This window comes from Polyodon spathula, chromosome 19, assembly GCF_017654505.1.
Source record: "Polyodon spathula isolate WHYD16114869_AA chromosome 19, ASM1765450v1, whole genome shotgun sequence".
NCBI lineage: Eukaryota > Metazoa > Chordata > Actinopteri > Acipenseriformes > Polyodontidae > Polyodon > Polyodon spathula.
This window is the reverse complement of record NC_054552.1, coordinates 19361394-19433482: the sequence shown is the minus strand read 5'-3', so window position 1 is coordinate 19433482 and position 72089 is coordinate 19361394. Positions and strand designations below refer to the sequence as shown.

Genomic DNA, 72089 nt, shown 5'->3' with positions numbered 1-72089 from the left:
CCTTTTTTAGTTCATATTTATGATTGTGGAATGTTTTGATATTATGCTTTTTGCAATATTGACTTAAATTACACATAACATATTTACTTCTGAAATATATAAATAAATAAATCAGACGGTTTGATGTTTTTATTTAAAAGGTTGTCTGCAATTTGTTTATTTGTTTATTTAATTATTTATTACTTTAAAATTTTGATATCCAAAGTATAGTTTGACACATTTGGTAGCTACCCTGGAAAATAATTCAAATTAGCCTCACTTTGGGCCGGACCAAATCAAACCCCAATTGCTCTTGCAAAACAATGCTTAAGCAATAATATCGCTAGTTTCCATATCACATTTTTTATCATGAAACCAGAACTAGCCATTTTCAGTCCGCGAAATGGGTGGGAGAGAAGTTTCACATGAGTAGAAGGGACCGCTGAAAGCAACATGAAAACAACTGTTGACCAATCGCCAGCCGGTATTTGTGACATTTTAAAGGGGAGGAAAAAAAAGTCTGTTGTACGACTGTTTCATTTGAATATCAGCGAATGAATGCTATTACATACAACTACGACTAGTAGTAGTAATAATAATAATAATAATAATAATAATAATAATAATAATAATAATAATAATAATAATAATAATAAATAGTAGTAGTAATAATCTGCTTTTATATTTAAAATATTGAAAAATACAGACGTGAGTTTGAAAGAAAACACACACACTTGGCAATTACCTCGTTTCCGTGATATCTGAAGCATTGTGCTGCTTTGTTCTGTCACTGTTATGAAAACATGCCAACTGGTTTTCATGATTTTTGTAAAAATCCATACCATGCCCTAGCTTGTGTGATTCTCATGCCCGACTATTTTCGTGTCTTAAAAAAATACAAATGGCATCTGTAAAATCTTGGCTAAATCTCCACAGAACCTTGCCTTTAAGTTCTAAAATTTGTGTGTGCGCAGAAAGGCTTAAAAAGGAAATGTTAACTTATTTCACTGCTAACTTATTTCCTGTGACACCATGACGCAAACTTTCGAAATTTTCTTGGGAACCGCTGAAGCCATTGATCTGACATTTGGTATTTATCATCAGCATCCAAACCCGCATCAAGTTAGCGAAGCAGGAGTTTCTGAGATTAATTTTAATGTCAAAATGGCTGCCACAAATCTTAGCGAAACGCGCCCCAAACAAAAAACTGCTGCTATTTGAAAACCGCTTGACCAATAAACTCCAAACTTGGTAGTTATGGATACAAATATGTGAACATGGTGATGTTTTATAAAACAATATGGCTGCCACTTATACGTTTATATTTGAAATTTAAACCCGTGCCAGTTGACAAACAATTTACTTGACTAACTCCAAACTTCACAAGCATCTTCTCTGATATTGGCCTTAGAATTGGAAGACAAGCATAACCTGACCAATAAGTTGCCACCAGTTCCATCAAAGCACTACACACAAAAGACAATATTCCTCTTTCATGGAGAGCAACCACCAAGAAAAAGTGTTAAAATCAAGCCTCGCTCAAGACAACTGTAAGCTGCTAGAGACTGGAAGATGCTGGTAGATGTTGGTTAAAGGCTTATTTTTTCACATGAGATTGCCATCACTAACCTTCGACCAGACATTGTCTTGTGGTCTGGATCAGCACACCTTGTTCATCTGGTAGAGTTAACAGTGCCATGGGAAGATGCTGTAGATGAGGCGAATGAGAGGAAGGAACTTCGGTATGCTCAAGTAGCTGCTGAAGCAGAATAGCGAGGATGGAGAGTCTGAGTTTACCCAGTGGAGGTGGGTTGTCGAGGATTTGAGGCACACTCTACAATCCGGTTTCTCGGAGATGTCGCGTCCAGTGGCCAAGAGTTGCATTGCGTCGCACAGTGAAGAACTTATCTGAAGCAGCAGAAAGGAGTAGCAACTTGCTGTGGTTGAGACGGAAAGATTCTGGATGGGGATCTCAAGCACAATAGAAAGAAAGCAACGCTGATATACGGGTAAGTAAGCTTGGCTGAGCCGAGTGGGGGATGGAGGGGGGTGATGCTGGGATACCAGAATCACTGTTGAGCCCTCTTGAGGTGTCGTGGGCTAGTCAACGAAACACCAAGGATGGAAGGTGCCCACTTGAAGACCCCAGAGATGTACCCTACTTAGCTCAATCCAGACGGTTGTCATGCTGATGCGCTGGGGAGACCGCACTGGGTTGATCCTCGGAGCCAGCAACTCAGCCGTTGTGTGTGCTGATGCGCTGGTGAGGCAAAATGAGCTGATCCCTGGAGTCAGCATTACAATTCAGCAATCAACACCAGACAGAAGGATATCTACATCATCAGATGGAAAACAACGCAAATGGATGGAGATGCCGATGGATCACACTAGTTTACTGCAAAGCTACGTTTTAGTTGGTGCTTATCTTGGCAAGAGCTGAGTTCAAATCTCATGAAGTTCAATATCTACTCTCATGTAATGGAAATCAAATCAATACAAATGACTTTGTGTTGACTGGAATCAAAAATGTCCGTTTGACGCCTTTTTTAGAAACCTTTTGAAATTTTCTTCTTGGGAACCGGTGAAGCGATTGTTCTGACACTTGGCATATATCATCAGCATCCAAACCCGCATCAAGATTGCGAAGCAGAAGTTTCTGCAATAAATTTTAATGTCGAAATGGCTGCCACAAACTTTATTGAAATGCGCCTTTAACAGCAAACTGCTGGTATTTGAACACCTTTTGACTAACAAACTGCAAGCTTGGTAGTTATCATCTCAGTAACAATGGGATACAAATACGTGAAAATGGTGATGCTTTATAAAACAATATGGCCGCCACTTATACGTTTACATTTGAAATTTAAACCTGGTTCAGTTGACAAATTATTTACTTGACTAACTCCAAACTTCACAAGCATGTTCCCTGATACTGTTTCAATACAACTGACTTTTTAAAAAATTGTGTTGACCAGAAACGAAAATGGCCGTTTGATGCGTTTTTTAGAAACCTTTCAAAATCGTCTTCTTGGGAACCGGTGAAGCGATTGTTCTGACACTTGGCATATATCATCAGCATCCAAACTCACATCTAGTTTGCGAAGCAGAAGTTTCTGCAATAAATTTGAATATCAAAATGGCTGCCACAAATCTTATTGAAACTCACCCTTAACAGCAAACTGCTGCTATGAACACCATTTCATCAAGAAACTGCGAACATGGTCGTTATTGTCCCAGTAACAACGGAATTCAAATATGTCAAAATGGTTATGTTTTATAAAACAAGATGTCCACCAGGTGTATGTTTACGTCCGAAATTTAAAACTGCCTCAGTTGACAAACGGTTTACTTGACTAACTTGAAACTTCACAAGCATCATCCTTGACACTTTAGTAATACAACTGACTTTTAAGAAACATGGCTGCCTGATGCATTTTTGAAAAAAAAAAAAAAAATTCAAAATATTCTGTGGAACAGTTGAAGTTGCTAATTTTAAACTTGGCACATTGAGAACTAAACACGTTTAGAGGGGTACTGATACTGGAGCTTGGGATCTGTAAAACTGCCTGGCAGTTCTAGTTATTATTAATTATTATTATTATTATTAGGCTTGCCAGACAGAATGTTGGGGAAGCCTATTATTATTGTTAGGATTTTTCATATTAAGCTTCCAAGACAGAATGGCTTCTTCTTCTTCTTCTTCTTCTTCTTCTTCTTCTTCTTCTTCTTCTTCTTCTTCTTCAACTTCAAACTGCTCCTGTTCATACGCGGTGTAACCAATCAACATGAAACTTGTCAGGTATCATCCTGTGTAGATTACAGTTCAGATGCAAAAAAACATTGTGCTCCTGCATCAACCAAGATGGCGGCCTGATGCATTAATTGGAAAAAACTTTCAAAATCTTCTTCTTGAGAAGCAGTGAACCGATTGATCAGCAACCACACCTGCTTCATGTTTGCGAAATATAAGTTACTGCGATACATTTTACTATCAAAATGACTGCCACCAACTTAAACAAAACACGCCCCAAACATCTGTTTCCAAACCATTTAACTAATTAACTCTAAACTTGGTAGACACCATTCTGGGGACAATGGAATTCAAATATGGAAAAAATTTGTTCATTTGTAAAACAAGATGGCTGCCAGACCAACATCTGCTTAAATTTCAAACTGCTTAAATTTACTTGATTAAGTCCAAACCCAAAAACTATCATGCCTGTATCAATATATGACAGGGTTGGCTGAGTCACTAGTCAATTAGAACATAAGAAAGTTTATCAATGAGAGGAAGCCATTCAGCCCATCTTGCTCGTTTGGTTGTTAGTAGCTTATTGATCCCAGAATCTCATCAAGCAGCTTCTTGAAGGATCCCAGGGTGTCAGCTTCAACAACATTACTGGGGAGTTGATTCCCGACCCTCACAATTCTCTGTGTAAAAAAGTGCCTCCTATTTTCTGTTCTGAATGCCCCTTTGTCTAATCTCCATTTGTGACCACTGGTCCTTGTTTCTTTTTTCAGGCTGAAAAAGTCCCTTGGGTCGACACTGTCAATACCTTTTAGAATTTTGAATGCGTGAATTAGGTCGCCACGTAGTCTTCTTTGTTCAAGACTGAACAGATTCAATTATTTTAGCCTGTCTGCATATGACATGCCTTTTAAACCCAGAATAATTCTGGTCACTCTTCTTTGCACTCTTTCTAGAGCAGCAATATCTTTATGTAGCAAGGGGACCAGAACAGAACACAATATTCAAGATGAGGTCTTACTAATGCATTATACAGTTTTAACATTACTTCCCTTGATTTAAATTTAACGCAGTTTGTGTTTGCAGTTCCATGTACTCTTTCTGTGTACTTTGTTTTTGGTCCCTTTTTAACGCTCTGTAAAGTACCTTTTCTCACTGAACATTTTTTTTTTAATTGATCTATTAAACAATTTTGGCAATTTAGTTTTACATTTAGATTGTCTATTTTAAGGATGTAATTATTTTGCTCCTCTAGTACTACATTTTTGAAGAACAGCCATCCTTTTTCTATGGATATTTTCTCTATTTTACTTCAATCTACTTCTGTTAGTCTCTGTTTCATACCTTCATAGTTTGATTTCACCATGTAACATTTTTTTTTTTTTTTGTTCCAGGGTATTAAGTGTTATTTCCTAATTGCTTATGCCTCAGCAGTATAGAAAATGGCTATTATTCTCCACAAACTTTGCTTTTGTGACCAGGACACATAAATTTCAAAATATCACTATTTCCAAAGAGAAAACGGGTGAATTTGTGTCTTTTCATTCACATAAAGTCAGAAAAAAACATATGAATCCAAATTAACATGTATTTATACTAAAGTAATACAAAAAAGACTACAAAAGATTTAGAAGTGAGTAGTTTTTCAAGATTTACGATTATACTGTAAATTTAATTTAATGTAAAAATTGGATTCATATGTTGTTTTTTTCTGACTTTATGTAAACGAAAAGACACAAATTCACCAGTTTTTTCATTGGAAATAGTGATATTTTGAAATGTACCTGTCCTGGTCACAAAGGCAAAGTTTGTGGGGAATAATAGCCATTTTCTATACTTTGAGGCATAAGCAATTAGAAAATAACACTTACTACCCAGGAACAAAATTGTGTTACATAGTGTTTTCAAAACTTATAAATCTTAGATTTAGTCATTACTTTTGGGGTTTTAAAAAGCACTTCAAATGAGATCATGTTGAGGTCTGAGTTTGCTAGTGATTCTCTGACCTCTGTTTTAGTTATTCTGTCTTTGTTATTTGAAAAGACTAAATCAAGGCATGCCTCCCCTCTAGTTGATGCCTTGACAAATTGTGTTAGGAAGCAGTCATTTGCCATTTCCACCATTTCAATTTCGTCCGTCGTGCTACCCACCGGGTTTTCCCATTTTAAATGGGGGAAGTTGAAATCCCCCATTAGTATGGCTTCTCCTTTGCTACATGCATTCATAATGTCATTGTATAACAGATTATTTTGCTCACTGTCTGAATCTGGCGGATTATAGCACGCTCTTATTATTATGTCCTTTGAATTTTTGTCCGTTATTCCGACCCATATTGATTCGGCTTTATTTTCTTTGTCCAGGTTTAACATCTGGGCTTCAAGACTGTTTCTTATGTATAGCGCTACCCCTCCACCTCTTCTGTCCTGCCTGTCTTTCCTATGCAGTGTATACCCACAAATATTATAGTTGTCCACATCACTCTCAGACAACCAAGTTTCTGTAACACCTATCACATCATAGTTACTTGTTAGTGCAGTAGCTTCAAGTTCTAAAATTTTGTTTCTGATACTTCTAGCATTTAGATAAATACATTTAATGGTTGTCTTACCTGAGTTGTTGTCCTTGTTTTGATGCAGTCTCCCTTCTGTTTTTTTGTTGATTTCTCCCACCTTCTTTTCTAGTTTAAATGCTTCTGAACCTGCTTGAGGATCTTTTCTCCAAGTAGATTGATTCCCTTTTTATTTAAGTGCAGTCTGTCCCGTCTATACAGATAGTCCTTGTTGTAGAATGTGGACCAATGATCAAGATAGGTGAAGCCTTCCCATGTGCACCACATCTTCAGACATGCGTTTAGATTAATTATGTCCAGCTGTCCATATGGTCCTTTGCAAGGTGCCGGCAGTATACCAGAAAATACCACAGTTTTGGTCTTGTCTTTTAATTTCCTTCCTAGCTCTCGGAATTTTTTTTGCAGGGATTTTGGTCTGTCTCTTCCAATGCTGTTTGTACCGATGTGGACGACTACTACCGGGTCATCTCCTGTTTGTTCTTGGAGCCGGTCCACGTTCTCAGTGATGTGTGTGACAGAGGTCCAAACGAATTGAACTTGATGTGTTTTTCAGTATGGAGTCCCCAACAATCATGACCTCCCTTCTTTTTGCTGTCTGGTCACCACTGTTAATAGGGTCCTGGATGTTGTTCGTTTTGTTTTCTTGATGTTTGTTTTGCTCATCAAAATTTTGAAGTGGCTCAAATTTGTTGGATGTTTTGATTTCTGGTGGTTGTATTTGATGAAGTTTCTTTTTTTCCCTGCTTCTGCCTACCTGAATCCAGCTGTTCTGACCTTCTATCTCCCTGGTGGCTTTCCCAAGTAATCTATAAGTCTGGGATTTCAATAAGAAAATACAATGCATTTAAGGTGAATAAGCAACTGGATTCTTGATTTTGGATTCTGGATTTCTCAGCACCGTCTTTGTCCCCCTAAACCTATTCTACCAATGTACCTGTCTGCCAACCACATTTTTGGAAAGTGAATCTATATATTAAATACAACATTCTGTGTTAGATGCTTTATATTGCTAAGACAAGGAACTCGATAAACCAATGTACCATTGCTGAACTTGACTGTTTCATGGTCATTTATGATATGACAATGAATTGATGTGTTGTTGGACCATGCTCTTAAACTGTGAAATGACCATGGTCAAAATCATTGTCATTTCATAGGCCACCATAGTCAAACTGCATGGCAATATTGAACTTCCATTTGAACATGATTGCTTATGGTCAAATGTCATCCTCACGTTCTGGAGCGTCAGGGAACTTCTGACACTCATAGAATTTCTAGAAATTTCTTGAAAACAAATAAGAATAGGAAAAATCTCTTGTAGCAAAAGTTTTGCTCTTGTAGATGAGGAAAAATAGTTACAAGAAATAGATGTCTACAGTTGTTTATTTCAGCAATTAGTTTGCAAAACTCCAAAAATACTAATTGATACCCTGACAAGGAAAATTAAATGAATAGCTAGTTGAGGCACCTTTAGCAATAATAACCTCTTTTAAATGATTAGGATATTTGTAAATGAGCTTTTGGCATGATTTTTTGTGATTTTTGATCACAAATTTGTGATCAATGCAAAATTGTTCCAGTTCATTCAAATTCCAAGGTCTTCTCTTGTACACAGTCTTCTTCAACTCATACCAAAGATTCTCAATCGGATTTAAATCAGAACTTTGACTAGGCCAATGCAGACCCTTGACTTGACTTCTTTAAACATTCTGAAGTAGATTTTGATGTGTGCTTTGGATCAGTGTTGTGTTGGAACATCCAGTTGCGTTTTAAACCAAGTTTTGTAGTGGAGGGTTTAAGACAATTGGCTTTTGGTTTACTGTGGAATCCATTTTACCATGTATTGGAACTAAATGTACTGTGCCAATAGAGTAAAAACAGCCCTATAGAAGGATATTACCACCTGCATGCTTGAGAGTAGGTATGGTGTTCTTTTCTTTGTATGCCTCATCAGACTTTCTCCAAACGTAATAACTGTCAGCATGACCAAATAGCTCAATTTGTGTTTAATCACTCCACAAAACCTTTGTCCAGAAACTCATATCCATTACTCAAATGCCATTTTGCAAACTTTAAACAATGTCACCCCCCTCTCCTGCTGATTGATTAGCAATCCAACACAATCTATGGGAGATTCCCTTAAAATTACAACTGCATTCCTGACAGCTATTTATGAAAAAGGTTAGTCTTAACAGTGGTATCGTTAGTAAAACAAACATTTACTTCCATTAATATTTGATAATCAAAGCCTTGTTAAATCAGTCTCATATATATATAGTTTTGGTTTAGAAGGCAATTCTCACTCTTGCGAGATAAAGATGCTCTTTGAGTCCTGACAACTTATAAAGAATTATCTATTATCAACACAGCTAAATTTAGATTCTAGCTTCTAACGCAGAATGACAATTGCCTTATAAAACTCACATTTCCTTTGCAACTTCATGCTGATTTGAACTCGGCTGTCGCCAAGATAAGCACCAAGACGGAAATTTACAGTAAACTAATGTGATCCATCTGGATCTCCATCAATTTGCGTTGCTTTCCATATGATGATGTAGATATCCTTCAGTTGGTGTTCATTCCTGAAGTGTAATGCTGGCTCCAGGGATCATCTTATTTTGCCTCAACAGCGCATCAACACACACAATGGCGGCGATGCTGGCTCCGGGGATCAACCCAGTGCCGTCTCCCCAGCGCATCAGCATGACAACCGTCTGGATTGAGCTAAGTAGGGTACATCACTGGAGTCTTCAAGTGGGCACCTTCCATCCTCTGTGTTCCGTCGACTAGCCCACGACACCTCAAGAGGGCTCAACAGTGATTTTGGCGTCCCAGCATCACCCCCCTCCATCCCCCACTCAGCTCAGCCCAGCTTACTTACCCCTATATCAGCACTGCTTTCTTTCTATTGTGCTTGAGATCCCCAGCCAGAATCTTTCCGTCTCAACCACAGCCAGTTGCTGCTTCTTTCTGCTGCTTCAGGTAATAATAATAACTCTTGGCCACTGAACCCGACATTTCTGAGAAACTGGGTTGTAGAGAGTGCCTCAAATCCTCGACAACCCATCTCCACTGGGTAAACTCGGACTCTCCATCCTCATTGTTCCGCTTCAGCAGCTAGTTGAGCGTACCGAAGTTTCTTCTTCTCATACGCCTCATCCACAGCATCCTCCCATGGCACTGTTAACTCCACCAGATGAGCAAGGCGTGTTGATCCAGACCACAAGACAATGTCTGGTCGAACGTTAGTGGTGGCAATCTCAGGTGGAAAAATAAGCCGTTGACCAACATCTACCAGCATCTTCCATTTGTCCTAAAATTCTTTGTTTGAGAAATTTCAAGAAATTATACATTTCAATTGAGGTATGTAAACTTTTGACTACAACTGTATAATGTGAAAAGGTCAGGATTAATATCATCTACTAAGGAATTGGTACAACATGCAGTGCAAAACATGTATATAATTTGATGTCAGTTTAGCAACAGTTAAGAACACTTCTTACCCATATTATCTTGCACTACATTTCAGTAAGCCACATTTCTAAAAACTTTTTGAAGGACTGAAACTTGACTTGCCAAACTTGTAATGAAATAACCTACATTACATTGTATAATGAACAGTAATTACAACTTTCTTGTTATTTCTAAATGTTAATTTTAATTACATTTTGTTCAAACTACTGTATGTCAAATTCCATTGTACAGAAGGATGCTTTCTAATATGTGTTTATACATTCAGAAGGGTTAGACTATGCCCACTGTTTTTTGTATTTTTGCAGTGAAATAATCCTCCGATAAGCCATTGCATTTACCTTGCTTGTTTATATTTTAAAGCCACCTTCATTAAATCTGGCTGATTACAACATCTCACAAGTTTTGAAGAGAGACAGTGTGATTTAAAATAGACCACACTAACATTGGCACCATTTTTTTTTTTTTTTTTTTAAATAGCAACACCACTTATATCAATCCTAACCCACTGCAGAATTTAATATTACTCCCATGTATAGTGTCTTATTTTTGTTTGTGTAAATAGTAGCAAATGATAAAAAAAAACATTAATTGGATAGAAATTTCAATAATTTGACAGATTGCTCTAACACCCCACTATCAAGTTTTCTTTACTAGAGATGGAAAAATAGTACAGCGGATAAGCTAAAAATAAATAAATAAATAAATAAATAAAGGTATTGTGCATTTTGTGATTAAAGCATGACATTTTCTAGTGTTTATACATATCCTACAGTTTATTTTCAGATGTGTAGTCATCTTGGATTTGACCTCTGACGACTGTGAGGTCAATGACCTTGGGCAATGACAATTTGCTATTTTTGTACCATGTGTCAGAGTAACATGATCATAAATCCCTAAATTTCATAGTTTTATATGAAATTCTGTATTTCTGTGTCCTGCAGAGGTCTGCAGGGCATTTTTCATGCAACTTGCCGATAACCTCTCCCTTGACATTTTTAAAACAAGTCTAAGAGAATAAATTAAGCTTAGTATGAAATGTTTCTGTCTTAATCCTTTTTTCATATTTTCTCTTCTATTTACATTTGTATTGCTGTCCCTGATTTTGTTAACGAAAATGTGCTCACCACATAGAAGAATGCGTTTCCCCAGTCTTCCAGCTAGCTGATCTGACACACATGTACAAGGCCTGTATTGAACAGCTGGGTGTTGTTGTTAAGGGCCGAATTCACACTACGAGACTGAAAAACAGATTATAAACTGTGTTTCCTGATTTAAGGGCACATTCACAGGGGACAGGTGTACTTCTCACATTTGATGATGACATCAGTGGTACTCTTAGGAAGGCCTGTGACAATGATAGTGATGCAATGCATTTGGCACAGAGAAATGTTCGACAGAAACTTGTCATTTGATGGGTCATTGAAACAAGGGTCCCTGCAAGATGTTGTAGGCTCTTGTGAACATGATACATGAGGGTCCAAACATCAAGCATCAAACTCAGGTTGTCAACACAACCAGCACAACAGCAACTCTCTCTATATCTGAGTTCCTGATGTTCAAGTGTGAAACATGCACAAGCTGCAGATTCCTCTGGTACAGTTAGTCGCAACCGTGACCACGAAACACAATTCCACTGTACACTGCACATTGATCCTCTGAGACCCCCCAACTTGCAGACTGTTACATGGGCTGCAGAGACCGAGTGGCTCAATACAGTGATGACAGCTCTCAAGAAGCAGCAGTTAGACAGGAAGGATTGGGTATCCTGGGCTGCCTACCATGCCAACATCCAGGAAACAGTGATCCCACCTGCCATAATCTATGCCCTGTTGCCCTTGTTCCTGTACAATGCACTCAGTGTCCATGATGTCCAATGTCCAATGACAATTGGCCATTGTCCAAGCAGCTGTTCAGCACCTCAGCCCTGGTCAAGTCCCTGCTGCTGATCAACCACTGAACGGCCTTACCAAGCAAATCCAGTGGACATGGCCAACCAGCCTTGGAGAGGACCACTCTGTGGTGATGTTTGGCGAGCTGTACATTGATATGGCTATCTTGAAGGTAACTCCTGTGATTAACACTAGAAGCCCCGCAGTGGTCATTTTGGCTGTTTTTGGTTTTAAAATGTAATTTTCTCCGGTCGTGTAACACATATTGGGCTGCGTGTTTATGTACCTTTCTGTCAATATGTATTAAATATTCTCACAAAAAGCATGAAATGCGGGAGTGCAGAAATAAAGGAGATATATTACATTATACCTAAAAGGCATGGGAGCAGTCACATTGACGGCCACACAGAAAACAATTGTATTTTGATTATACAAAACTGTATTCTGCTTTACTATTTTTATTTACCAGTCTGCAATGTGTTTAGTTGTAATCATATTAGTCTCTACTCTCTGCCAGAGTGAATGACTGACAGTCTATTGTTTTTAAACAGCCTTTTGAAGGCTGGTGCCTGCTTGCCAGCTGCGCTGCTTTGGTCAGTCTATTAGCATCGAAACTAGTGAAAATAAACACCAGAGATCGTGGAGCTTTACAACGCAACAAAACACGGAGTTGATGTTTTGGATCAGATGGCACAGAAGTATTCCCTGAATGGTCTGTTCAGGTGTTTTACAATGTATTGGACCTAGCAGCCATCAACTCTTGAGTACTTTGCAAAGAATGCACAGAGAAGAATTTAAGAAGGAGATAATCTATTTTACAGTTCACACAGGAACTTCACAAGAAGCATTTGGAACAGAGGGAGACTGCTAAGCGTGTACCCACAGCGGAAGCTGGCAACCCCGTTGAGAGCCACAAGAGATGCCAATGCCAAGTTTATTTATCTACGTTGTTCAGTTGCTTTTGCTCCTGTGATAAACCAATTGCTGTTGAAAAGTAAAAAATGTATCGCTATCATTTCAGTTTTCTAAATATGTACCGTATGTTGTAAACCGATGTCTGTTCAGATGTTTATTTATTATATATATATATATATATATATATATATATATATATATATATATATATATATATATATATATATATATATATATATAAAAAAGACAAGGTGAATCCAATCCAGGTGAAATCTATGATCCCTTATTGATGTAACCTGTTAAATCCACTTCAATCGATGTCGATGAAGAGGAGACAGGTTAAAGAAGGATTTTTAAGCCTTGACACTATTGTATGTGTATGTCTGTGTGAGCACGATGGCTTTGCATGGGTGGCGTCAAATCAGAAACACTCCACAACAAGGACTGGCAGATGAAAACTGAGAAGCTATGGCGGTCAGTTTATTTATTAAATAAACAAAAAGAGTTAAAAAAAACACACGAAAATAAAGGGCGCGTTGGTCAAACAAACAGGCAGATAAAACAGTCGTGGACGAACTGAAAACAAGTACCGTGCTGGAGCTTCCAGCATGAAATAGCAATTGTTAGTGAGATGTCTCCTACTCTCTCACCCGCTGTCCACTCACGAACACACAACCCCGAATGAGTGAAAACATGCTGCTTTTATGCAGCTGTACCGAGACGATTGCTAATCAGTCATTCAATAACAACTGCACATGAAGTAATAAAAGCGCAATTGCCCGTGCTCACATATTACATTTTACCTGCATGAGAAGTGCTGTGCAATCCTGGTGTCTAAACACAAACATAAATTTTAAACTCTTAACCCATGTTTATGCTCGTAACCCATATTTATATCCCATGTATTTTATACATAAACACCAACATTAACACACTACATACAACATAAAACACTAATAAACATAAAGGGGCAGGACACTCCGCCACAGTGTGCCATTCAGAGGGTAAATAGGCAAGACAAAAGATTTAAGTGCCTTTGAACAGGGTATGGCAGTAGGTGCCAGGCACGCCGGTTTGAGTGTGTCAAGAACTGCAATGCTGCTGGGTTTTTCATGCTTAACAGTTTACCGTGTGTATCAAGGATGGTCCACCACCCAAAGGATATCCAGCCAAATGCAGGCCAGTGGTCAAAAATGGCTCATTGACGAAAGAGGCCAAAGGAGGCTGACAGGAATTATGTAGAGCAACAGACAGGCCACAGTTAGTCAAGTGACAGCCCATTATAACATTGGTGCTGAAAGACCCATAAAAGAATGCACAACTCGTCTTACCTTGACACGAATGGGGTATGGCAGCCGACGACCTAATAGAGTTTCACTTCTTTCAGCAAAACACAAGAAACTGCTGTTCCAGTGGGCTAAGAAACGAAAACACTGGAGGACTGGAAAAACACTGCCTGGTCTGATGAATCCTGGTTCCTGCTGTTTCACGCCGATGGGAGGACTAGGGGATGGAGAAAACCACGAGTACATGCATCCATCATGCCGCGTGTCAACATTGCCAGCTGGTGGTGGTGGTGGTGGTGGTGTGGAGTGTGTTTTCATGGCACACATTGGGGGCCCCTTGATAAAAGTGGAGCAACGTTTGAATGCCACAGGATGTCTGAACATCATTGCCAATCAGGTGCATCCCTTCATGGCAGCAGTGTATCCATCTGCTAATGGATTTTTTCAGCAGGATAACGCCCCATGCAACAAGGCTAGGATTGTCTAGGAATGGTTCTACGAACATGACAGTGAATTCAGCTTAGTGCAGTGGCTTGCCCAGTCACCAGATCTCAATTCAATTGAGCATCTGTGGGATGAGATGGAATGAGCTATTGGGAGTAGAGATCCACTACCAGCCAACTTGACACAATTGTGGGAAGCATTGGAGTTAACATGGGCCAGCATCCCTGTTGAACGCTTTCGACACATTGTAGAGTCCTTGCCTGGAAGAACAGATTGTTTTGAGGGCAAAAGCAGGTGCAACTCAATATTAGGAAGGAGTTCCTAATGTTTTGTACACTCAGTGTGTGTGTGTGTATATATGTGCTTCGGTTGTTAAGATGTTAGTGGCGTATTCAATAAAAAAAATTTATTTACAGCGTTTCAATACAACCGTCAGAAAGACTGCTGCGGGGCTAAGTATGAGTATATCTCCGGCCTTTCTAGTGCAATAATTTGCAGGCACTGGGAGACTGGCTAGATAGCAGATGGACAAGTGCTCTAGTGCTGCCGACACTGCAAGTGCTGGTCGCAAGGGTTATTTTAATCTCTACATGGACTCATTAACAAAGATCACACCCTGGATGTTTACACTAGACCACATACGTTACTCAAGGTGGCTAACAGTACACATTCGTGACATGATGGTACTCTCTGAGAAGCAGAGAACATGGCAAAGTTTCATGCAGGGAAGCTTGTTGTGCATAAACAAGCAACTTGACAGCATGGAGAGACAGCTGACAGGAGGAAAGAGACCCTGTTGGGGCTGGCAAGGGTTAGCTACCCTGGTCGGCGGTATCCAGCTCTATGTTTACAAAGGTAAACAGGATCCTGGAGACACCCGCCCGAGGGTCTAAGAAGTTTAAGAGAAAAATGCCCCTAGAGTCTGCGAGAGCGGGGGCAGAAGATGACAACGTTTAATAACATGGTTAACAACTTAGGAATGGAAACGGATATCAGAGTGGAGAGTGCTTCACAAAAGACTAGTTCAAGATCTGCAGTTAGCAAAGACATGGAACTCCAGGTTTGTGGCTGTGGCTGGAGCAAGGTGACAACGGTCAGGGGTTTGAAGATTCACCAAGGGAGAAATAAATTCTTGAAGGAGAAGGGACAAGGGCCTCGCATTGACCAGTACTTCTTATGAAGTCAGTCAAGTCAGTCGAATGAAATCCAGCAACAGGAAGCAAACCACAGTTCGCAGGATATCAGCACCCCTGTCATAGATATGAGGAGGACTTGCATGGATACAACTAGTGATAAACCTAATGATCCTTGTGAAACCAGTCAGACGAACCAGTGTAAGAGAGAAAAGAACCTCAACGGACACAAGCCTGGAGTTAAATCGCCAAGAGTTTGTGACAAAACTGCGTGGGACACAGTAAACATGGATCTCTGTTTTATTTTGGAAAGGTTAAATGGAGCAGTTGAAAATAAGCTGGATAAATTTGGGGATATCATCTACACATATGGAAGCGAGAGGTATTGAAAAAAGGAAAGAGAAAGTATAAACTATTCCTGGAAAGTCTAGATCTAGAACGCTTAGAGAAAGGAGGCAGTTGAGGAAGCAATGGAGAAAAGCAGAACAAAGTCAGAAGGAGGGACTCAATCTGTTACAAAAGGTCATAAAAGATCATCTTGCAACATTACACAGAGCTGAGCGCCTATGGAAACACTACAAAAAGAAAGAGTGTGCAAGAACTAACTTTTATAAAGATCCATTCAAATTTGTAAAGAAGATATTCACCAGTGAGAAAAATGGCACACTAAAATCATCCAAGTTTGAGCTGGAGAGATATTTGGAGGAAACACAGACTGATTCAAAAAGGCAGGAGCCTACGTCAATTCCTTCAGACATCCCACTTATCAATCCACCCGAACACCAAATGAAGGACTGTCCACCTAAGTGGAAAGAAGTAGAGCAAGCTGTGAAAAAAGCAAGGGCATCATCATCTCCAGGGCCTAATGGAGTTCCATACAGAGTGTAAAAAAGTGCTTCTGCAGTTCTACGAATCCTGTGGAAGTTGATGAAAGTGGCATGGGAAAAACAGGTTGTACCAAGAGCATGGCGCCAAGCAGGTGGAGTCTTTATACCAAAAGAAAAAGATTCTATAAGCATCAGTCAGTTTCGTGCTATTTCCTTTTTTTTCCTTCAGCATTACTGCTCAGAGACTGTCAACCTACCTATTAAAGAACTGCTTCATTGACACTTCAGTTCAAAAAGCTGGCATTCCAGGTTTCCCAGGATGCGTAGAACACATCAGCGTAATCTGGCAACAAATTCAAATCAGCAAAAAAGGAGAGGAAGGAGCTCCATGTGACATTCCTGGATTTGGCTAATGCATATGGTTCAGTGCCACATGAACTTCTTTGGGCAGCGTGACACGGCTGATGGCGCCGTGCACATTATTTTTTGGAGATAACTGAGCGACTGGTAGAACCTTCTGAAAAAGAGGCTAGACAACAGGAATGCAAGCAATGGTACATTAAATCCCAAAGAAAGTTCAAATAATAATTGCCAAAAGTATAACAGAAAAGTTTCTTTGATCTGGTGACCAGAGTGTCCCCCAACTGTCCACTTAAACCTCCTGGCATGGAACGGTATGGTAAGTATTTATAACAGTCCGGGAAGTTTACTGTTTTAGGTATCAGTGGCGACCAGCAGATAGCGATGTTGAGTCAGTACTGCCAGGTAAGTATTTGTAATCCTCTGTTTGGAAGCAGCAGCACCTCTCCAGTGCAGCCCCTTCTGAAATTCAGTGGTAGTACGCTCTCCCTGGCTCTCTTCTATCCCTCCTGGGACTACGTGGAACCAGCAGCTCTGTGCAAAGAGTCCAAACAGTGTACGGATCTGAACAACTCCCGATGTTAAACAAGTCTTTTGTTAGTTGGTTGTTTCAGTTTCATTTTCTACTTATCTGAAACCACTTACTTCTCTCTCTCAGCCTATACTCCGTTGCTGGAGAGAACGTATTTTAATACCACAGCGAGTACTCCTCCATGTTCCCAGGCCGTTTGAAACACAGTGCAGTTTCTTTAGCATTAATGTACTCCTTTAGAAAACTATGTTGATCTTGCAACAGGTTTACAGCCTGTAACGCACACAGTCCCGTTTCTATCCACAGTACTGAGAGCATTTTAACCGAGACGATTTTAAAAGCACACCACACCTTCTCACAATTCACAGCAACTTGTTTTACTGCTGCCACGTCATGGAGGTTTTAGGGTACACTGTACTAATGAACTTGAATAATTACAGTTGGTATTTTAAACACATTGCGTCTTCACCATTTCCCCAGCTAAGTTTATATACAGGCAAACGTTTTCACTGGCAAATACTGCATACGATTTAACAGCATTTATAGTATAAAACGACTTACTACAATATTTAACAATTGGACCGGAACAGTGCTTCGTTGTCCCTTCTGTACTCAAGCGGGTTACAGCGTTCCACTTGTTTACTGTTTTGTCCACGTCTTTGTTTTCAGCATGACTGGCTTTACAAACAGCATTTCTTAATGTTTCTTCAAACTCCTTTCTCTTCTCTCTTTCTTTCTTCCGCCACCAGCAGATTTAAATACATGCCCACTACCCATAATGCATCAGCTGGTTTTGCTATTAATTCTGGGTCTTGTAGTTACCTTTGCCTAACCCGTGTGCTGCATTAAAAGCAAACTGACTGTTTATTTTGCGGTGTATTTTTAGATTGACGTTTGTCTGTACACTAGTGATATTTGCACTATTTTTATTATTGTACTGTCGTTGTACCACCTTTCCTCCACAGTAGCATTTGAGTTTTTCAGCGTACCGATGACAATAACAAATTTAATGAAAGCCTACTTTGGAGATTTGCAATTTAGTTTTTCAACTTCAGAATTCAGCACTACATGGCAATGCCTAGAAGTTGAAATAATGGCAGGATGTGCCATTTCTCCACTGGCTTTTAACATGGCAATGGAAGTAATTATTAGTGCTGACCCGTGATGATGTGCTGTAATATCAACACTGCATGTAACCTATTTTGACTGATCAGAATAGAGTATTTGAAATACCCATTTTATAAATTATTTATTTATATTATATATAATATATATATATATATATTATATATATATATATATATATATATTCTATATTATGTGGTGTGTGTGTGTGGTGGTGCAAACATTACACACACTGACTCTTCTCACATCATCTGCCTGCACCAAGTGTATGGTGTGTGCAGATGAAGTGCCTGGGTACCCTTACACTTCAATCCTGAGATGCAAATCAGCAGAATGGGACTTTATGGTAAAGGAATACTGCAGCTACCAATCTCTGCTCTAACCGAGGAGTTCAAGTGCGCCAAAATCCGACATTAGTAGATTCACGCAACAAATACGTAAGGGAGGCAGCACCTGTTGAAAACTGGAAGAAAATGGGTGGCAAAGAAAGCTGTGGAAGATGCTACGGCTGCCCTTCGAAATGGAGATATTATGGAGCAAGTTCATGATAGAAATGGAGGTTTTGGTTTCAGTTCAGCTCCTCCTACATGGCACAAGGCAACCCCAGTTCAACGGAAGAAGCTGGTAGTCAATGAAGTGCAAAAGCAGGAGGAGAGGATCAGGTGTGTAAAGGCCGTTTCCCAGGCCAAGTAGGGAGAATGGATGAGATGGGAAAGTGTGGAACAATGCAAGATCGGCTGGCAAGACCTATGGACAATGGAACGGAGCAGGATCATTTTCCTCATCAGATCATCATATGATGTTCTCCCATCACCACAGAAACTAAATCTCTGGGTGGGTGAGGAACCCTCATGTCCTTTGTGTTCTTCACCTGCAACATTAAGGCACATTTTGACAGGATGTAAGGTGGGTCTTAGCCAAAGATGGTTTACTTGGCACCATGACCAGATGCTGCGATGTTTGGCATTAGTACTGGAGGACAAGCTTAACCTGACCAATAAGTTGACACCAGTTCCACCAAAGCATTACACACACAAGACAATATTCCTCTGTCCAGGAGAGCAACCACCAAGACAAGGTGTTAAAACCAAGCCTCGCCCAGGACAACCGGATGCTGCCAGAGACTGGAAGATGCTGGCAGATGTTGGTAAACAGCTTATTTTTCCACCTGAGATTACCACCACTAACCTTCTGCCAGACATTGTCTTGTGGTCTGGATCAGTCTGCCTTGTTCATCTGGTAGAGTTAACAGTGCCATGGGAAGATACTGTGGATGAGGCGTATGAGAGGAAGACACTTCAGTACGCTCAACTAGCTGCTGAAGTGGAACAGACAGGATGGAGAAGTGGAGGTGGGTTGTCGAGGATTTGTGGCACACTCTACAACCAGGTTTCTCAGAGATGTCGGGTTCAGTGGCCAACAGTTGCATTCCGTCGCACAGTGAAGAACTTATCTGAAGCAGCAGAAAGGAGCACCAACTGGCTGTGGTTGAGACGGAAAGATTCTGGATGGGGATCTCAAGCACAATAGAAAGAAAGCAACGCTGATGTACAGGTAAGTAAGCTGGGCTGAGCTGAGTGGGGGATGGAGGGGGGTGATGCTGGGACGCCAGAATTACTGTTGAGCCCTCTTGAGGTGTCGTGGGTTAGTCAACGAAACACAGAGGATGGAAGGTGCCCACTTGCAGACCCCAGAGATATACCCTACTTAGCTCAATCCAGACAGCTGTCATGCTGATGTGCTGGGGAGACTGCACTGGGTTGATCCCCGGAGCCCGCATCGCTGCCGTTGTGTGTGCTGATGCACTGAGTAAACAAAATGAGCTGATACCTGGAGCCAGCATTACACTTCAGCAATCAACACCAGACAGAAGGATATCTACATCATCAGATGGAAAACAACACAAATGGATGGAGATGCAGATGGATCACATTAGTTTACTACAAAGCTATGTCTTAGTTGGTGCTAATCTTGGCGAGAGCCGAGTTCAAATCAGCATGAAGTTTAATATCGACTCTCATGTAATGGAAATCGTGAGTGTCCTGCAAAGAATAACATTATATATCGTGAGTGTCCTGCATTGAATAACATTATACACTGTGAGTGGCCTGCATTGAATAACATTATACAACATGAGTATCCTGCATAGGATATTATACACCGTGAGTGGCCTGCATTGACTAACATTACACCGTGAGTGGCCTGCATAACAGAATCCGCAGTGAGTGTCCTGCATAGGATAACATTATCCGCCATGAGTGACCTGTATTGAATAACATTATACACTGTGAGTGTCCTGCATTGAATAACATTATACACTGTGAGTGTCCTTGTGGCAAAGTGATGATTACGTGCAGGTGAGTGCAGTGCAGAGTGGATTAATGACACAAGACGAATGTTTTTCAGGTGCAAGGGTGTTTATTAATTAATCGTAATGTCCAGAGCCTTATAGCAAACCTTTAAACAATAATAGTGTTGGAAATGATACAGCGGCATGTATCCCTTCTAATTATAATTCCACAGGTTTGACCCGTAACCCAAAGTCCGATTCGTTCACCCACACAAAACACAGGACACAGACACTGTTCCGACAGTGTGTGATTTTAGTGCTCGTGGTGCAGACAGACAGTTCCTGTAGTGGAAGGTGTTTGTCTGGGTTTTACACTGGCCTGTGGCTGCAGCTCTGGATAGTGCTCAGTAGTCTTGGTGAGAAAACGACAGACAAGACAAACCGTGTGCTTACACAAATGAAACAGAACACTCACGGCCTGTTGTACAAACAACACAGGCTCCTTCTAAGTTATTTGTTGTAACCATAAACAAAGGAACAGATCACAAAGCCACGACCCCTATTTATACCCTCGGACATGACCCCTAGGTTAAGAGCACATCTCCTCCAATCCTCAGATGCTAAGCTGCCTACCGTCCAGGTTAGTGAGCTTGGGTGCCGTAGCTCCGCCTCCTTCCTAAATGACCGACTTCCACCTACCCTACGGAAAAAAAATTGTCTTGCCATTTGCTTAAGGGTACTCTGTTCCTTCTTTCTAGTGCCCTTACAGGTCAGGAAGGAATTCTAACACCAAGCGTCATTCGATCGCTGTCACAGTCCTGCATTGAATAACATTATACACCGTGAGAGTAGTTATTATGAAAAATGCTATTTTCTGAGGACTGTCCCTTTCATTTGCGCATGCGCAGAAACATCGCTCTAAAGAAGCGTATTGTTTAAATCATTTAACAGTTGGTTAACACCAGTTACTTTAGAAATACATAACATTACAACATAAAATATTATCAAGACACAGCAATATAATACAGTAAACAAACCACCTGCATGTTTTTTTTTTAACATGGCTAAAACCAGCAACATTTTGTATGCCTGCATTGACAAAAAGGGAAACAAAACTGAACCAGGTAACTACAGACCAGTAAGCCTGACTTCTATTATATGCAAACTTATGGAAACTATAATAAGATCCAGAATGGAAAATTACCTATATGGTAACAGGGTCCTGGGAGACAGTCAACATGGTTTTAGGAAAGGGAGATCATGTCTAACTAACCTGCTTGATTTTTTTGAGGGTGCAACATTGATAATGGATAATTGCAAAGCATATAACATGGTTTATTTAGATTTCCAGAAAGCTTTTGACAAAGTCCCACACAAAAGATTAATTCTCAAACTGAACGCAGTTGGGATTCAAGGAAACACATGTACATGGATTAGGGAGTGGTTAACATGTAGAAAACGGAAAGTACTGATTAGAGGAAAAACCTCAGAATGGAGTGTGGTAACCAGTGGTGTACCACAGGGATCAGTATTAGGTCCTCTGCTATTCCTAATCTACATTAATGATTTAGATTCTGGTATAGTAAGCAAACTTGTTAAATTTGCAGACGACACAAAATAGGAGGAGTGGCAAACACTGTTGCAGCAGCAAAGGTCATTCAAAATGATCTAGACAAGATTCAGAACTGGGCAGACACATGGCAAATGACATTTAGTAGAGAAAAGTGTAATGTACTGCACGCAGGAAATAAAAATGTACATTATAAATATCATATGGGAGATACTGAAATTGGAGAAGGAATCTATGAAAAAGACCTAGGAGTTTTTGTTAACTCAGAAATGTCTTCATCTAGACAACATGGGGAAGCTATAAAAAAAGACTAACAAGATGCTCGTATACATTGTGAAAAGTGTCGAATTTAAATCAAGGGAAGTAATGTTAAAACTGTACAATGCACTAGTAAGACCTCATCTTGAATACTGTGTGCAGTTCTGGTCACCTCGCTATAAAAAAGATATTGCTGCTCTAGAAAGAGTGCAAAGAAGAGCGACCAGAATTATTCTGGGCTTAAAAGGCATGTCATATGCAGACAGGCTAAAAGAATTGAATCTGTTCAGTCTTGAACAAAGAAGACTACGTGGCGACCTAATTCACGCATTCAAAATTCTAAAAGGTATTGACAGTGTTGACCCAAGGGACTTTTTCAGCCTGAAAAAAGAAACAAGGACCAGGGGTCACAAATGGAGATTAGACAAAGGGGCATTCAGAACAGAAAATAGGAGGCAGTTTCTTACAGAGAATTGTGAGGGTCTGGAATCAACTCCCCAGTAATGTTGTTGAAGCTGACACCCTGGGATCCTTCAAGAAGCTGCTTGATGAGATTCTGGGATCAATAAGCTACTAACAACCAAACGAGCAAGATGGGCCGAATGGCCTCCTCTCATTTGTAAACTTTCTTATGTTCTTATGTTCTTATGTTCTCCACAGATTTTTTTTTTTTTTTTTTTTTTTGCCTAACTCTGTATAATACCACAATGCTTTGTCAGGTTGATTGGAAATTTTCAAATCCGTACAGCCTTTTGTATTAGTGAATTGACTAATTAATTAATGAATTATTAGATGAATTAACAAATACATTTACAAATTACTGTATGAATTGACAAATTTATGGAAAAATCGCTAGACAAATTGACCAATTCACAAATTCACGAATTAACAAACGAATTTACAAACAAATTGGTACGGCCGGATAGTTTTGGCACAAATGGCGCTCCATAGTTTTCTGTCTTGATTGCCCTTAATATAACTTTAACTGTTTCATTTGCAGGTAATATAATTCAATGCAGGACACTCACAGTGTAAATTATTATTCAATGCAGGACACTCACAGTGTATAATGTTATTCAATGCAGGCCACTCACAGTGTATAATGTTATTCAATACAGGACACTCACAATGTATAATGTTATTCAATAGAAGACACTCACGCTGTATAATGTTATTCAATGTTCGGGGTTGTAGGTGACGCAGGACATAAGCCTGATACGCTCCTAGCAAAGGGGCCGTGGTTATCGGTGCTGTGTTTCAATGCAGAAGGTGGTGGGTTTGATCCCAACCTGTGGCTGTGTGATCACCTTGCCTACGGGAACCCGTGGTCGACACAATATCAATTTCAGGACACTCGCACATTAATAATATGCGTATAGCGGACACTCACATAGTGTAGAAATTATTTTGAAATTTAAATGGAAATTAAATGTTAGTGACCCAGCAAAATACCACCTTTGCTATCTTAATTATCTTTTTATGAACCGGTTTAAATCTTGGATTGAAATTGACTAATTAAAATAGGCTATAATAAAACACACTTCACAATGTTCGGCACACCAAGAACAGCCGGTTTCTACACTTATGACAGTGTCCTAGTACACCGCAGGCCACTCACGCCAGTGTGCCAGGATACCGCAGACCACTCACGCCAGTGTCCCAGGACACCACAGGCCACTCACACCAGTGTCCCAGGACACCGCAGCCCACTCAGACACTTCCGGCTGTACAATGTAAAGTGAACATGTACGCTTATTTTCCGTGTTCATAACTATAGATTGCTAACTCACAAATCAACGAGACATGGTTTAAATTACTCCTTAGCATGACATCTCTCATAATGTGAAATGGCATTGTATGCAGGTTTTTATGTAGGATCTATGAACCATTATATGACGTAACCTACTGTACAATATATGAATGCGTATTTTTTCATGTTCATAACTAAAGATTGCTTACTCGCAAGTCAACAAGACGTGGCTTAAATTACTCCTTACATAACATCTTTCATTGGGTGAAATATTAGTGTTTTACCCGAATATTCAATATCCAATCTCAGCCTAACTTCACTGGGGTGTTTTTGCTCTCCTTGCTTTCAAACTAAGTGTAAAATGTTTGCTTTCAAGTAGTGTTACCTGTATAGTTTGTTTTGATTATGTGAAGCATCTCGTGGTTTCTGTTTGATATTTTTCCTTCCTAAAAGCAATTAGAAGGAGCAACGTATCACAATCTATCATATACCACCAAGTAATAAAGTAGAATAGTTGTATGCGTTATGTAAGATTAAAATAAAGCACATTCAAATATAAAATAAACCAAAATAAAATGTATTTATTGCCCTTACTATTTAATATAGATTATTAATAAATACATTTTTGATGGTTTCTCTTTTTTAAAGTAACTAAATGCAAGCAAATATTTAAACTGGAAGTTTCATATATGAACAGATATGAACAGATAGTTGAATCTACGCCACTGAGAGGCGTGCGTAAAACAACAGGCACAAACCGAAATCGTAAATCAGCAAAAAATGATGACACATCAAGCGTAAGGGAAACTTCGATATTATAAAGAGATTCATTGATAGAAAAGTACTTTGAAACGAACAGTGATAATGAAACTACCAGAGCAGGGATGAAACTAAGTTACGGAAGTGAAAATTACTTTAATGCTTCGTGGGTAAGTCTACGAAGTCACAAAAAATACCAAAAAAAAAAAAAAAAAAAAAAAAAAACAAGGATACATAGAGCCTCTAAAGTTTTTTCCGCAGAAGACAATGAGAAATTTCTGGAAGAGCAGAATAACGCAAATACTCTTAGAAAATCAACAAGCAACATACGTTTAGTAAGAAATTACCCTATTCTGAAGTGGTGAAACATGAAGATCAGTACCTCCTCATGCATTTTGGTGGTATGATGAAAGTAATGCAATGTTTGATAGTTACACATCCACTGCAACTCATTAGACTCATAAAGCAATGGTGATGGCTGCAATGGATAGACTGATTCACGCCATTTAAAGAACTTCATGACATGTGTGGAATAGGCATGTCATTTAAAAGGGGTTATATAGGTCTGTCACAAAGACTGCTGGAGTGGGTGACTTCACACCAGACACAGGAAATAAACAACAGAGAGAGAGGTGGAGTTTGGTGGAGCTGAGTGAATGGTTTCGCTCAGCATTTAATAAATGAACAGAACAGAAAATAAAAAGGTTGTAACATGCAAAAAACATAGGACACGGCATTCGTCGCCAAAACAAAAAGACAAACAAAACGGACTATACAGACAAACACGGTGAGCAGATATTTAACTACTATTCTTATTATTATCATAATTATTACCTTCGTCTCCTATCCCATTCTCCACTCACCGAACACACAACACAAAATACACACAGGGACGGGCACTTTGCCACATATACACCCCCCTTGTGCAAAGCACACGTGGCCTCAATGGCCACCTCCCTCCGTAAAATCCCAAAAGTCTCGCTCAAAGTCCTGGGCCAAGAACAGGTACTTTAAGAGGTTGATGGGCGGCAATGTTGCCAGTAGCCAGGCTGCTACTGGCCATGCTGTCAGCAAATGTGTTGACAGCTCCCAGACTGACTCCTTCAACCAGGGCAAGTCCAGCAGCGGAAAAGCTGCTGGGGTTGGTGGTCTCCAGACCTCCCCCAAGATCTCCGGCAGCGAAACTGCTGCGGCGGAAGGTGGTCTCCTGACCTCTCCCCCCTTTATAGCCAGCAGCTCCCTCTGAGGGGACTCCAGCCCCCAGAACTCCTGCAGCGAAACTGCTGAGGGCGAAGGTGGTCTCCTGACCTCTCCCCCCTTTATAGCCGGCAGCTCCCTCTGGGGGGACTCCAGCCCCCAGAACTCCTGCAGAGAAATTGCTGCGGGGAAAGGTGGTCTCCTGACCTCTCCCCCCTTTTTCATAGCCGGCAGCTCCCTCTGGTGGGGCTCCGGCTACACTAACCCCTGTGGCCAAACAGAGCTGACTGCAACCCCTGGCGAAGCAGATCCAGCGACCCCAGGCGATGCTGAGTGGCTGGCAACCCCAGGCAATGTGGAGCAACAGGCAACCCCAGGCGATGCGGAGCGGCAGGCAAACCCCAGGCGATTCGGAGCAACAGGCAAGTCCAGGCGATGCCAGGCAGGCATCCTTGAGCAAAGCAAGGCAGGCATCCTTGGGTGAAGCGAGGCAGTCATCCTTGGGTGAAGTGAGGCAGTGAGTCAGGACAAGCTGGCGTGCGGGCATTGGCCCTCTTCTCGGCCTCTATAGCCGGGCGGTTCTTCCCCTTGCTTCCCTCAGCGGCCTATGAAAGGGCTGCTGAGGACTGCCAGCATCTATTCCTTGTCCTTCTGGTGCAGAGAGAGGCAGCTCCTGCTCCTCTCCACCTGATGGTGATGGAGGCAGAGGCAGTTCCTCTGATGGTGGGGGAAGTGATACCAGCAGGCATTAATCCTCTGCTGGTGGGGGAAGTGATACCAGCAGGCATTCGTCCTCTGCTGGTGGGGGAAGTAATACCAGCAGGTACAGCTCCCTCTCGGGCTTTGGATCCCCGTGGTCCCCCCGTCTGGCTGCTGGACTCTCGTGGTCCCCCCCCCCCCCCCCGGGCGCTGGAGACCCTGTTACCTGGTCTGCTGTTCCGTTTATAGCTGCCTCCTGGTAGCAGAGGACCAACTCCACACCTTCCTCCAGGGAGTTTGGGGTGTGTTCCCCCCTCAAACGCCTCCCATCGCTCCCTGTCCATCACCCACAGGACATGGATGGCTATGGGCATGGACTGGGCCTCCAGCCCAGCATTGTCGCTCAGCTTGATGGCGTGTTCTGACATTTTTTTTTTTTTTTTTTTTTTTTTTTTTTAAACAAGAAATTGCGGTTCCTGCTCTGGTCTGCGTCTAGGAGGCGCTGGTAATCCCATGATGACACCACGTGTCACAAAGACTGCTGGAGTGGGTGACGTCAGACCAGACACAGGAAATAAACGACAGAGAGAGAGGTGGAGTTTGGTGGAGCTGAGTGAATGGTTTCGCTCAGCATTTAATAAATGAACAGAACAGAAAATAAAAAGGTTGTAACATGCAAAAAACACAGGACACGGCACGCGTCGCCAAAACAAAAAGACAAACAAAACGGACTATACAGACAAACACAGTGAGCAGATATTTAACTACTATTCTTATTATTATCAGAATTATTACCTCCACCTCCTATCCCATTCTCCACTCACCGAACACACAACACAAAATACACAGGCACTTTGCCACAAGGTCATACATGTTGAATAAAATACACTTTAATTAGATTGTCTTGCAAGTTTATTTGTTGGAAGAATGATATTTGTACATGATCTGTACACATTATTTCTGTTTCCCTTTATTCTTGGTCAACAGTTGGAATGTCAGCAAACACAACAAGGCTGGAAACAATAGCAATACTTTTACTTATAGCAGGTAAGCCTAATGTCTTTCTCCTATAGCCATATATTTTCAAAAGTTATTAAAATATGTTAGGTAAGTGCCCTAACATTACATAATACTGTACGTGTTTATTTTACACCTTTCTTTTCAAATGTTGGTAGTATACATTTACAATAATGTAAAGCAACAATTTATGTACCTAACAAACCCCACATGAATATTAATTTATGTGAAATAAAACCAAAATGTCAGAAAAATATAAATAGGTCTAGATACATTAACATTTATTTTGCTTGCAATGGAAACATATTAACTAAATATATTCAAGGTTTTGTATAGAAAAAAGAAACATTTCAAGAGGTTAAAACTTAAATAACTGGAAAAATAAACAGAAGGTAACTTATCAATTTCTTATGTGTGACATATAAGATACATTAAATTGCTGCAAAACAACTACCTGTTATAGACTATTTAAATTCATGCTGTGCCTACAAAGAAGCAAATTGTATAACATAATCACATACATCATTACTGATATGTTTTTCATATGATATGTTTTGTGCTCTTCTAATAAGCTGTTTTAAAATGCAGGGTAAGAAGCTTAAACATTTAAAAAATTGTACTAATATTTTAAATATTTTTGGAACAGCAACTACTACAACCACAACCACTGCAAACCTAACAACAACTACAACCACTTCAGATCCCAATACTGCAGCTCTAACTATAACCACAACCACTGCAGCCCCAACTACAACCACAACTGCTGTAGCCCCTACTACAACTGCAGTCACTCCAATCACAACCACAGCTGCCTCAACTACAACCACTGCAGCCCCATCTACATTCACAACCACAGCCAAACCAACTACAATCACTTTAGCCCCAGCTACAGCCACTGCAGCCCTAACTATAACCACAACCACTGCAGCCCTCACTACAACCATAACAACTGCAACTCCCACTACAACAAATACAGCTCCCACTAAAACAACAACCACTACTGCCCCAATTACAACTACACCCACTACTGCTGCCACTACAACTACTGCAGCCCCAATTACAACCAGAACCACTGCAGACCCCATTACAACCAATGCATCTCCCACTACAACTACTGAAGCACCCACTACTGCAGCACCAATTACAAACACAGCCACTGCAGCCCCAACGAAAACTACAAGCGCTGCAGTCCCTACAACAACCAAAACCACTGCATCCCCGACAACAATCACTACAGCCCCAACTATAACCACAAACACTGATGCCCCTACTACAACTACAGTCACAACAGCTACAACCACTGCAGCACCAACTACAATCACAACCACTGCAGCCTCGTCTACAACCACAGATGCCCCAACTTCAACCAATGCAGCCCCAACTACTACCACAACTACAGACCCTACTACAATCACTGCAGCCACTGCAGCCACAACGACACAAATAATTACTGCATCCCCTACTATAACAACCACTGCAACTCCCAGTACAACTACAATTACTGAAGCTCCCACTACAACTACTGCAGCCCCCATTACTGCAGCCCCAACTACAACCACAACCATTGCAGCCCCTAATACAACTACAGCAACGCCAATCACAACCACAGCCACCCCAAAGACAACCACGGCAGCACCCACTACAACCACACCCACCCCAACTACAACCACTGTAGCCCTAACTACAACCACAACCACTGCAGCCCCTACTACAATCACAACTGCAGCCATCCCAGCTACAAACACTGCAGCCACTCCAGCTACAACCACTGCAGCTCCCACTAAAACCACAACCACAGCTAACCCAACTACAAACCCACCCACTGCAGTCCATGCTACAACCACAGCCATTCCTACTACAACCATTGCAGCTTCAGCTACAACAACAACCAATGGAGCCACTGCTACAACTACAGCCATCGTAAATACAACCACTGCAACCCCAACTACAATCACAACCACAGCAACCCCAACTACAACCACAGCAGCCTCCACTACAACCACTGCAAACCCCACTAGAACCATTGCAGATCCAACTACAACCACAACCACAGCTAACCCCAATACAACCACAACCACTGCAGCCCCTACTACAACAACAGCCGAGCCAACTACAACCACTGCAGCTGCAACTACAACTACAACCACAACCGATGCAGTCCCTACTACAACTATAGGTGCCGCAACTAAAACCACTGCAGCCCCAACTTTAATCACAACCACAACCGCCCCAGTTACAACCACTGCAGCCTCTACTGCAACCACAACTTCTGCACTACCAATTACAACCACAAACACAGCTAACCCCACTACAACCAAAACCACAGCAGCCCCTACTATAACCACAGCCGAGCCAACTACAACCACTGCAGCTGCAACTACAACTACAACCACTGCAGTCCCTACTACAACTACAGCTACCGCAACTAAAACCACTGCAGACCCAATTATAATCACAACCACAACCGCCCCAGTTACAACCGCTGCAGCCCCTACTACAACCACAACTTCTGCACTACCAATTACAACCACAAACACAGCAGCCCCTACTACAACCAGAGCCGACCCAACGACAACCACTGCAGCCCCAACTGTAACCAAAACCACTGCAGCCCCTACTTCAATTACAGACACCCCAACTACAACCATTGCATACCCCACTACAACCACAACCTCTGCAGCACCAATTACAACCACAGCCTTAAAGACAACTACAATCACAGCTAAACCTACTACAACCACAAACACTGAAGACCCAATGACAACTACAACAACTGCAGCTGCAACTACAACCACAACCAGTGCAACCCCTACTACAACCCCAAACACTGCAACCCCTACTACAACCACTGCAGCCCCCACTACAGTCATAATTACTGCAGCCCCTACTACAACTACAGCAACGCAAATCAAAACCAAAGCTGTCCTCGCTACAACTACTGCAGCAGCCACCACAACTACAACCACTGCCACACCACCTACAACCACTGCAGCCCCCACTACAACCACAACCACTGCAGCCCCCACTACAACTGCAACCACTGCAGCCCCAAATACAACCACAACCACTGCAGCCCCTACTACAACCACAGCCGTGCCAACTACAACCACTGCAGATGCAACTACAACCACAACCACTGCATCCCCTACTTCAACTGCAGATACCCCAACTACAACCACTGCAGCCTGCAAAACAACAATAACCTCTGCAGAACCAATTACAACCACAGCCACCACAGCTTTAAAGACAACTACAATCACAGCTAAACCCACTACAACCACAAACACTGAAGACTCAATGACAACTACAACAACTGCACCTACAACTACAACCACAACCCCTACTACAACCCCAACCACTGCAGCCCCTACTACAGTCATAATTACTGCAGCCCCTACTATAACAACTGCTGCTCCCAATACAGCTACAACCACTGCACCCCCAACTACAACTACAACTACTGCATCTCACATTACAACTACTGCAGACCCCACTACTGCAGCCCCAACTACAACCACAGCCGTGCCAACTACAACCACTGCAAATGCAACTACAACCGCAACCACTCCAGTACCTACTACAACTAGAGTCACCCCAACTACAATCACTGCAGCACCAACTACAACCACAACCACTGCAACCCCTACTACAACCACAATCACTGCAGCCTTGTCTACAACCACAGATGCCCCAACTTCAACAAATGCAGTCTCAACTGCTATCACAACCACAGTCCCTCCTACAATCACTGCAGCCAGTGTAGCACTAACGACACAAATAAATACTGTAGCTCCTACTATAACGACTGCAGATGCCACTACAACAACCACAACCACTGCAACCCCCAGTACAACTACAATTACTGCAACTCCCACTACAACTACTGCAGCCCCCATTACTGCAGCCCCAGTTACAACCACAACCATTGCAGCCCCTACTACAACAACAGAAATGCCAGTCACAACCACAGCCTTACCAAGAACAACCACTGCAGCACCCACTACAACCACACCCACCCCAACTACAACCAGTGCAGCCCTAACTACAAACAGAACCAATGCAGCCCCTACTACAATCACAACTGCAGCCACCCCAGCTACAACCACTGCAGCCCCCACTACAGCCATAATTAATATAGCCCAAACTACAACTATAGTCACAACAAGTACAACCACTGCAACCCCCACTACAACCACAACCACAGGTAACCCAACTACAACAGCACCCACTTCAGCCCCTACTACAACCACAGCCATTCCTACTACAACCACTGCAGCTGCAACTACAACCACAACCACTGGAGCCCCTACTACATCTACAGCCACCGTAAATACAACCACTGCAGCCCCAACTACAATCACAACCACAGCAACCACATCTATATCCACTGCAGCTCCAACTACAACTACAGTCAAAAAAGCTACAACCACAGCAGCCTTAACAACAACTACAATCACAGCTAAACCCATTGCAACCACAATCACTGAAGCCCCAATGACAACTACAACCACTGCAGCTGCAACTACAATCACAACCAGTGCAACCCCTACTACAACCCCAACCACTGCAAACCCTACTACAACCACTGCAGCCCCCACTACAGGCATGATCACTACAGCCCCTACTATAACTACTGCTGCTCCCAATACTACAACCACAGCAGCCCCCACTACAACCACAACCACAGCTAACACAACTACAACCACACCAACTACAGCCTCTATTACAACCACAACCATTCCTACTACAACTACAACTACAACTGTAACTACAACCACCTCAGCCCCACCTACAATCACAACCACAGAAACCACAACTAAAACCACTGCAGCTCCAACTACAACCACTACCACTGCAGCCCCAACTACAACAACTGCAGCTCCCACTACAACCACGACAACTACAACCACTACATCCCCTACTACTGCATGTCACATTAAAACTACTGCAGTCCCTACTACTGCAACCACAACCGTTGCAGCTCCTACCACAACTGCAGCAACCACAACTACAGCAATCAAAACCACAGCCGCCGCAGCTACAACCACTAAAGCAGCAACCACCACAACCACAATCACTGCCTCCCCCATTACAACCACGCCAACTACAACCACTGCAGCCCTTACTACAACCACAGCCCCGCCAACTGCAACCACTGCATCCCCAACTACAACTACTGCTACTGCAGCTCCCACTACAACTACTGCAGCCCCCACTACAGTCATAATTACTGCAGTCCCCACTACAGTCATAATTACTGCAGCCCCTACTATAACAACTGCTGCTCCCAATACAACCACCACCACTGCACCACCAACTACAAATACAACTACTGCATCTCACACTACAACTACTGCAGACCCCACTACTGCAGCCCCAACTACAACCACAATGGTTGCAGCCCCTACTACAACTACAGCAATGAAAATAAAAACTACAGTTGTCCCAGCTACAACCACTGCAGCCCCAACTACAACCACTACCACTGAAGCCCCTATTACAACTACAGTCACAACAGCTACAACCACTGCAGCCCCCAGTACAAAAACAATCACAGTTAACCCCACTACAACCACAACCACTGCAGCCCCTACTACAACCACAAACATGCCAACTACAACCACTTCAGATGCAACAACAACCACTGCAGTACCTACTACAACTACAGCCAGCCCAACTACAACCACTGCAGCCCCAACTACAAAAACAACCACTCCAACCTCTACCACAACCCTGTACCCTGCAAAACACTAACCACTGCAAACTCTACTACTGCAACTCAGCCCCAACTAAAACCACTGCAGCAGCCCCAACTACAACCACAACCACTGCAGCCCCTAGTACAAATACAGTAATAACAGCTACAACCACTGCAGCATCAACTACAATCACAACCACAGCTGCCCAAGCTACAACCACTGCAGACACCACTACAAACACAACCACTGCTAACACAACTACAACCACAACCACTGCAGTCCCTAGTACAACTACAGCCACCACAACCACAACCACTGCAGCCCCAACTACAACCACAAACACTGCAGCCGTTACTACAACCACAGCCCCTCCAACTGCAACCACTGCAGCTGCAACTACAACCACAACCACTGCAGTCGCTACTAAAACTACAGCCGCCACAACTACAACCACTGCAGCACCAACTACAACCACAACCACTGCAGACCCTACTAGAACTACAGCCACAAAAGCTACAAACGCAGCAGCCCCCATTACAACCACTGCAGCCACAACTACAACCACAACCACCGCCACCCCAGCCACAACCACAGCTGCCCCCACTACAATCATAACCACTGCTTCCCCAACTACAAACACAACTACTGCAGTCCCCACTACAACCAGAGCCACTGCAACCCACATGACATCCACAACCAACACAGCCCAAACTACAACCACAGCCACTGTAGCCCCAACTACAACGATAACCACTGCTGTCCCAACTACAACCAAAACCACTGCAACCCCCACTATAACCATAACCTCTGCATGGCCCAACTACTAACCACTGCAACGCCCAATAGGGGCAACCTCTGGCTATGACCCACTACAATGCAAACAACCCCACTAAAACCACAACCAATGTGGCTCCCAATTACATCTACCAACCACGGCATTAACCCTACACCACGGCCAGGCTAAGCATCGTACAAACCAATGCAACGTTCCAACTAAAACCATAAACCACTGTAGCCCCAAATACATCAACAACCACATGCCAGCCCAAAACTACATACACAACCACCTGCGGTCCCACTACAACCACAACCACTGCAACCCCCACTACACCCACAACCACTGTTGCCTCAACTACAACCACAGCCACTGCAGCCCCCACCACAGCCACTGCAGCCCCAACTACAACCACTGCAACCCCCACTACATACACAACCACTGCAACCCCCACTATAACCACAAACACTTCTGCTCTAATTACAACCACAACCCACTTATCAGGTTTTGCACAACCACCCACTACTTCCCTGTAACCAACCACAACCACTGCACCACTACAACCAACTGCCCCAACTACAACCACAACCACTGCAGCCCCAACTACAACCACAACCACTGCAGCTACAACCACAACCACTGCAACCCCAACTACAACCACAACCACTGCAGCACCAACTACAACCAATGCAGCCCCCACTACAACCACAACCACTGCAGCCCCCACTACAACCACAACCACTGCAGCCTCCACTACAACCACAACCACTGCAGCCCCCACTACAACCACAACCACTGCAGCCCCCACTACAACCACAACCACTGCAGCCCCAACTACAACCACAACCACTGCAGCCCCAACTACAACCACAACCACTGAAGCCCCTACTACAACTACAACCCCTACAGCAACAACCACTGCAGCCCCAACCACTGCACTTCTGCCAACTACAACCACAACCACTGCAACCCCAACTACAACCACTGCAAACCACAACATGCCAACTACAACCAACTTCAGATGCAACACAAACCACAGCCAGTAACCTACTACACAACTTACAGCCAGCCACGTGTAAAACAACTAAGCCTGCCAACTACCCGCTGCAACCACTCGGAAACCATTCTACCACAAAACTACTGCAACCCCTACACACAACAACCACAACCACTGCAACCTTACTACAACCAACTGCAGCCCCAACAACTACAACCACTGCAGCCCCAGTACAACCAAACAGATGTCCCAGCTACAACCACTGCAGCATCAAAACTACAATCACAACACACGGCAGCCCCTACTACAACCACTGCAGAAACCAAAAACAGCAACCACTGCTAAACAAGACCAAGGCCCTAGCCCAACTACAGGCCACTACAACCACAATCACTGCAGCCCCCACAACAACCACAACCAACCCAAATACAACCACTGCAGCCCCAACTACAACCACAAACACTGCAGCCCCAACCACAACCACTGCAGCCCCTACTACAACCACAACCACTGCAGCCCACTACTACAACCACAACCACTGCAGCCCCAACTACAACCACAACCACTGCAGCCCCAACTACAACCACTGCAGCCCCAACTACAACCTACAACCACTGCAGCATCAACTACAACCACAACCACTGCAGCCCCCACTACAACCATACAACCACTGCAGCCACAACTACAACCACAACCACTGCAGCCCCCACTACAACCACAACCACTGCAGTCCCCACTACAACCACAACCACAGTTGCAACTACAACCACGGGGGCCCAGACTACAACCACTGCAGCCCCAACTACAACTACAACCACAGCCCCAACCACTACAACCACTGCAGCCCCAACTACAAACACAACCACTGCAGCCCCAACTACAACCACAGCCACTGCAACCCCCACACCAACCACTGCAGCCCCAACTACAACCACAACCACTGCAGCCCCAACTACAACTACAACCACTGCAGCCCCAACTACAACCACAACCACTGCAGCCCCAACTACAACCACAACCACCATTGGCACAGTAAACCACAAGCCGAAACTGCATCCCCACGTACAATATCTTAGAATCTACAACCGCCCTAAATTACAACCCCACCAATGAGTGACAAACCCATCCATATATAAACAAAAACAAAATACATGCAGCTCCCATTACTATGTACCACAACACATACAATCCCAGACCACAACCGCTCACACCAAAACTAACCAAGATGCCCCCACACCCACTACAACAATAAACACTGCAGTCCCACAACTACAACCCCAACACAGCAATTGCAGCACCATCCGCAAACCTACCCACCACAGACCACTGTACCGCCACCACCCTCGCAACTACATACAACACCAACACTGCTCCTAACTCAACCACAACACTGTACAACCCACTAAAACACCTGCCACTGCTTCCCACCTACTACCAACCACTGCAACACACTGTGTGCCAACTTGCAGCCTACAAACCAAAACCACTGCAGCACCCCACCACAACCACCACTACAGCCCCCCACTACAACCCAACCACTGCCGCTCTAGTTTCAAACCAACCAAACCACTGATGTTTGTGTGGTTGGAAGATTGGTGTCCAATTACCAGCCCCAACTACAACCACAACCACTGCAGCCCCTACTACAACCACAACCACTGCAACTCCAACTACAACCACAACCACTGCAGCCCCAACTACAACCACAGCCACTGCAGCCCCCACTACAACCACTGCAGCCCCAACCACAACCACAGCTGCACCCCAGCTACAACCACAACACAAACCCCAACTACAACCACAACCACTGCAGCCCCAACCACTACAGCCCACTGCCCAACTGCAACCCCCTTTCTGCTCTAATTACAACCACATGTACCACTGCAGCCCCAACTACAACCACAACCACTGCAGCCCCCACTACAACCACAACCACTGCAGCCCCCACTACAACCACAACCACTGCAGCCCCAACTACAACCACAACCACTGCCGCTCTAGTTTCAACCACAACCACTGCTGTCCCAACTACATCCACAACCACTGCAGCCCCCACTACAACCACAACCACTGTAGCCCCAACTACAACCACAACCACTGCAGCCCCCACTACAACCACAACCACTGCAGCCCCCACTACAACCACAACCACTGCAGCCCCCACTACAACCACAACCACTGCAACCCCCACTACAACCACAACCACTGCAGCCCCAACTACAACCACAACCACTGCATCACCAACTACAACCATAGCCACTACTTCCCCAACTACAACCAAAACCACTGCAACCCCAACTACAACCACAACCACTGCAGCCCCCACTACAACCACAACCACTGCAGCCCCCACTACAACCACAACCACTGCAACCCCCACTACAACCACAACCACTGCAGCCCCAACTACAACCACAACCACTGCAGCCCCAACTACAACCACAACCACTGCAGCCCCCACTACAACCACAACCACTGCAGCCCCCACTACAACCACAACCACTGCAACCCCCACTACAACCACAACCACTGCAGCCCCCACTACAACCACAACCACTGCAGCCCCCACTACAACCACAACCACTGCAACCCCAACTACAACCACAACCACTGCAGCCCCCACTACAACCACAACCACTGCAGCCCCCACTACAACCACAACCACTGCAGCCCCCACTACAACCACAACCACTGCAGCCCCAACTACAACCACAACCACTGCAGCCTGCTAGTACAAATACTACAACCACAACCACTGCAGCCCCAACTACAACCACAACCACAGCTGCTACAACCACAACCACTGCAGTACCAACTACAACCACAACCACTGCAACCCCTACTACAACCACAACCACTGCAACCCCAACTACAACCACAACCACACCAGCCAACTACAACCACAACCACTGCAACCCCTACTACAACCACAACCACTGACGTCAACCACTAATACAACCACTGCAGTGTGAAACTACAACACAACCACTGCAGCCATTACTACAACAAAACCACAAAACCCCCCTTAGCTACAACCACTGCAGCCCAACAACTACAATAAGAGAGGTAAATAACCACAAACCACTGCTAACCACAACTACAACCACAACCACTGCAACCCCGGTGTCCACTAGCACCACACCACTTACACGCCACCACAACCACAAATCACTGCAAAGCCCCACACAAGCAAACCACAACACCAAACCCAAATACCAACCCCACTGCGCGGTACTACCAACCACAAACACCTATGCCACAATCACTGCAGCCCCCACAACAACCACAACCAACCCAAATACAACCACTGCAGCCCCAACTACAACCACAACCACTGCAGTCGCTACTACAACTACAGCCGCCACAACTACAACCACTGCAGCACCAACTACAACCACAACCACTGCAGACCCTACTAGAACTACAGTCACAAAAGCTACTAACGCAGCAGCCCCCATTACAACCACTGCAGCCACAACTACAACCACAACCACCGCCACCCCAGCCACAACCACAGCTGCCCCCACTACAATCATAACCACTGCTTCCCCAACTACAACCACAACTACTGCAGTCCCCACTACAACCAGAGCCACTGCAACCCACATGACATCCACAACCAACACAGCCCAAACTACAACCACAGCCACTGTAGCCCCAACTACAACGATAACCACTGCTGTCCCAACTACAACCAAAACCACTGCAACCCCCACTATAACCATAACCTCTGCATCCCCAACTATATCTACAACCACTGCAGCCCCCACTACAACCAAAACCACTGCAACCCCCACTATAACCACAACCACTGCTGCCCCCACTACATCTACAACCACGGCTGCCCTAATTACAACCATAACCAATGCAGTTCCAACTACAACCATAACCAATGTAGCCCCAAATACATCCACAACCACTGTAGCCCCAACTACATACACAACCATTTCAGTCCCCACTACAACCACAACCACTGCAATCCCCCACTACACCCACAACCACTGTTGCCCCAACTACAACCACAGCCACTGCAGCCCCCACTACAGCCCCGGTAGAGCACAGCCATTCTGCAACCCCCCAACTACAACCACTGCAACCCCCACTACATACACAACCACTGCAACCCCCACTACACAACACTTCTGCTGGGAATTGTGTAATGAACCACAACCACTGTATGACCAACTACAACCATAGCCACTACTTTCCCAACTACAACCACAACCACTGCAACCCCACAAACCTACACAACAACCACTGCGTTCCCCCACTTACAACCACACAACACCAGGGGTCTGATGCCCATGGTACAAACCACAAACCACTGCCGCTCTTAAGAAGCCAATTGCCATAGGTGAGTTTCAAACCACATCCACTGCTGTCCAACACTACATCCACAACCACTGCAACCCCCACTACAACCATAACCACTGCAGCCCCCTCTACAACCAACAACGCACCTGCAGCCCCCACTTTCATTTAACCACTGCAACTGCGGTCCACACAACACTTCCAAAACCACTGCAGCCCCCAACTACAACCACTGCAGCCCCCACTACAACCACAACCACTGCAGCCCCCACTACAACCACAACCACTGCAGCCCCCACTACAACCACAACCACTGCAGCCCCCACTACAACCACAACCACTGCAGCCCCCACTACAACCACAACCACTGCAGCCTCCACTACAACCACAACCACTGCAGCCCCAACTACAACCACAACCACTGCAGCCCCCACTACAACCACAACCACTGCAGCCCCAACTACAACCACAACCACTGCAGCCCCCACTACAACCACAACCACTGCAACCCCCACTACAACCACAACCACTGCAGCCCCCACTACAACCACAACCACTGCAACCACCCCAACTACAACCACAACCACTGCAGCCCCAACTACAACCACAACCACTGCAACCCCAACTACAACCACAACCACTGCAACCCCAACTACAACCACAACCACTGCAGCCCCAACTACAACCACAACCACTGCAGCCCCAACTACAACCACAACCACTGCAACCCCAACTACAACCACAACCACTGCAGCCCCAACTACAACCACAACCACTGCAGCCCCCACTACAACCACAACCACTGCAGCCCCAACTACAACCACAACCACTGCAACCCCCACTACAACCACAACCACTGCAACCCCAACTACAACCACAACCACTGCAACCCCAACTACAACCACAACCACTGCAACCCCAACTACAACCACAACCACTGCCACTAGTACACACAACCCCTGCAGACCCAACTAAAAAACAACCACAAAACCACAGTTAAGCCCCCACTACAACTACAACCAGTCTGACCCCCACTTAAGTCCCACGTTACAACTACACGCAACCACTGCAACCCCACATGCAAAACCACTGCAGCCCCCACCCACACAACCACTGCCACTAGGGGACGTACAACCAAAAACAATGCATGTGTACCATCTTACAACCCAAACACGCGGGACTGCAGCCCCCACTTACCAACCAACAACCACTGCAGCTAATCCAGTTACAACCACAAACCACCAGTACCAACTACAACCACAACCACTGCAAACCCCCACTACAACAACCACTCCAACGCACCCCCACCAGCCTACACCGGGTACCACAACCCACTGCCGCTCAACCCAAACAACCAACACCCCACCAAAACCAACTGACACCCAGCACAACCACACCGCCCCCCCAACTACAACCACAACCACTGCAGCCCCCACTACAACCACAACCACTGCAGCCCCCACTACAACCACAACCACTGCAGCCCCCACTACAACCACAACCACTGCAACCCCCACTACAACCACAACCACTGCAGCCCCAACTACAACCACAACCACTGCAGCCCCCACTACAACCACAACCACTGCAGCCCCCACTACAACCACAACCACTGCAGCCCCCACTACAACCACAACCACTGCAGCCCCAACTACAACCACAACCACTGCAGCCCCCACTACAACCACAACCACTGCAGCCCCCACTACAACCACAACCACTGCAGCCCCCACTACAACCACAACCACTGCAGCCCCCACTACAACCACAACCACTGCAGCCCCCACTACAACCACAACCACTGCAGCCCCAACTACAACCACAACCACTGCAGCCCCCACTACAACCACAACCACTGCAGCCCCAACTACAACCACAACCACTGCAGCCCCAACTACAACCACAACCACTGCAGCCCCCACTACAACCACAACCACTGCAACCCCCACTACAACCACAACCACTGCAACCCCAACTACAACCACAACCACTGCAGCCCCCACTACAACCACAACCACTGCAACCCCCACTACAACCACAACCACTGCAACCCCCACTACAACCACAACCACTGCAGCCCCCACTACAACCACAACCACTGCAGCCCCAACTACAACCACAACCACTGCAGCCCCCACTACAACCACAACCACTGCAGCCCCAACTACAACCACAACCACTGCAGCCCCCACTACAACCACAACCACTGCAGCCCCCACTACAACCACAACCACTGCAGCCCCCACTACAACCACAACCACTGCAGCCCCAACTACAACCACAACCACTGCAGCCCCAACTACAACCACAACCACTGCAGCCCCAACTACAACCACAACCACTGCAGCCCCCACTACAACCAAAACCACTGCACCCCAACTACAACCACAACCACTGCGCCCCACTACAACCACAACACTGCAGCCCCCACTACAAACCAAACCACAACCACTGCAACCCCCAACTACAACCACAACACACTTCATGACCACTACAATGTTTGGTATTGGTGACGAGTGCAGGTGATGTTGGGTCCCAAATGGTCCAAACCACTGCAATGTATGTGTTGGTTGACCACAATAAATTCTGTGCCCACCACTACAACCACTACAAACAACACTGCAGCCCCCAACGTGAACCACTGCACCCCCCCACTACAACCACAACCACTGCAGCCCCCACTACAACCACAACCACTGCAGCCCCCACTACAACCACAACCACTGCAGCCCCCACTACAACCACAACCACTGCAGCCCCAACTACAACCACAACCACTGCAGCCCCAACTACAACCACAACCACTGCAACCCCCACTACAACCACAACCACTGCAGCCCCCACTACAACCACAACACTGCTGTCACCAACTACAACCACAACCACTGCAACCACAACCACTGCCACCCGTGCTAACAAAAACCACTGAAGTACAAGCCACAAGCTAGCCCACCACAACCACTGCAGCCCCAACTACAACCACAACCACTGCAGCCCCAACTACAACCACAACCACTGCAGCCCCAACTACAACCACAACCACTGCAGCCCCTAACTACAACCAATGCAACCCCCACTACAACCACAACCACTGCAACCACTGCACCCCCACCACAAACACTGCAGCCTCCACTACAACCACAACCACTGCAGCCCCAACTACAACCACAACCACTGCAGCCCAACTACAACCACCACTGCAGCCCCAACTACAACCAACCACTGCAACCCCAACTACAACCACAACCACTGCAGCCCCAACTACAACCACAAATACTGTTGCGAGCAGGGGTTGATGTTGTTGTGGTACAACCCACAGCCCCCACATGATGCACCGTTGCAAATGGTGGACGTCGGGTACCACTGCAGCCAACCCACAACCAACTGCAGTCGTGGGTACAACTGTGACACCCCTCTGCGTGATGTTGGTGTTGGTGACGTTCAGGGATAATGTGGAGTTCGGTACCACCACCAAACCACTGCAGCCCCAACTACAACCACAACCACTGCAGCCCCTACTACAACCCACAACCACTGCAACAGCTACAACCACTGCAGCTACAACCACAACCACTGCAGCCCCTACTAGAACTACAACCACTGCAGCCACCACTACAACCACAACTGCAGCCCCAACTACAACCACAACCACTGCAGCCCCAACCACAACTACAACCACAACCACAACCACTGCAGCCCTACTACAACCACAACCACTGCAGCCCCAACTACAACCACAACCACTGCAGCCCCCACTACAACCACAACCACTGCAGCCCCCACTACAACCACAACCACTGCAGCCCCAACTACAACCACAACCACTGCAGCCCCAACTACAACCACAACCACTGCAGCCCCCACTACAACCACAACCACTGCAGCCCCAACTACAACCACAACCACTGCAGCCCCCACTACAACCACAACCACTGCAGCCCCAACTACAACCACAACCACAACCCCACTACAACAACCACAGCAGCCACTACAACCACAACCACTGCAGCCCCAACTACAACCACAACCACTGCAGCCCCAACTACAACCACAACCACTGCAGCCCCCACTACAACCACAACCACTGCTGCCCCAACTACAACCACAACCACTGCAGCCCCCACCACAACCACAACCACTGCACCCCCACTACAACCACAACCACTGCAGCCCCAACTACAACCACAACCACTGCAGCCCCAACTACAACCACAACCACTGCAGCCCCCACTACAACCACAACCACTGCAGCCCCCACTACAACCACAACCACTGCAGCCCCCACTACAACCACAACCACTGCAGCCCCAACTACAACCACAACCACTGCAGCCCCCACTACAACCACAACCACTGCAGCCCCAACTACAACCACAACCACTGCAGCCCCAACTACAACCACAACCACTGCAGCCCCAACTACAACCACAACCACTGCAGCCCCCACTACAACCACAACCACTGCAGCCCCAACTACAACCACAACCACTGCAGCCCCCACTACAACCACAACCACTGCAGCCCCAACTACAACCACAACCACTGCAGCCCCAACTACAACCACAACCACTGCAGCCCCCACTACAACCACAACCACTGCAGCCCCAACTACAACCACAACCACTGCAACCCCAACTACAACCACAACCACTGCAGCCCCCACTACAACCACAACCACTGCCGCTCTAGTTTCAACCACAACCACTGCTGTCCCAACTACAACCACAACCACTGCAACCCCCACTACAACCACAACCACTGCAGCCCCCACTACAACCACAACCACTGCAGCCCCCACTACAACCACAACCACTGCAGCCCCCACTACAACCACAACCACTGCAGCCCCCACTACAACCACAACCACTGCAGCCCCAACTACAACCACAACCACTGCAGCCCCCACTACAACCACAACCACTGCAGCCCCAACTACAACCACAACCACTGCAGCCCCCACTACAACCACAACCACTGCAGCCCCCACTACAACCACAACCACTGCAGCCCCCACTACAACCACAACCACTGCAGCCCCAACTACAACCACAACCACTGCAGCCCCAACTACAACCACAACCACTGCAGCCCCAACTACAACCACAACCACTGCAGCCCCCACTACAACCACAACCACTGCAGCCCCAACTACAACCACAACCACTGCAACCCCCACTACAACCCCAACCACTGCAGCCCCCACTACAACCACAACCACTGCAGCCCCCACTACAACTACTACAACTACTTCTGATCCCAAGGGTCCTAGATTCATGCCACTTTCATTCAGAATTTTAATGGACTTCAATGAAACCCTAAGAGATGAGAACTCACAGGATTTCAAAGACTTAAGTGATAAAGTTACCAGAGCTGTAAGTCTGTATTTGATTTTCTTTTTTAAATACAGTACATGAAATGTGTTATTTCACTCTTGAGTATATTATTTCTTTTGATATGCAATATTAATTATATGCCAGTATTTGTTCGAAATTTTGCTTCAATGTTTTTGGAAACCCTAATATATTATGTGTTTCATTCAAACAACACAAAATCTTATCAGCAGTACAGGTAAAAAAAGAAAAAAGTCTTAATAAAAACATGTAACTTTATGACATCATGTTTAATCTAGAACATACAAAATGTATGCATACGCCAATATCATATCACATAAAGAGTGCATTCATGTCAAAACTGCTGATATGTTCCCATGCAAACTTGCAAGTAACACACACATCTTCATACTTCTTTCAGTACTATGAATGAGCACAAATCTAATTTATGTTCTTTTCCAGCTTGATAGTGTTTACAGAGTGCTGTATCCTGTTATTTTCGTCAGAGCAGTGGTTAGAAGATTCAGGTAAAAGCTGCTTCATGTTGAATTTGAATATAAGAAATAGGTTACTTGCTTGTCAATCATTGAACTATTACAATATAACATGTTCTCCAGTATTACCAGTAGTTTACTAGGTTGTTTCACACACATTTTCAGTGTATTATTTTATTTTAATACAAAATAGTTTTATATCAAGAGGAATATCCTGAAAATATCTTGACTGTGACAAGAAGTCACATCAAAGAACAGACAGACAATTGTAATCCAGGTGAAAAAGGTTGGTTTATTTTTATTCCTTCAGTCCTTTGCCTGACCACGAAACAAACAGTAAATGATAATGCTGGTAAGTAATACAGCAGCATGTATTATTTACATTTATAATGTCCCGTTATTGTATCCCCACATTAAACACAAAACATATACACAAGTCTGTTTAGTGCATGAATTTGTGATTGTGGTACAATGCAGTTTACAGTGGTACAAGTAAAGTGCTGTCCTGGGTTTGTCCTGGCCTCTGGTGACAGCTCCGGAACGTCTTAGCCGTCTAGTGATTACAAACAACAATAAACAGAACAAAACAACTCATGATTATTCACCACACAAATGCAGGTCCTTCCAAGTCACTTATTAATAACCAAAAACGAAGGAACAGATACATTGCTTCGCCCCCTTTTTATATCATCACTAATGACCCCTTGGTAAACGATTGCAACTGCTTATTACGATCTGCCACATCATTTGCCCTCTGGGTCAATGAGTTAGTGTACTGAAGCTCTGTCTCTTTTCTACATGACAGACTTTTTTTTAACCCTCGGAACAAAGTGTCAGGTCACGTAGTCAGAGTATTATCTTCCCTTTACTTAGCACCTTTGCAGGTCGAGAGGGAGATTTACCACTAAGAATCATTGTCTTTCTTTCACAGTCCCTCATGCTTGTATTACATTAGCCAGGATACTGTGTCACACTTAATGCATATTATTTAATAAGGGTTTGAAACATTCTTATACAACTAAAAACTAACCATGGTAATTTTACAAGTTAGTTCTCCACTTTTAAATGCTTTTTTTCAATGCTAATACAGAAATTTCATTATGTATTAGTGTTCTGCTTACTCTGCTTACTACAGCTCCTCGCATATCCTTATTAATGTGTTTCTATGTTGTGTATATATATATCTCTTTTTTAAACTTGAACTTTCATTTTTGATCATTGTGTTTCTACTGGTATACATTAAGTCGAAAAATATTGTTTAAACTTTGCTCACCTTTATAAACCAATTCATCTATAGCAATTGTGGAAGGGGTGTGGGTAATTCACTGACTAGGAGACAGACAGGTGTACTTAAAAACACCACACAGGTGCCCAGTTTTATTTGCAAACAGTTCTTGTTTTTTCCGGCAGAGGGCACTGTTGAGCGTGGGCTGCCTATCAACGATGATAGACAGCACCACGGAAATAACACAGCTGGTACACGAACAGCAAGTGCACTTGCAGGTGCTCAAAGAAATAATAATGAAAACAGAAGGCGAAAAGAACAATGGAAAATAAAACCGTAATAAAACTACAAATAAAAGGTGCTGCACTCGGCAGCGTTATCCCGGTCGCCGCTACCCGCACGACCCGGATCACCGTCCTACTCTGTAGGCTAACTAGTCTGTTCTTTCACAATACGCCGGGGTCTGCCCAAGGGTTCCCCGCTCTCTCTGTCTCGCTATGAAACTCTTTGTTTCGCCTGATTCCCGGTCCTTGATCAGAGCTTCCGCACTCTCGTTGCGTCTAAGTGGGCAGACCTGAGAAAACAGCAGAGCATTTTTTTATAGGGCTAGCAATCTGCCAAGACTCGCCTCTCAGCCATTCAGAGAGGGGGAAAGTCCACACACCCACTTTCCCACCTCCCCGTGTCACTGCCATGACTCACAGGCGGTTGTTGGACGACTGTCGCCCTCTTCCTGCAGCCCGTGAACACGCCAGCAGAGTCAGCACAGATCTCTCCCTGTTACACAATATACTGTGCTGAGTCTGTATATATTAAGTAAGAAACCAATTGAGCAGTTTCATGTTATTGTATATTTTATTCTCGATAAACTATGAAAATGTATTCAGATTATGAATTGCAGTTTGCATGGTTTAGGGTTAGAGGTTTACGGGTATGACTAGGGTTAGGGTTAGTTTAACTTATGATCTCAGTGATCTCATTAACTTTTTGGTACACTGCAATTGGGATTAGCAATGGTACTAACATTAGTCCAAGCAAATGGATCAAACACACTTAATCCCCCTCTTGGGTGGACTAAATTTGGTGCGCTGGAATTGACCATTGTATGGTCATAAAATTATTAACAAATGAGAATGGAAAACAATATGGAAGTATACAATTTGCCATTAATCATTTATTATATTTTATTCATCAACCCCTTACAATTTTTCAATCCTTTCCAGTCCAGGATCAGTCATCCCAGAAGTAGATTTGGAATTCAAAGCTAATTCCACGACCCCAAACAATCCGGACATTGTTAGAACTCTCTACACAGCACTGAATGGATCAGGAAATGTTGGAAACCTAGTATTGGACAGAACAAGCATTAAATCAGACAGTAAGTGCAATTTGTTTAAGCAGATTCATTTTCATGTCTTTTATTTGTTATACCGTAGCAGTGTAGAATTCACAATAAAAGTGTGTTTGGTATCTCTTTTAATGGTACTAAAACCTGCTCATCTTTGCATCTTTGTGAACATGAAGAATATGACTCACCACTGAGTTATATCAACACACATGTGGCACAGATTACATCACTATTTACCTTGGTTAATTTGTCTTTCTTTTGTGTTTTTTGTTTTTGTTTTACAGCTGCTGATGTGAATACGCTGCCTCCACTCAGGATTGTTACAGAATTCCTCCTTATAGATGGATTTACATCAGGACTGTCCAGTAGCATATCTGCAGAATCCATTAAACTTAGTGATAAAATCAATAACTGGGTGAGAACTAGTACAACTACTATAACTACATAAACATAAAGAAGTCTTGTCAAAACATTTATGTGTTCGAGGTATGTGCAATATACTTCAAATGTAAAAACAAATACTAATAATCCTAATCATAATAATAAATAATATAATAAATAATAATAATAAGTCATAATAATATAACAATATAATCAATGAATGAAAAAAAAACAAAAAAAAAAAAAAAAAAAAAAAAAAAAAAAAAAAAAAAAAAAAAAATAATCATTTATTATATTTTATTCATCAACCCCTTACAATTTTTCAATCCTTTCCAGTCCAGGATCAGTGAATTCAAAGCTAATTCCACGACCCCAAACAATCCGGACATTGTTAGAACTCTCTACACAGCACTGAATGGATCAGGAAATGTTGGAAACCTAGTATTGGACAGAACAAGCATTAAATCAGACAGTAAGTGCAATTTGTTTAAGCAGATTCATTTTCATGTCTTTTATTTGTTATACCGTAGCAGTGTAGAATTCACAATAAAAGTGTGTTTGGTATCTCTTTTAATGGTACTAAAACCTGCTCATCTTTGCATCTTTGTGAACATGAAGAATATGACTCACCACTGAGTTATATCAACACACATGTGGCACAGATTACATCACTATTTACCTTGGTTAATTTGTCTTTCTTTTGTGTTTTTTGTTTTTGTTTTACAGCTGCTGATGTGAATACGCTGCCTCCACTCAGGATTGTTACAGAATTCCTCCTTATAGATGGATTTACATCAGGACTGTCCAGTAGCATATCTGCAGAATCCATTAAACTTAGTGATAAAATCAATCGTCTAGGTATAATGATAAGCACTAATAATATACTAATACTATAACTACATAAACATAAAGAAGTCTTGTCAAAACAATGTGTTCGAGTTACTGCAATTACTACTCAAATAAGAAAATATATTATAACGAATAATAATAACAACAATAATAATAATAATAATAATAATAATATAATAATAATAATAATAATAATAATAACAACATTGTGATTTTTTTTTGTTTTCTGGCTCCTTTATGATCTAGAAATTACTTAATTTTTTGCTATTTTTTCAGTTGAAACCTATCTTTGAAAAATATTATGGTCAAACAATTGTGAATTCAGTCTTTGCAAACTTCAGGTAAGTGACTTCAAAAAGCTACAGTATTTTCTGTTTAATGTCTATATGCTGCTTATAAAATCAGAAATGATGCACACCCAACTTTGCTTAATATGGGCTTGGGGACTGAAAGTAGGGTTAGGTATTTCAAGTCAGATATTTCATAAAATTGACTAATTATAATGTGTAATTATAGGTTTTGACGATTATTAACAGGGAGTTACAGTTTAGTATCAGAACATGTCAATGACAGCACTATTGCAAAGCTTCATATCATGTTATAAAGTAAGATTTAGTAGATGTTCTTATAACAGTATATTGTGATAGCCTGCTTTAATTAATAACATCCTTTAAACACACACGTATAAAGGCATCATTGATTATTTAACAGATCTTAAACTAGTGTTACTTGTCTAATGAATTCTGAACAGAAATGAGACTGGTAATCTGTGTAGAAAACAATGGTTTAAAATAATAATGCTTTATGAATTCTATGTGTAGATGCACAAAAAAGAAACAAATTATAACATTTTTTCACAGCAACTCTAACAATTGGATCCAGACCAAGGTGGAGTATCAATTCAGCACACCCATAATGGTGAACCCAAGCAAGATAATTGATGATATCCTTGCAAGCACAAGTCCTGTAAGCTATGTGAGATACACCCTGAAAGTCAATGGTAAGTTAACAGGGGCAGGAGGCTTATATCTACAGTCAACACCATGGAGTCCATGGCCACCAAGTCTTATTGCTTTCAGACTGGAATATAATTGTGATCTACTGGTTGTATAAGACTACAGAGCATCAACATTCAACAGCAACATCAACAATAATGCACTGAACCAAATATACACTATATCTTACCTTGGGGTTCTATATTTGTCTAGCTAATTGTATTTTCTTTGGACCCAACAGAAAATCAAGCACAATTTGATATGTTCCCGTTTAGTTTGAGAATACTGAACAAAGACTTCTCTAATGGCTTATCTAACAGAGGCTCCAGAGAGTTTAAAGAGCTCAGCACACAAGTCACAACCTCGGTGAGTAACTGGACTCCTGTAGGAGATTTAGGATTGCACTGCTTAAGTGGGGTTACTGTACACTGACAATAACAATACACTAATCAAAGAGTTGTTAACACAGTTTTAACCACAAGCCTGTTCTTCAATCTCTCACAGATAAAGAAGATTTTTAGAAATGAGAAAGGATTTTCAGAAGTTTATGTAATGAAACTCACGTAAGATTTTTATTTTTTTTTAATGTATGGTACTGTTAGCTCTTTCCTCTCTCTTTTCCTCTTCAATACTCAGTGTGTTTGTGTAATATATAAGTGGGCAGATCATCCTTGATCTCTGTGCAAATGATCTCCAACTAGAAGTCCTGTCTACTGACGGGTTCTAATCCAGATCAGTATACACTCCTCCATATGGTTTTGTCTGATATATTTTTGCTATGAGTTCAGGAGGTATGATAGTCTGTGATATTCATGATGCTCTCCTCTCTCCACAGAAAAGGCTCGGTTGTTGCCAGTACGGAGGTGACCTTCTCCCTGGGATCCACCTCACTAAACAGGGTGTCTCAGATCCTACTTAATGGGGTCCCCTTTCTGGAAACACAAGATGTGAAAATAGACCCTACTTCCATTAGCCCGCCAGGTGTTCTTATGTGTTCATTCAGAAATACAGTGGTTTGCAGAAGTATTCACCCCCTACCAATAATGTCACATTTTGTTGAATTACAAATAATCTATGCACAGTTTTACAAACAAACATTTTTTTTTTTTATTCAAAGCTGTAGTGGTTAAACTGAACATTGTTATTTGAGGAGGAGGTTAAATATCAGCAAAACGTGTAAAGAAAATGTACAAAATGAAATTTACTGGTTGCATTCAGCCCCTTAAGTCAGTACCTGGTAGAAGTACCTTTTGCACCAATCACTGAAATGAATCTTTTTGGATAGGTCTCTGCTAGCTTTGCACAGTAGGATGGTGACATGTTTTCCCATTCTGCACGTGACAATTGCTCCAGCAATCTTCAAGTCTCGTCATAAATTCAGGACTTTAACTGGGCCATTCAAGAACATTAATTATCTTCTTGTTCAACCACTCCAGTGTGGTTTTGGCTTTGTGCTTCTGGTCATTGTCCTGCTGAAATGTGAATTTCCTCGTTAGTTTCAGAGTCTTGGCTGACTCAAACAGGTTTTCCTCAAGGATTTGCCTGTACTTTCCACCATCCATTCTCCCCTCTATCCTGATAAGCTTCCTAGCCCCTGCTGAAGAGAAGCATCCCCATAACATGATGCTGCCACCACTTTGCTTGACAGTTGTGAAAAATCATATTCTGTATGTCAGGATTGTTTTGTAACATTCCATTAATTAGAAATACTTACATTTTTTTAGGTTCTCAGTTTACATGACTTTTTTCCAGGAGTCTGTTACATATTTCACTTCCTTTGTCATTTCTCCTCAGCAGTGTCTTCTGGGTAAAAGCATGTAATTGTCTGTAAATCATGTCAGTTAATTGGAGAAGAAACTGATTGGTTAATGGCAGGAAAGAAGGTGTTGAAGAAGAGGAGGGCAAAATTTACCTCTCCAAAAAAACTACAAAACCAAAAACTCTACAAAACTACACTTGCAAAAAGATATTTCTTTAACCTAGCATAGTACCAGATATAATTTCTTAAAATAAACGTTTTCTTTATTATGTGTGTCCTTTAAAACTACACATTCGTGACTTATTTAGCAAACAAAAGTGAAAAATATTTTAAACTGTGAAGATGATTAATGTGCTGTTTTGTACATTTGTAAAGCTTTGCAGACTTGAAGCCAGGTATTATTCCTCATATGGGGGGGGGGTGGGATATGGACGGAGAAAAAAAAAAAAGTCAGCCCAGACAAAAAGTATTCCTATCTGCAAGATAACACAGCACTAAAACGATCTAGCACAGCCACCTCGCTTCAACCTGCAGCTTACTTTTTCGCAGCTTAAATTTTAGACCGGAATAGCCACTTTTTCTTTGTTTTGACGCAGTACTAATAAAATAAATTATTAGATTGGACAAATAACATGTCAACAAACGTGCTGCATACATTGCCTTTATTAAAGTATGCCAGATGCCCATGGATAACCTAGTTCTGGGGCTGTTTCTAATCGATTTCCACATCTGTATAACTTGGAAAAGCTTTGCCTTAACATCAATTCAGTGGATGCAGAATGTGCAGTTTCAATGTATGGGCAAGTCAACTGCAGGGGAATGCTGCTTTCTTGCCTTTAACAAATGACAGCACTCTGTTTTAGTAAGGAAGCAAGTACCACTATTGTATAGGCTTTAAAGTGTTCTGAAATACTTAGGTTTATTGAATGTTTAAACAGGTCCGCGAAATGTCCGCAAAATCCTAATTTTATTCCGCAACCTACCCGTCAAAAATTGGTAAATTTACTGTGATTTAAGTAGACCCCTAATTATTATATATCCAAATCTGAGATGTGAGACATGCATGTATATTTGTTTCAAATTGATTGTTTTTTCCTTTTTTCTTCAGTGCCACCTGCTCCCAGACCCTTCCCTGGGTTTGCTGTTGCCATCATTGTACTGTGTGGCCTGGCCATCCTCATTATCCCAATACTCATTATTGTGGTAAGTAAAAGTAAACAGTTAGATCTTCAGAGACGCAAACATGGCTTCAGGAATATAAATAGAAGATGGATTGCAACCTAACAAGGCCAGACTAAATGTATTGGATTATGATAACCCTAAGCTCAAAGAATAAGCTGTTCCAATGGCATGAAATGCAGCACATTAAGAAAACCTTTTTAACATATTGAGAATCTGCCATGTCTTGTTATTGATAACACTAAATAACATGACTGTTGAGATAAGTACTCCCTTAATGTATTTCCTAAATTCACAAGATAGAATACTAGAGTTTGTTAGATAAGACACACCACTCATAAGATGCACATAAAGCCGCTCATATAAACTTATATGTGTTTGATGGAATACAAGTACAATTATTGTGCAAAATGACAAAATGAAAGAGTTTGTGAAGTTTAATGAATTCCACTCCTAATCTATCATGTGATTGAGGTCTCTCAGCAACTACACCCTACAGAACGTGCTCTGCTGAGGTATACTAAACCAATTCACAACTACTCACAGTTCTTCCTCAACTACAAAAAACAATCTAATAAAAGTAATAAAACACAATCTACAGTTGCCTTTAGTATCTTTGCTCCCATAGTTCTTGTATATATATATAGCCTCAGTAGAACTGTGTTAAAAGTTGTTTCCCACAGTAATGGTGCTCCTGCTCCTCTTGTTTTCAGGCCTTGAAGACCAGGCTGTTCAAGAAGCTAGCACATGCTTTCTCTCTGAGATCACCAGATTATTATGACTTTTAAATTTCTCACTCTTTTTGGTAAGACAAATCCTATTCACATTAATTCTCAAAAAAAACCTAAAAACACCACAATTACACATCTATTCATAAGATAAGTATCTATATATAAGAAATATATATATATATTATATATATATATATATATATATATATATATATATATATATATATATGAATGTGATGCCCTCCTCGGGGTCCCCAGCAAAGCCCTCTTTGCACAGCCTAGGTGTCCAAGTTGTGTGACTCATCCTGCACTCCCAGCAGCAGTGCTTTAGTTGGTGAGCCTCTCTTTACCTCAAGCCAATCTAAAGAAGATCCAACCATCCCAAGTTAGATAAATTATAATAATTTGAATTATTCTCCAGGGTAGCCCCAAATGTGTTAAACTATGTTAACTGTTAACTAAGTTAATGCGACGATGCTGAAGATGGCCAGCTTTATTTGCATTCTTTGGCCAGCTTCTTATTTGCATCCCAGCTTCTTGTTTGCTATTATTCACAAATGTAACTACAATTGAATAAGTAACTGGGGTATGCTCATTTCAAAGTTAATACAAACACAGGGGAACCCCTCTACTTCAGCCATATGTATTTATCCCAGCCAAAAACAGAATTTGGTACTTAAATGGACTTTTTCCTGTTCAGGTCTGTGTGTTCTATATTAAATGGGGAAAGCACAAACCTTAATGTGTTATTAGACAAGATAACAAAGGAAGCAAATTCCATGTTAGACAGGGAAGATTACATCTGGATCACACACAAGGTTTATACTTTTGGATAACTATTTTGAAAGGTTGCACTAAACAAGATGTCATTGCTATCTCATTATTTATTTCTTAGCAGACGCCCTTACTTAGGGTGACTTACAGTTGTATACAAAAAATATACATATTACAGTACAATTAAGATAAAGGTTGAGAGGAACTTAGAAAAACTTATTTGAAACTACCGAGAGTCTCTATACAGCTCCAAGAGTTTTTTTTGTTTTCACCATATTGCAGCAACAAAACTAAATCACTTAGAATTACCATCTGTACCAGTGCCAAAAGTTTTTAAGTTTCTTAAATCAAATGTGGAAAAAAATGTAAATACCTCTTATACAGAATGATACAAGTCATCAAACTAAGGTAAAATTGTTGTTTTTCTGTTTACTTTAAGAGTGTGTAGCAACTATTCAAACAGAAAAGCTAAATAGCTGGACATCTACCAATCATTTGATTCCACATGTTGGTCAATGTCAAAATAAAGCAGGGATCGCAAGCAGTTTGAAATCCACAAAATTTATATTAAACAATTTCTTTATGTTTTAAAACAGCACATATCACAGAAAAAAAAGAAAAAAAAATGTTACCATAATTTGAACTTGCAACATGACGTCCTTGAAGGCCACATGGCCATAGCCGCTGCACCACTGCGCAGTTGTTAAAATGCTTTAATTTTTTAATCTTACATCCATGCCTGACCAGCTTTTGCTGAAAACCTGAAGGTTTATGCTCAATTTTAGAAATGCTCTATTTCCTTTCTGAAAATATCTAGTTTCCTGTTAGGTAGATACCAAAGAATGGAATTGTACACAAGAGAGGCATGTAGTTTCCTTGTCTAAATCTCTGATGTCTGATAAATTTTAATTCCTTTTTTAATTAAAAATAAATAAAGGAATAATTTATTAGGTATAAATAAATGTTTTAAACAATGCATAGAGGAATACATATATTTAGAAATTAATATTTTTAAATAAATACATGTAGAAATTAATGTTTATATTATAAATGTATAAATAAATTAATAAATAGCAAGCCAGAAATTGACATTTGTATACCTATTTAAAAAAAATATATAAAAAGTAGACAAGACATTGGTGCTTTTTCACTTGTAGCATATGTGGAGTAGTAGTCAGAGCACTGTACGAGTTCCATCCCAGGTAGGGGACACACTGCTGCTTTAACTACATTGGTCCAGTAAAAACCCAACTGTATTAATGAGTAATTGTATTTAAAAATAAATAATGTCACAATTTTAAATTGGCCTGGATAAGGGTGTCTGCTAATACAATAGTAATTTCCAGGCCTATTGATACTTGGATGGAAGACAGCTTGGCAATACCATGTACTTTAAACTTTTCTTTGGAGTTTTACTCAGTGATGTAGTTGAGGGTATATGCAGGTAAACAGCGTTTACCCACTTTGAATTTGGGCAATATATAATTTATCCACTTCTCATATAAGGGATACAGAGTTTACTCACTTCTACTCTCCTGTGATGTGCAAATCATGTGTTAAAGATTTTAACGGCGAGCGTCTGTGTTCTGATCACCGCTCATAATAATATCCTCCACTCTGCTTGGCTCTTTCTTTGCTGCACTTGGCGCTTTCTTTCATTCCGCTCCCCTGCTCCAGACAAAATGGTATTATATATATATATATATATATATATATATATATATATATATATATATATATATATATATATATATATATATATATATAATCGTCACCTATGACCAGCAGAGAGAAAAAAAACGCTGACATAAGTGCTCAGAGAAGCTATCTAATTGAATTCAAAGATGCTTTCTCATTGTTATTGTTCGGTACTAAAAACATGCGTACATTTCAAACATATGATTCGTATCAAATTGGCTTTACACAGGCCATATTTGTATCCAAATATCTCATAGGCAACCCACAAACACATATGAGTGAGTCAACGGGACTGATGGACCACCCTGTACTAGTGGTGGAACTATCCTTAAGAATGCAGAAAATATAAACCATGTTCACAGCGTTGTATGGTCCATAACCATAGAACTGTAAAAGAACAATAACCTCAGACAGATGGACACACACACAGATGACGTCTCTCACATTTTTATATGGCACAAATGCAGCTCCACAATCGGGAAAATGTTATATATATATATATATATATATATATATATATATATATATATATATATATATATATATATATATATATATATATAGTGACAAAGCTGTTCCATCTTTGCATACTTTGGTCACAAGTACGAGCGGGGACAACAAAATAGACACAACAAGTATAAGTATATTTTAAACAGGATGTTACCTGTGGATTTATTTTCAAGGGGAAGTCCAATAATCAGAATCGTAATGTCAATCCAGAGTTCGCAAACAATCAGGTACTCATCCAAAACAGGGTCATAACAGACAACAGGGTTCTTCGACCAGTCCAGGGTCATACACAGTAATGCAATCCAGAAATCAAAAGAAATACAACCAAACTCAAACCACAGAACCAAACTCCTTCTACTCCCCTCTCACGGTGGTGCTGTCAGTTTGCTACTGTTATAGGGCTGGTCATTGCACTTGATTACCGCTGACATACCTTAATTGCCTGATAAGGATCCTGGGTAATGTAGTTTGTGGTGGGCGACCATTTTGCGAACTGTAGTCCTATTGGGACCTCCATTTTATGAAAGGACAAAGTTCTAACACAATCTTTTCCCTCCCATATCTCGCCTTCAGGACCATGCCCTGGGGTTTATCACTATATATATATATATATATATATATATATATATATATATATATATATATATATATATATATGAAGAGTTTAGATGCAAAATGCGATATACGACAATTGCACCAAAACAGAGCTAAAAGCAGATCATTTATCTCACAGTGCCTACTTTCTGATATTTAGTGTCTTTTGTCCTCAAAACACGATATACACTATGTTAAATACAACTCAAATGATTGTTTCTTTCCATAACGTGTTATATGCCAGGCTTCTAATTTAGCAAAATCCAATATACCCACTGAGCCAAGTCATTTAACAAAAATGTGGAGATTTATACTTGGTTACGACCCTGACTAAAGACATCATTAGCAAAGGGGGCCGGTTGTACTAACAAGGTCAAACAATAGGTCTTGTTTTACTAAACATTTTAAAACTAATAAACAAACATTACCATAATGTATACTATAGTAGTATGTTGCTTAAAACATAATAACACAATAATCATAATAAAGTTGAGTTCTTATCTGTAAACAGTAACACGTTTAAAGCTTGGGACTCGCTCTCTGTAGATTGGTGTTGTTTATATTATCATCACCATATTTTAAGTGATTGAAAGCTGAAATTACTTTTTTAAAAACACACTTTTCTTATACCAATACAGTATTGATGAGCAATAATCAGTTTGTTTGAAAACCAGGCTTTAATCACTGATAATAGGTGCACAGGTGATGATTCCATGAGTGCTCTGGGGCTCAAGCACCAATGGGAAAATAGGGTTCTGCATAGTGTAAATAAATCACCTGTTCTATCAAATTATAGTGTGGATGCTTCACAAGCAGAACTTTTATTGCAGAGTTTAAAAATATAAAATCCATTTTTACAAAGTCTCCCAGCTTTCTTGAAAATATCTATGGTTCCCTTGTTTTTCTTTTGTATTTGTTTTGCTCTCATTAGTATCTATACTAGAAACATCAATCATAATTAATGAAGTGCCACGTCAATCACATTGAATATAAAAGAACAATAAAAGCTTTCTTTTAAAAAATGCAATTCTCAAGTCTGCAAAACAGTGCCTAATTAAAAGTGCCTAATTGTGGAGTGCTACTGGAAAATGGGTGCATGCAAATGATGCACTCATTAAAGTCAAACCATGGCCAAGAAAGGCAAAAGACACGGATATGGCCTAAGTTCATAACACCTCTATAACAAGGAGTATAATGTTTTTTGTTTTTTTTTAGCATTAAAATGTGTTAGTATACTACCTTTAGCACTGACATGCATATATACCTTTTTAATCATTCATAACATTGTAGTTTTGTACCTACGTAAATAATAATATATTAATGCCTACCAAAATAGACATATTGTTTTCACCACTCATGCATGTACATGAGTGGTGCAAACTAAAAGAATACAGAGCTTACACTCTCAATACTGTCCAAAAGTCCCTTCTACCATTATTTTACTTTCAAATCTTTTCTCATTTCTCTTATATTACTCTTCTTATTACTCTCTTGTCTTGTCTATTTACCATTCTCGAATAGCTTTTCCTCACTTTGTTCATTAATTTATGAAGTAAAAAAAAAAGTGATATCTATAACAAAAACATTGTCAATGTAATACAACAGTGCTTTACGTCTTTTTGATGATGTCAGACAGGGTCCGACATAGGACTGCAAAGGGTTAAAGGCAGAGTGCTATATTGCCCAGAAGGGAAGAATTGAGTTTTACAGGTGTTGCCTGAAGAGGTGTGTCTTGAGGAGACACTGGAAGGTGGTCAGGGACTGGACAGTCCTGACATCCATAGGAAGGTCGTTTCACCACTGCGGCGAGGATGGAGAAGGAGCAGGCTCTGGAGGCAGGGGAGCGTAGAGGAGTTACAGCCAGTCTTCTAGAGCAGGCGGAGTGGAGAGGTTGGGTGGGGGTGTAAGGAGAGATGAGGGTCTGGGGGTAGCTGAGTGCAGTCTGGTCAAGGCATCAGTAGGCTAGTACAAGAGTCTTGAACTGGATGCAAGCAGTGATCGGGAGCCAGTGGAGTGAGCGGAGCAGTGGAGTAGCATGGGAGAAATGAGGCAGAGAAAACACCAGGCGAGCAGCGGAGTTCTGGATGAGTTGGAGCAGATGGGTGGCAGGCGCAGGGAGGCCGGCCAGGAGGGAGTTGCAGTAGTGTAGGCAGGAGAGTACCAGGGCCTGGACGAGGAGTTGCATGGAGTAGTTGGTGAGGGTCAGATTCTTCGTATGTTGCTAAGGAAGAAACTTGAGGTGCATGCTACAGTGTAGATGTGCTGGGAGTAGGAGAGACAGGAGTCCAGGGTTACCCCAAGGTTCTTGGCTGTGGTGGAGGGAGAGAACGTGATAGATTCCAAAGGAATGGAGATAGAGAGATCAGAGGAGGGGGAAGGTGAGGAGGGGAAGAAAAAGAGGTCAGATTTAGAGAGGTTGAGTTTGAGGTGATGTGAGTGCATCCAGGAGGAGATAACAGACAGGCAGGTAAAGATACAGGAGGGGATGGTAGGGTCATAAGGGGGGAAGGAGAGGAAGATCTGAGCATCATCAGCATAGAAATGGTATGAGAAACCATAGGGTGCGATGAGGGGGCCCAGGGAGCGGGTGTAGTGAGATAACCGGAAAGGACCCAAGACTGATTTTTTGGGGGACTCCTATTGAGAGAGGGTAAGGTGTAGAGGTTGAGACGTGCCAGGTTACCTGATAGGTGCGGTCAGAGAGGTAGAAGGAGAACCAGGCCAGAGCAGTGCCGGAGATTCCCAGGTCAGCAAGAGAGGATAGGAGAATAGAGTGATCAACAGTGTCAAAGTCAGCAGATATATCGAGGAGAATTAGGACAGAGGAGAGAGAGGCAGCATGGGCAGATTTTAGCGAGTTAGTGACAGATAGGAGAGCAGTTTCAGTGGAGTTAGCAGAGGATAAACCAGGTTGGAGAGGGTCGAACAGAGAGAGGTTAGACAGAAAAGCAGAGGGCTGGTGATGTACTGCCCACTCAAGGTTTTTAGAGAGGAAGGGGTGCAAGGAGACAGGATGGTAGTTCTGGAGAGAGGTGGGGTTGAGGGTAGGTTTTTTGATGGTGAGTTAGTGGGGGAGACAGAGGGTGTTGAGGATGGAGTGGGAGGGGATGGGGGAGGGAGAGGTGTTAGAGGAGAAGAAAGAGGCAAAGTCATCAGAGGAGTTAGAGGAGGGAGGAGGATTGTGGAGGGAGGAGAAGGTAGAGAATAGTTTCTGGGGGTTGTTAGTGAAGGATTGGATAATAGATTGGATATAGGAGCGTTTAGCAGAGGAGAGAGTAGAGGAGAAGGAGGAGAGGAGGGAGCGGTAGACGTCTAGGGCAGCAGAGAGTTTGACTGTTTTCTATGTCTTTTCAGTAGAGTGCAGTTTGGTTCTTGCTGAGCGGAGCACAGAGGAGAGCCAGTGTTGGGGAGGGGAGTTTTTATGTTTGCATGCTGTTCTTGTACCAAATTCCGTTTCTGGTAAATACATATGGCTGATGTAGATGGGTTCCCCCTCAGTTTGTTTTAACTTTGAAATGAGCAGCCTGAGGCAATTTCTCCCCTAAAATACCTCAGGGCCCAGTTACTTATTACATTTTAGTTACATTTGAGCATATTACCCAATAGAAACTCGAATGCAAATAAGAAGCTGGAATGCGAATAAGAAGCTGGAATGCAAATAAGAAGCTGGAATACAAATAAGAATCTGGAATGCAAATAAGAAGCTGGAATGCGAATAAGAAGCTGGAATGCGAATAAGAAGCTGGAATGCGAATAAGAAGCTGGAATGCAAATAAGAAGCTGGAATACAAATAAGAATCTGGAATGCAAATAAGAAGCTGGAATACAAATAAGAATCTGGAATGCAAATAAGAAGCTGGAATGCGAATAAGAAGCTGGAATGTGAACAAGAAGATGGAATGCAAATAAGAAGCTTGAATAGAAATAAGAAGCTGGAATAGAAATAAGAAGCTAGAATGCGAATAAGAAACTTGAATGTGAAAGATGCTGGCTGAATAAGAAGTCAAATAAGTTGCAGACATAAGCTTTTAAATAAAATGACCAAACCATCCACATAATATAAACATGGTATTGAGTAGAATTGTAAGCAGTTGTTTTTAGTTTTAAGTAGGATTTATAATTAAGTGTTTAAAGTTGTGGATGCATATAATAAATGCAATGCATACCTTAAAGTAAGTTAAGGTTCATTTCTCTTCAGGGACCGTCTTCAGTTTAACAAAGCAGTATTCGATGTATAAGCACTACTTGCTGTACCATTTTGTTTTAGCACTTCCTTTTTTAGTTCATATTTATGATTGTAGAATATTTTGATATTATGCTTGTTGCAACATTGACTTAACAATTAAACATTACATAATTACTTCCGAAATATATAAATAAATAAATTGGATGGCATTATGATTTTACTTAGAAGCATATGACTGCAATGCACTTATTTATTTACTTATTTATTACTTTTTAAATTTTTATTTCCAAAGTATAGTTTGACACATTAGCTACCCTTGACAATAATTCAAACTAGTCTGACTTTGACATGAAGGGGCGGTCAGATCTTGTTTTGGTATTTGTTCTTATTCAGATCTGCTTTGGGTAATTGTCTACACAAGCTGAATAGGATTTTGGCTTTCTAAAAATGTGAATGAATGGTCGTCCAGGCGATTGTGTTTGCAATATCATTTACTAACACAATTGAACTGGAAGTTTTATTTTGCAAAGAAAACTGCTTAAATGCTCATTACTTATTCATTTAGAACCTCAGAAAATTAAGCATTAATATATGATCCGTCAGCAGATAAAATGGAGGATCACGTTAGAAAATATGCAGATTTTTGTTTTTTATATATTAACAGGAGCAAAAATTCTGCAGACTTTGCCATGAAAATCGGGTCCAACATATTTATTTTTCTGCTAAAGTGAAAGCTGCATTCAGACTAGCCCGGCATACCATAATAAATATTAGGCTAGCGGTATAAAGCTCACTGCTGTGGGTTTAGTTAAGTGTATAATTTCCTTTTGTTTCATATTGCAGGGTGATTAATGTATATGCAGTATCAGAAAGATGGGACCGGGAAGCAAAATGAAGACATCTTTCATTTAAACCTTTTTTTAAAAGGTTAACGGAAACTGAAAGCAACTGAATTTCTCATTTTTTATAATAATATGCACAGTAATTATTTGTTTGTGATTTATATATCATGCTTGAATGGGTAAATCTACACTCACTTTGTGACCTGTATCAGATTAAAATATATTTTTTTTAACCAAGTTTTATTTTATCCTTGAAAAACAAACTAATTTTGGTCTGAATGGCTTAACGGGTATATCAACAAAAGAGAAAGAAAGTGTAATAATGAAAGCCACAGTACAACAGGAGAGAGCAGGCCTATATGTGAACATACATTACCAATGATTCCCTCGAAGAGATATCTGAGGCAAGGCCAAATACAACCAAAATACACATTTCAAACCTGAAAGGATTTAAAAGAAAGAAGATGCCATTGAAAATTAATGTGTATCCATTTTAAGCAGTTTGGAATGGTTCCGGTAGTGGTTGTGTAGAAAGCCTGTTTCTTTTGCTCTTCACACTTCCAGAATGCACTTTGTTTCTTCAGTCATGCTGTCTGTCTTCTCTGTTGGGATTTTGTGTATGAAAAGATATTATATAATTGTTTGGAAGACAGTGTTAGTACATGAAATACTTTTGAACAAAAACCAATATACCATATTTATGTATGTAAATGTATGATTTACATTTGAATTTATAGCAAATAAACTACGTAATATATAAATTTATGTTTGTTGTTATATTTTTTACATTATAATGTAAGGGGTCTTCATAGTTTTTTTTTTTTTTTTGATAGGTTGTGTTGTAATGGTACTACACAGGTGTTTTTTTGATAGTATTTCACTGGTGTTTAATAAGAGGCTTCCCTTGTCAGGTTCAGACATTCAGTTTTATAGCACCGCTAAATCCTAACCAAACAACTGCAGTACTGTATATTACTGTGACAGAGATCGAATGACGCTTGGTGTTAGATCTCCTTCCCGACCTGTGAGGGCACTAGAAAGAAGGAACAGAATAACCTCAAGCAAATGGCAAGACAATTTATTCTGTAGGGTAGGTGGAAGTCAGCCATTTACCTGCATGTATTCACCACTTTACCACAATTACCTAAAGGGAAACGACGTAGATTTATTGTTGATCAATCACATGTAAAACATGCTTTCAAATTGAGGGAGGGAAATTTCTGCTGCTTCTTAAATTTGAGGGATTCTTAAATTTGAAGGAATAAGGGTAATTATAATCGCAGCAGGGCTAGTCTTTACTGCCACCATCTCTGTTTAATCATTTTAACGGTGGTGATAGCTGGCAGAGCAACAGCAAAAGGAGTCTTCCAAACAGAAGCGTTCTTGAAGAGATCCATCGCAGCAAGAAACTAAGATATTTTTACAAATCACACAGCTACTTTCTCATAGGAAGAGGGGCACAAGTTTTAGCTTATGTACTTGGTAGAGTGAGTAAAAAAAAAGGAAAAGCATCTAGCAAATATATTGTATTTTATGGGACTAAGCTGTAAACTTTGCAACAAATGCAAATTAGGCTGTGACAACATTAAAAGTCACAAGGAAACCCCTTTTACTCGGTAGAATCAGCATTAGTTGGAAAACTATTTTTTCCTCCTTATGTTGCTGCTATCTTTGTAGCAATTTTACAGAGTAAATTATAAACTCGCTCAATACATGTATGGAAATACAGCGTATAATAATCTCCAAAAAGTGATTTCATAGACCTCTCATAATGTGGCAAAAAGGTTTTACCAGTTGTAATAAAGCCATTCAAGGATATTATATAAGCTTGAGGATGGAAAAAGCTTTATGCCCTGTGAGTTCACTGTACAACAACTAGAGATCTTGGCCTGACTACTAGGGAGTCAGGAAGAAACTATATTGCCCTGTGTTTGGCTTGTTGGCCCAGTTAATTGATGTATTGTTGGCAGATGGACTTAAATTAAATAATTACAAGCCCTTTAAAAAAGGACAGGTTCAACCCGTCTCAGGAAAGTCTATGGAAGAAGGGCACATGTGTGTGTGGAGTTGGAGAGAGAGAAACTCAAGAGAACAAATGCATTATTGAAGAACTTAAGTTTAATATTTCTTTTGTTACGGGTAAGCGGCCAGCCGTCTCAGATTAGACAGAGCCACCTCACAAAAGTTAAGTTAGTGCTCCTCGCACGGGTTAGGCTTGTGTTTTGTTTGTATGTTTGTTTTGTTATAGCAGATTAAATGAAGAACACAGAGAGTGTTGTTGAACTGAAATTCAAGTCTCCTACCTGTGGTTTACTACAACACATACCACACCTCGGTGTCATGTCATCACAGCTTGGTGTCAGAGTGGGATGTGAACACCCCTATTTAAAAAAAAATTGTTATTGAAGACGTGGTAAAGCACTTCTGCAAGCTACGGCTGCACAGCAGGACACCAACTGTCAGATTGCTGCTCAAGTAGCTACGCAAGAAAAAAGACACCAGGAATAGGTGGCTGCAAAGCAAGTGGCTACCCTGGCTTTACAGCAATAGCAGCAACAGTTTTTGGTCCAGCTGGTAAGAGCACAAGAAGAGCATCAAGACCTAACACAACAACTACCTGCAGCGGAGGCTGGCCAATCCTTGAGCAACCCCATAAGATCCAGCCACCTCTTGTCCAAAATGTGGAAGCTTAACTTCTGGCGTTTGAAAGTATCACCGCTAGAGAAGACTGGCCCAAGAATCAATGGGCTGGAAGTCCTGATTGGTGAAGATCAGAAAGCATACTTTGACTTGGGCACCCCCACTGGTGAGGATTACAACCAACTCAAGGTAGAGATTTTGGTGAGGGCAGAAGTGGCAGCCACCGTCACAGCACAGTGGTTCCACACGTGGGCTTATAACCCGGAGCAAGCCTCACGCTCGCAAATGTTTGATTTGGTACATCTGGTCAATCGCTGGCTACAGCCGGATGTTAACTCGGCTAGCAGGGTTGTGGAGATCCTTGTAATGGACCCGTTTTTGAGAGCCTTACCCAGGTCCCTCAAGAAGTGGGTAGAACAAGGTGAACCGTCCTCCCTCGACGGCTTTGTAGCCTTGGTGGAGCAACACATCACCTCAGAAGAACTGGCATGAGCCCCGTCAACAGCGTCTCCCAAGAGCAATCGGCAGACCCCTCCTCTGGCCAGAACTCTGGTAAGATCGAACTGAGGGGAGGGGTTGATGAAGAGCTGTCGTGGACCATGAAGGAACAAGCCAGTCGGTGCATGCAGCGGGAAATTCAAATATCTCTTTGTTTGAAAAGTATAAAAGCAGAGTGTAAACATTAGCTCCTTGCCTTGACTGGATGCCTGCTCCCCTCTGATCACCTGACCACCCCTCTGATCCTTGCTCACTCAGATTCAAAGAAACTACAAGACTGCACCTGGAGCCCTCAGCTCTCAGTATCTATCTATCTAGGTCAGGGGCCCTGACACTCAGAGAAACACAAAATAACAGAATGCTGAAAGTTACTGCTTTCCAGGCTAGGTATCAATACTCTTAAATATCTATTCAGGTATTGTGCGATCCCTTGTTGTAGTGTCAGTATGTATTAATATTTCTTTGGCAAATTGTTGTTTACAACTTTAGTTCTCATTGTAATGCTTTTTTAATGAGACATTAATTGTGTAACTGTTTTGTGTGATTTTCAAATGTATTGTGTTGCATGCTTAATAAATACCATGAGATCTTGAAAGCTTTACCCCAACAATCGAAGATATCTCTTTATCCCATACAGTTTTTGGAGGTCCGTTAATTTATTGCTTTTAAGAATATATTAACTGTCTACAATATTCATTGTTATCCCAATATACATTGCAAATGGATTGTTGAAGACGCAGGACAGAAAATAGTGTTTAGAATGGTGTTTTGAACTTCCATTTCTGTGTCCTGGGTCCTGCTTTTAAAGGGATAATGAGTGAGGACGGTGAGTGACGACCCGGTTATATATGGTGGCAGTGACTGTGGGCGCCCCTACAACCCTGAAAATGGAAAGTATTGAAGAGTTGATCGCCAGGATCAACCAGAATACCGCTGTTCAGTTAAAGCAGAATGAGAGGTGTAGACTGGAGCTAGGGCTTCCGGAGCAGGAGCCGAACGAGCTGGAGCTGAGGCTCCAGAAGTGGAAGCCGGCGAGAGAAGCTTCGCTGTCTCCAGCGCTTGAGGGAGATGCCCCTCTGTCTCCAGTGCTGAGGGAGAATCCAGCTGTCTCTAGCGCCTGAGGGAGAAGCGCCGCTGTCTCCAACGCCTGAGGGGTTAAGCAACAAGCAAGGGGGAGGAGGTGATGAGCCCACCTCCACCAAAGCCCCAACCACCACCCCTGTGATACAATCTAGCACTACTGCGGGTGGTATCTTGTTCCTGGACACCCTGCCGGTCTGCCTAGATCTCGTTGCACTAGACCTGGAGGACAGGAGTCTGCACCATCAGCCACAGCTCTGCCCCTCGTTCCCTACTACGCTCTCCCCGAGCACCCAGACATCGCTAGGCTGCTGCCAGACATCAGTTGTGCTCCCCCTGTTAGCTGCTTAGTTCCCCCTGGGTGATCGAACATCACTACGCCGGTCCCCAGCTGACGACCTCTGACCGCTGCTGCAGCCATCTGTTCCCCGGTCATTGCTGCAGGAGCCCCAGTCATCCCGGTGGGGTCCCATGTTGCCAGTTCGCGGTCTCTCCCTGGAAGCGCTGGAGGGACCACCCCACCCTCAAGCCCGCCCGTGGAAGAGGGCGAAATTTGACATTTGTGGACTTGAGGGTGGGTGGTCTTTTAAGAGAGGAGGGAGGTGGCCGTTAAATGACCGGTGTCTTGTAAAGACATAGACATGGGATGTGTAACACGGCAGGGAGGGGGTTAATATCCTCTCTGCCAAAAACATGTGCAAATGCACATTTTGGTTAATTACACCGTGTAACAATTTTTTTTTTTTTTTTTTTTTTTTGTTCCTGGGTAGTAAGTGTTATTTCCTAATTGTTTATGCCTTAAAAGTATAGAAAACGGCTATTATTCCCCACAAACTTTGCTTTTGTGACCAGGACAGTGATATTTTGAAATTTACCTATTTTCCAGAACATTCCAGATAGATTCAGTGCTGAGTAAACTTGGAGTAACTTCTAGAACTTTCTAGAACTTTTCAGTAATATAAATAGTAGTATAAATACAGGGGCCTTAAGCCCACCAGTTCAGTTTAGTTCCAGCTGCCTAAGTGGATACATATCTGCATCAAGAGGCTGCAATGGTGGCATTCCTGATGGGTCTCCAAGGCGGTTTTACCAAGTTTCCCTGATATCTTTGCCTTTGGGAAAGCAGTGACACCAAGGCGCACTACCACAGGCAGGACTGGCCACATCGGACCGAGTTCTCTGTGGGGAGGAACAACTTCAAGTGGGGGCCACTGGTGGACCCCCTGGAAGGTGCTGATGCCACCACTGCACATCAAATTGGGCCTTATGAAACAATTTGTCAGAGCTCTAGATAAGGAGTCGGCAGCCTTCAAGTACCTTCAAGACTTCTTCCCTAAGCTGTCTGAGGCAAAGGTCAAAGCTGGTGTCTTCGTCGGACCACAGATAAAGAAGATCCTGGAGTGCAAAGAATTCCCCAAGAAGCTCACTAGTAAGGAGAAAGCGGCTTGGAACAGCTTTGTCGCAGTGGCTCGGGGCTTCCTGGGCAATCACAAGGCCGAAAACTATGTGGAGCTGATTGAGACTCTGGTGAAGAACTATGGCACAATGGGCTGTAGGATGTCCCTCAAAGTCCATATCCTTGATGCTCATCTTGATAAATTCAAGGAGAACATGGGAGCGTACTCGGAAGAGCAAGGCCAGCACTTCCACCAGGATATACTGGACTTTGAATGCCGCTACCAAGGACAGTATAACGAGAACATGATGGGAGACTACATTTGGGGGCTGATTCGTGAAAGTGATTTACAGTATAATTGTAAATCCTGAAAAACTACTCACTTCTAAATCTTTTGTAGTCATTTTTGTATTACTTTAGTATAAATACATGTTCATTTGGATTCATATGTTGTTTTTATGTGAACGAAAAGGAAAAGGAAATAGGTCAATTTCAAATATCACTGCCCTGGTCACAAAAGCAAAGTTTGTGGGGAATAATAGCCATTTTCTATACTTTTGAGGCATAAGCAATTAGGAAATAACACTTACTACCCAGGAACAAAAATTGTGTTACATAGTGTTATTTTATTGTTATCACCCGCACTTGGTGATCAATGCAAATTAGGACTGGGTTCAGAGTATAAATAGTCAGCAGCCAGTCTACTCGAGGCTGCTGAGTAAAAGGAAGCAGAAGTGGTGCTCTGTTTTCGAGCAGTCATACAGTAAGTGCTGTGAAAAACTATTTGCTTTGTTTTATGCCAGGTAAACGGCGTAGTCGTCCTGCGAGCTAGTCAGGAACTTGCTACGTATGTTTATTCAGTGCTCTTAAGGGCAAGGTGTTTATTTTTGTTTGTTTAATTTTTGTTATTGTGTATTAAATTAGCGCGCAAGCACTGAAAAACGTCCATTTCTGTGTCCTGGGTCCTACTTTTAAAGGGGCAACAAATGACGGTGAGAGACCCCTAAAAGAAATGGTATCATGAGTGTTGTGTTTGTTTATAATTGTCTTGTCTTGTATGTTACCAGAGAGCTAACACAGTTCCGGAGCTGTCACCAAGGGCCAGCACTGAGCCGGAACAACACATCACCATTGTCACAAATATAAACTTGTATCACCCACCACACGCACTACAGCACGCGCCCAGGACTGGTGACCATGTAAGTATTATTGTGGGGCAGATAATGTTTATTATTTTGGACCGCAATCCCCTTGTTATTTACCCGCAATTCCCTTGTTATTTACCCCGTGCAGTACACATTTGTGTGCATTGCTGGGGGTTATTTTTTGGTCTCCACACCTGGATAAAAAACAATAAAAACCCTTTCCAAACAGAATTATAAATATCAGTTTGTTTCATTACTGCACTGCATCCCTCCTACACCTGTATCCACTCAGCCTCGCCACCTCCACCGCCAGGAGCAGAGCAGCAGGAGCTGTCTCTGCCTCCACCATCTCCACCAGCAGAGGGTGAATGCCTGCTGGGTCCCCATCCACCAGCAGAGGGTGAATGTCTGCTGGTATCACTTCTCTCACCAGCAGAGGATGAATGCCTGCTGGTATCACTTTAGCTGGAGCTGCCTCTGCCTCCATCACCATCCGACGTAGAGGAGTAGGTGCTGCCTCTCCCTGCACCAGAAGGACCAGGAATAGATGCTGGCAGTCCTCAGCAGCCCTTGCATAGGCTGCTGAGGGAAGAACGGGTAAGAACCGCACGGCCTCAGTGGCCAAGAAGGGGGCCAACACCCGCACCTCAGCTTGTCCTTACTCCCTTCCTCGCTTCGTCTAAGGATGCCTGTCTTGCTTCGCCCAAGGTTGCCTGCCTCGCTTCGCCCAAGGATGCCTGCCTCGCTTCACCCAAGGATGCTTGCCTGGCATCACCTGGGGTTGCCTGCCTGCCGCTCCGCATTGCCTGGGTTTGCCTGGTGCTCGGCATCGTCGGGGTTGCCAGCCGCTACGCATCGCTTGATGTTGCCATGCCATGCCACATCTGCTGACAGCCGCACCATTGGCAGCATTTCCGCTGCCAGTAGTACAGCTGGGGAGAGATTTGCCTCATTGTCAGCACGTCTGTTGACAGCATGACCAGTAGCAGCCTGGCTACTGGCAACAGTGCATCAACCCCTTAAAGTCCCTGTTCTTGGCCCAGGACTTTGAGTGACGTGTGTGCTTACGGGGCAGACAACGCATCTGTCAATTATGAAAAAAAAACTGTTTGTCTTTACAAAATAGAAGGCTTTGCAACCTCTGATCATTCAGGCAAACTGCAATTGCCACATGCTGCACAATACTGCAAAACACAGCATTTAGTTTTGACGTGGAGGGATTGGTCCAAAAAATCTTCAATGAATTTTCATGCAATGCAAAAAAAGAGCAGAGCACCTGAAGTCCTGGTTTGAATTTGTGCAGCAAGACTACCACAAAGTGTTGTCACATGTACCCACACAATGGCTTAGCAATGTCGAAAGTCTTTTGATGAATTGGCCAGCAATCAGTGTACTTCCTTGAAGTTGGGGATTTGGAGTGTGACAAGCTAATCTGGAAGTTCGTGGGAGACCAGAGTGCTACATATACTTCGTGCACTCTGTCATGGCAATCTTTCAGAAGGCAATTCTTGTTCTTGAGAAAGACAGTACCAATGCCTGAGAACTTTACAATATCATGGCAGACGCCTGGCGACAGCTGACTGACCGAGAGAGAGACGGGTTCTTTGTATTCCAGGTAAACAGAGCTTTGCCACACTTATAGTGGCTCTCAAAAGTATTCACCCCCCTTGAACTTTTCCACATTTTATTGTGTTACAAAATGGAATCAAAATGGATTAAATTAGGAGTTTTTGCCACTGATCAACACAAAAAAAGTCCATAATGTCAAAGTGAAAAATAAAATGTACAAATTGTACTAAATTAATTACAAATACAAAACAGAAAATAATTGATTGCATAAGTATTCACCCCCTTGAGTCAATATTTGGTAGAGGCAACTTTGGTAGCAATTTCAGCCATGAGTCTATGTGGATAAGTCTCTATCAGCTTTGCTCATCTGGACACAGCAATTTTTGCCCATTCTTCTTTGCAAAATTGTTCAAGCTCCGTCAAGTTGGATGGGTACCTTTGGTCAAGAGCAATTTTCAACTCTTTCCACATATTCTCAATTGGATTGAGGTCTGGGCTTTGACTGGGCCACTCCAGGACATTGACCTTTTTGTTTTTAAGCCACTCCAGTGTGGCTTTGGCTGTATGTTTGTGGTCATTGTCCTGCTGGAAGATGAATCTTCTCCCAAGTTTCTTGCAGACTTCAACAGGGTTTTCTCCAGGATTTCTCTGTACTTTGCTGCAACCATTTTGCCCTCTATCTTCACAAGCTTTCCAGGCCCTGATGCAGAGAAGCATCCCCATAACATGATGCTGCCACCACCATGCTTCACAGTAGGGATGGTGTTCTCAGGAAGATGTGCAGTGTTAGGCTTGCGCCAAACATAACGCTTAGCGTTGAGGCCAACAAGCTCTATTTTGGTCTCATCCTACCATAGAATCTTCTTTCACTTGGTCTCAGTCTTCCACATGCCTTCTGGCAAACTCTAGCTGAGATTTGATGTGAGCTTTTTTCAACAATGGCTTTCCTTTTGCCACTCTCCCATAAAGGCCAGTTTTGTGAAGCACCCGGGCTATTGTTGCCATATGCACAGTGTCTCCCAGCTCAGCCGTGGAAGACTGTAACTCCTTTAGAGTTCCCATAGGCCTCTTGCTGGTCTCCCTGACTAGTTCCCTTCTCGCCGGGATACTCAGTTTTTGAGGCCTGTTCTAGACAGATTCAGAGTTGTACCATATTCTCTTTATTTCTTAATAATGGACTTTACTGTGCTCCGGGGGATATTCAGTGCCTTAGAAATGTTGTTATATCCTACCCCTGATTGGTGCTTCTGAAGAAACTTATTC

General features: G+C 42.5%; 3 protein-coding genes across 3 annotated transcripts; all 3 read left to right on the top strand.

Moving 5' to 3' along the window:
- Nucleotides 1-34557: 34557 nt before the first annotated feature.
- Nucleotides 34558-35892, top strand: LOC121294517 (salivary glue protein Sgs-3-like; the record flags this gene model as incomplete). The annotated part of the gene is made up of 3 exons (XM_041218312.1): nt 34558-34642; nt 34968-35074; nt 35812-35892. Coding segments are annotated over exons 1-3 (273 nt in total), but the record flags the coding sequence as incomplete, so codon positions are not given.
- A 3698-nt stretch (nt 35893-39590) lies between these two features.
- Nucleotides 39591-44405, top strand: LOC121294516 (mucin-2; the record flags this gene model as incomplete). The annotated part of the gene is made up of 6 exons (XM_041218311.1): nt 39591-39599; nt 39820-40419; nt 41095-41938; nt 42252-42462; nt 43300-43444; nt 43791-44405. Coding segments are annotated over exons 1-6 (2424 nt in total), but the record flags the coding sequence as incomplete, so codon positions are not given.
- Nucleotides 44406-44782: 377 nt separating this feature from the next.
- Nucleotides 44783-63222, top strand: LOC121294683. The gene is made up of 12 exons (XM_041218667.1): nt 44783-44975; nt 45396-45460; nt 47876-48030; nt 48285-48415; nt 49507-49571; nt 50091-50230; nt 50467-50591; nt 50730-50788; nt 51061-51206; nt 53093-53187; nt 53877-53968; nt 62500-63222. Exons 1-11 carry the CDS (start codon nt 44877-44879, stop codon nt 53949-53951), a joined length of 1155 nt encoding a protein of 384 aa, XP_041074601.1. The 5' UTR covers nt 44783-44876; the 3' UTR covers nt 53952-53968; nt 62500-63222.
- The last annotated feature ends 8867 nt before the right edge of the window (nt 63223-72089 follow it).

Excerpts from the sequence above, each read along its gene's own strand:
- LOC121294683 (XM_041218667.1), top strand. The coding sequence starts at position 44,877 with ATGCCACTTTCATTCAGAATTTTAATGGACTTCAATGAAACCCTAAGA. Across the intron at positions 48,031-48,284 it reads AACAAGCATTAAATCAGACA|CTGCTGATGTGAATACGCTG; the intron begins GTAAGTGCAATT and ends TTTGTTTTACAG. Across the intron at positions 48,416-49,506 it reads GTGATAAAATCAATAACTGG|TTGAAACCTATCTTTGAAAA; the intron begins GTGAGAACTAGT and ends CTATTTTTTCAG.